The sequence below is a fragment of the Musa acuminata genome, chromosome BXJ1-10, assembly GCF_036884655.1.
Source record: "Musa acuminata AAA Group cultivar baxijiao chromosome BXJ1-10, Cavendish_Baxijiao_AAA, whole genome shotgun sequence".
Lineage (NCBI taxonomy): Eukaryota > Viridiplantae > Streptophyta > Magnoliopsida > Zingiberales > Musaceae > Musa > Musa acuminata.
The window spans coordinates 15,876,042-15,940,000 of NC_088336.1; the positions used below are offsets into that span (position 1 = coordinate 15,876,042).

The 63,959-nt window shown below is 38.9% G+C and overlaps 1 protein-coding gene across 4 annotated transcripts; it reads right to left on the minus strand.

Moving 5' to 3' along the window:
• Window positions 1–56,148: 56,148 nt before the first annotated feature.
• LOC103973640 (APETALA2-like protein 1) lies at window positions 56,149–60,143 on the minus strand. Of its 4 annotated transcripts, XM_009388269.3 has the most exons (9): window positions 58,968–60,140; window positions 58,861–58,886; window positions 58,731–58,761; window positions 58,549–58,636; window positions 58,321–58,466; window positions 58,026–58,070; window positions 57,803–57,906; window positions 57,561–57,674; window positions 56,149–56,598 (listed from the first exon to the last, which is right to left on the minus strand). In XM_009388269.3, the coding sequence occupies exons 1-9, from the start codon at window positions 59,537–59,539 to the stop codon at window positions 56,573–56,575; spliced, it is 1,152 nt and encodes a 383-aa protein (XP_009386544.1). In that variant the 5' UTR covers window positions 59,540–60,140; the 3' UTR covers window positions 56,149–56,572. The 4 variants fall into 4 exon arrangements, with proteins under 4 accessions (XP_009386544.1, XP_009386545.1, XP_018677068.1 ...); XM_009388270.3 differs by lacking the exon at window positions 57,561–57,674 and having other exon boundaries at window positions 58,968–60,143; XM_018821523.2 differs by lacking the exon at window positions 58,026–58,070 and having other exon boundaries at window positions 56,434–56,598; window positions 58,968–60,107.
• Between the last annotated feature and the right edge of the window lie 3,816 nt (window positions 60,144–63,959).

Here is a 63,959-nt window from a genome sequence, read left to right on the forward strand (position 1 = left end):
GGAACCACGATCATCATTGCAAAAGGGGCCGCCTCCTACTAATTGAACCTCTTGAAGATATGGAGGAGGAGGTCTAGGAGCATGAGGAAGAGGTCACGAATGAAGAACAGCAGTCGATCGATATTACGATGCATGCCCTTGCCGGCTACGCAAACCCGCAAACGATAAAAGTGGGAGGACTTCTGAAGCAACAACCTATCACCATTCTTATTGACATCGAGAGCACTAATAATTTTATGAATAACAAGGTTGCTATCTGAATAGCCTTACCTATCGAGAATTACAGCAGTTTTGACGTTAAGGTCACCGACGGATGAATTTTGAAGTGTGATCATAGGTGCCCGTGGGTGAAACTATTGCTGCAGGATCAAGAGATAATTGCATATTTCTTCCTCCTCCCTCTTGATGATTATGAGGTGTGCTTAGTATCGAATGGTTGATGATATTAGGTGATGTTTCCTGAAATTTTATGAAACTAATTATGAAATTTTACAATAAGGGGAAACAGGTGATACTACACAGGAAACGAGGGGGCGACGAAATAACGATTTGTTCACAACGAATGGATAAGGTTTTGCACTGAGCATGCAGCATCTTTTTAGTATAACTTGAGCAGCAAACTAAGGGAGAGCCAATAGAATTTGAAGATTCAAACCTACTTCCTTTGCTTGCTGAATTTTCAGATATATTTGACAAACCGCGTAACCTACCTCCTACCCATCAGCATAATCAATGTATACCAATTCTTACGGGCAAACCTCCAGTAAATACTCGGTCATATTAGTATCCACATCTTTGAAAGGATAAAATAGAAATGATTATAAAAGAGATGCTCAAAACATGAGTTATTAGGCCAAGTTGCAGCCCCTACTCTTCACCGATGCTCCTCGTACAAAAGAAGGATGGAACATAGCAAATGTTCATTGATTACCGAGCTCTAAACAGCATAATCGTTAAGGACAAATACCCTATTCCAGTAGTAGATGAATTGCTTGATGAATTAAAGGGAGCATAAGTCTTTGCAAAGCTAGACCTTCGATCCGATTATCATCAAATATGAGTGTGCGAAGAAGACATACCGAAAACCGCCTTTCGAATACACAATAGCCACTACGAATTTTTGGTATGCCCTTTGGTCTCACCAATGCTCCCTCCACCTTCCAAAGTCTTATGAATGATATTTTCTAAAATTATTTTCGTAGGTTTGTGTTGGTTTTCTTCGACGATATCCTTATTTACAGTCCTTCTCTTGAAAGTCATTTTCAACACTTATGACTTGTTTTGACGATTTTGTGAGAACATGTTCTTTTTGTCAAAAAATCGTAGTGCAGCTTTCTTCAATAGAAGGTAGAATATCTTGGGCGTATCATATCATAGAAAGGTGTGGCTGTGGACCCCTCTAAAAGTAAAGCAATGCAGAACTAGCCGATCCCGAGGAACATAAAATCGCTATGCAGCTTTCTCGGTTTAACAGGCTACTACCGTAAGTTCGTAAAAAACTATGGAAAGATCAGTGCACCCCTTACTTCCTTGCTGAAAAAAGATACTTTCCAATGGTCGGACAAAGCCACCACCGCCTTCGATGTACTTAAAGCCGTAATGATGACAATGCCCGTACTAGCGCTACCCGACTTCGCCAAGACTTTTGTTATTGAAGCCAATGCCTCCAGTCAGAATTGGTGTTGTACTAATGCAAGATGGCCGCCCCCTCACTTATACTAGTAAGATCATTAAAAAATTGGAGGAAGCACTAAGCTTCGTGGCTCATTACAGTTGGGACTCAAAAGAATTGCGCTATAAGGGACGCATTGTGCTTGTGCTAAATTCTACTTGCATAAAGACCATTCTTCAAGAGATGCATTCCACACCTATCGCTGGGCACTCCCGGTTCCTTAGAACCTATAAGAGAATTAAGTAAAATTTTTATTGGGTAAGGATGAAAAAAAATATTATTGCTAAATTTGTGGCACAATGTGATGTACGTCAATGACATAAAGGTGAGACAGTGGCAAACCCCAGAAAGCTGCAACCTCTACCCGTCCCAAACTTAATATGGATTGATATATCAATGGACTTCATCAAAGAGCTTCCCTCATCACAAGGAAAAAGTACAATTATTGTCGTGGTTGATCGTCTTACAAAGTATGCTCACTTATATGCTGTTCGTAATCCCTACACTACTTCTAGTATTACTCGAATCTTTATGGAGAATATTATAAAATTGCATGGAATGCTAAGATCTATTGTAAGTGATCGTGATAGCATTTTTACAACTAGATTTTGGATAGAGTTATTCTAGATGCAGGGCACTAAATTGAAAATGAGTACAGCATATCACCCACAAACCGACGACCAGACTAAAGTGGTGAACAGGTGCTTGGAGACATACCTCAGATACTTCACCAATGATCAGCCAAAAGAGTGGACAAAGTGGCTTCCCTAAGCTGAGTGGTGGTATAATACAACTTATTATTCATCCACAAAATATACTCCCTATAAGGCTATGTATTGCCGACCTCCCCTTGTGATCCTAAAATATGTGTTGGGCACCTCTAAAGTAGAACAAGTAGATAGGAAACTACAGGACAGAGACAAAATACTAAAGTTACTAAAAGATAATCTCACTACAGCCCAAGTAAGGATGAAACAACAATATGATCAACACAAAGGCGAAAGAGAATTTTTAGTAGGAGATTGGGTCTTCCTACGACTCCAGCCATACAAACAAATATCAATTCAGACTATAGCATCTATGAAGCTTTCACCTTGGTTCTATGGGCCCTACCAAATTTTGGAGCACATCAGAGCAGTAGCATACAGATTGGACTTACCCGCTAGCTCCCGAATCCATCCAATCTTCCATGTGTTGTGTTTAAAGCTCAAGCTGGGACAAAACAAGATAGCCCAAGGCCATCTACCAAATATGACTACGCAAGGAGAACTCCAAACCCAGCTGAGTGCCATTATTAAACGACAGATCATGACTCGACAACAACGACCTACTACTGAAGTGCTAATACAGTGGGCGAACCTACCAGCAGAAGATGCCACTTGGGAGAACTACGACGACTTGAAGATCAAATTCTCAGAATTCATGGATCGTCAACCTCGAGGACAAGGTTGATTTGAAGAAGGCGGGTCTGTTAGGACTATAGCTAGGAGAGTCCTTATTTAATTTTATTAAAAGGGACATTCATGTAAAACCTACCTAGCCGACCCCTATTAAAGAAGAGGCCGGCTAGGGTTAGGGTTAGTTGGGAGGTTGTTTCTTAGAGTAGGAGTCTTATTAGGAGTTGGTTAGAAATAGGAGTCTTGAGTAGGAGTCCTATTAGGAGTTGGAGTTTAGAAGCCCTATAAATAGTCATGCATTCATCCTCTTTGGACAAGCAATAGATGAATCTTTTTAGCAGCTTTTGAGCAGCAACTTGGAGGAAGGAACCCCTATAGAGTTCCAAGGAGGCCGATCCCCTAAAGAAATCAACCCTAAGCTTAGAATCTGCTAGGGTTCTAACACTCCCACTTGACCTAAAGCCAATCATCTACGTTTTTAATCTCCATCAGACCTCTGTGACGCTCAAATATAATATGAGTCAATGGCTTTGTTAATGGATCTGCAATATTATCTTCGGATGGAACTCTTTCCGCTGCTATACCTCCATGGGTTACAATCTTTCTTATCAGGTAGAACCTCCTCAGAACACTTCTAATGAGACATGGGTTCCTTTGCTGGAGGGATCACCCCATTATTATCGCAATATATGATTATCAATTTTGCGCTACTCAATATTGCTAGTCATAGGTGCCCTGCATGCCAATCACGTGAGTGATGGCACGTGTGACTTGACACATAGTCTTTTTGCTTTTTATTATATTTTGACATTTTATCACTTTATATTAATTATTATATATATACATATATATATATATATGTATATATATATATATGTATATATATATATATATATGTATATATATATATATATGTATATATATATATATGTATATATATATATATATGTATATATATATATATATGTATATATATATATATATGTATATATATATATATATGTATATATATATATATATATGTATATATATATATATATGTATACATATATATATATATATACATATATATATACATACATATATATATATATATACATATATATATACATACATATATATATATACATACATATATATATACATACATATATATATACATACATATATATATATATATATATATATATATATATATATATATATATATATATATATATATATATATATTGTGATGTCCTTGGATTTGTGCTATGGGAATCGGATCGTGATGAGATCACAATAATGAGATCGATTCACCTTTAAACACAAACCCTAAATAATTTCGGTCATAGGTTACTCGAGAAGGACATTGAGATAACCGGACAGACTGGTGTGTTGTATACTCTTCCATTTGATGGATGCAGCTGGTCTCATAGCTGCTCGTGTGGGGACACTAGGGATATAGTACAAGTACTCGTTGGAGAATGAGTTCACTGATTAATCCGCTTATGGAATATTGGATGGTTGATGATGTATTATTATCATACAGTAATTTTGTAGTCCCAATGGTGTAACTGGTCCTTAGACTTGATACACCAAAGATGTCCTGTATAAGTACTTCATTTTTTCATACTGGACTTATAGGTCTGGAGGTTCCAGATCTAGCACAACCGGTCATCGGGAGTGGTAGCCAATCTTATAGGGACAATTGAGTGTCGGTAGAGGATCATCCAATTTTGGTGTCATGAGAGGAATATCCCATGTGTTCTTACTCAAACAAATCCCTAGTCAGGGTCATTCGAATTGAGAGAGAAATAGCTCTCCGGGAGAATTCGATTAGAGCGAGACTCGAGTAGAAACCATATTGGTCTGACAGCACCATGTCCAGTATATGGTCTCTGAGATATTAGATAGATGAGGGACTATAGGTACACGGTAACTGAGGACAGACAAGTCTAATGGATTGGATTCCCCTATATCGTTTGGGGAATGTGGCGTAGTGGCCTAGTATGTCTGTAATCGATGAGTCGAGTGAATTATTATGGAGATAATAATTCACTAAGCTAAAAGGAGTTCTGATAGGTATAACTCACGGCCTGCTCGATTTTGGGCCTAGAAGGTCACACGCATATGGTAAGCATTACAATGAATCGAGGTTCGAATGTGAGATATTCATCGGAGCCCCTATCTTATTGGATATCCAATAAGCCCTTGAATTATTGGATCCTATGGATGAGATCCAATAAGAGCCAATGACAGATTATTGGATAGAGATCCACTAATTTAAGAGACTTGGGTAGTTGGATGGAGATCCAATATCCAATAGGATAGGATCGGGGGTTAAGTTGATAGGGGACATCTATAAATAGGAGGGAATCAATGGTTTATAGGTTAGAGCCTTTTTGGGTTGCCTCTCTTATTCTCTTCCCCTTCTCCTCCTTAGATAGCAGGCCTAGAGAATTGAAGAGCATCGTTGCAGCCCTACTATGTGGATCACCACTAGAGAGGAGGACGCTTAACCTCCTTCACCCTCTCCTAGAGATCTGCAGAGATTCAGGGACATATGATCTCCCTATGTAACACAATCTTTCATATACGCGGTTTTAAGTTTCATGAATTTTGCATACCAATTTTTGCACGATGATGAACATATCTTTGGGACATTGGGGATTTTATTTTTAATGTTCTTCCGCTATGCATGTGATGTCACCCCTCAGATTTCCCAACAGATATGACTCCTAGATCGGTGATGAACTTCTTCATCCAAACCTCCTCTTTTGCTTCTTTTGCCACAGTAATGTATTCCACCTCTGTGGTTGAGTCAACAGTAGTATCTTGCTTAGAACTCTTCTAATTCATTGCTGTCATATTCAGGATGAACATATACCCTGAATTCGACTTGCAATCATTGACATCGGACTGGAAACTTAAGTCTGTATAGCCTCAACCTGGAGGCTACCTCCTTCATATACTAGTAAAAGATCCTTAGTCCTTCTTAAGTACTTAAGGATACACTTTACTGCTTTCCAATGCTCTAAGCCTGGATCCACCTAATACCTGCTTGTGACACTCAGAGCATGTGATATATTATGCCTAGTACATAGCATAGCATACATGATAGACTCTATCGTAGAGGTATAGGGTATCCTGTCTATGTTTGCTCTTTCTTCAAGAGTTTTGGTAGACATACTCTGAGAAAGTGAAATTTCATGTCTCATCAGTATGAGACCTTTTTTGAAATTTTTCATACCAAACCTTTTAATAATGGTGTCTATATACCTAAACTGAGACAAGCCGAGTATCCTCTTGAATCTATCTCTATAGATCCGAATTCCCAAAATATAGGATGCTTCCTCTAAATCCTTCATGGAGAAGTATCTAGATAGCTAAGCCTTTACCGTTGAGAGTATTCCTATATCATTCTCAATGATTAGGATGTCATCCACATATAATATCAAGAATGTGATAGCACTCTCACTTACCTTCATGTACGCACAAGGCTTATCGTCATTTGTAACGAAGTCATAAAATCTGATTGTCTCATCAAATCTTATATTCCAACTTCGGGAAGTCTACTTTAGTCCATAAATGGACTTTAGCAATCTGCACACCTTATTTTGACTCTACTTGGATACGAACCCCTTAGGTTGTATCATATATACCTCCTCCTCGAGGTTGCCATTAAGGAACATGGTTTTTACGTCCATCTACCAGATCTCATAATCATAATGTGCTACAATAGCCAATAAAATTCTGATGGATTTCAGTATAGCTACAGGTGTGAAGATTTCGTCATAGTCAATACATTGTCTTTAACGATACCCCTTAGCCACTATCCTTGCCTTATAGGTCTCAACATTTTCATCTACTTCGATCTTCTTCTTGAAGATCTATTTGCAGCCGATGGGTATGATACCCTCAGGTGCATCAACAAGGTTCCAAACCTTGTTGGAGTACACGAATTTTATCTCAGAATTCATGGTTTCTTGTCACCTCCCGAATCTATGCTCATAATTGCTTCCTTATAGGTTTGAGGATTAGCATCCTGAGTATCCTCTCTATTGATATATCCTACATATTTCTCAGGAGGATATGACACTCTACCAAACCTGCGCAAAGTTGGAACTTGAGTGTCAGGTACCTGAACAGGCTCGGTCTCTGGAATGGTGCCTGAGCTAGGTTCTCTAACCTCACTCAATTCTATCATGCTCCCACTGTCTTTGTCAAAAATGTATTCCTTCTCAAGGAATGCTACTCTCTTGCCAACAAAGACCTTTTGGTCCTCGGGGTGATAGGAATAATACCCACAAGTTTCCTTGGGATATCCCACGAACTTGCACTATTTTATCCTAAATTCTAACTTATCGAGGTTGTCTTTTAACGTGGGTAGGGCAACCCCAAATCTTAACAACCTTAAGATCAAACTTCTTCTCTTTCCATATCTCATATGGTGTAGGCACTATTAATTTAGATGGAACTCTGTTCAGAAGGTAAGCTGTAGTCTCTAGGGCATATCCCCAAAATGAGATGGGTAGGTCAGCAAAACTCATCATAGACTGCATCATATCTAATAGTGTGTGATGCCTCCTTTCTGATACACCATTAAGTTATAGTATATAAGGAGGTGCCCATTTGGATAGAATCTCATGGTCCTCAAGGAATTGGGTAAACTCCATACTCAAGTATTTGCTTCTTCGTTCTAATCGAAGAGTCTTAATACTCTTTCTAGTTTGGTTCTCTACTCCATTCTTATATTCTGTGAATTTCTCAAAAGCTTCGGACTTGTACTTCATTAAGTACACATGTCCGTACCTAGATAAATCATTAGTGAAAGTAATGAAGCAGGAGTAACCACCTATGGCATGAGTTAACATAGGACCACATATATCGCTATGTATGAGTTCTAGTAACTCAGTGGCTCTCTCTCTCCAGTTCCACTAAATGGAGAGTTGGTTAGTTTTCCACGAAGGCAAGGCTCGCAAGTTGTATATGACTCAGAGCCAAATGGATCTAGGTATCTATCCTTTAGTGACTTTCGAATATTTTTTTCATGGATGTGACTTAGCCTACAATGCCACAAGTATGTATCGTTCACCTCATCTCGCTTCTTCTTAGGCATGCTTACATTCATGACATGTGGAGTAGTGTTTAGCATAAATAAACCATTATGCAATGTCTCTCTAGTAATGATCTTATCATCCTTAATAATCTAACAACTATTGTTCTCAAAAACTACTTTGTAACCATTCAATGTTAAACATAAAATTAAAATAACGTTTTTGATAATATAGGAAACAAAATAGAGCAAGAGTTCCACCAGGTAGATACAAAATGACCTCGCCGACAACAACAGTAGCAACTCTTGCTCTATTGCCTATCTGGAGGTTCATCTTGCCTCTCGCTAATCTTCTATACCCTGCTAGAATCTATAACAAATTGGAGATATGATAAGCACTACCGGTATCCAATACACGTGCATTATCATAAAAATCTAACAATTAGAGACTGATCATGAATGTACCTAAAGCTTCTCCAAGCTTTTGTTTCACCTTTTCTATAAGCTACTTCTTATAGTTCCTTTTCCAATGCTCGTTTTTGCCATAGTAGAAGCACTGACCTTTGTCCTTCGCTATGTTAATCTTGGCAACCTTTGTCTTACCCCGTTTGCCCTTGCCTTTGCTCTTGCCCTTCTTAAGGGACTTCCTAGCCTTCCTTTTCCTTTTGGTCTCACCAACATAGAGAACTAGTTTCTCTTTCTTGATGGTGCTCTCTGCCTCCCTCAACATATTGAGGATCTCAAGGAGAGTCACCTCAAGTTTGTTCATATTAAAATTCATAATGAACTAGAAAAAGGAATCCGGTAGGGACTAAAGTATAAGATCAATGCATAGGTTATCATCTAGGACTATTCATATACCTATGAGTTTCTCAATCTACTCTATCATTTTTAGGACATGGTTCTGAACCGATGCTCCCTCAATCATCATGGAATGGAAGATTCTCTTGGATATCTCATATCGTTAAGTTCTTCCCTACTCCTCAAATAATTTATGGAGATGCAAGAGTATGGATCTGGCATCCATTTTTTCATGTTGTCTTTTGAACTCAAGAGTCATAGAGGCCAACATGTAACACTGAGCGAGAGTGGAATCATCTATATACTTGTCATATTGGGTAAACTCTTATTGAGGGGCTTCTACCTCAGGCTCTGGTATAACCGTATACATGACATATGCGATTTTTTTTCTCTATAAGAACTATTCTCAGGTTACGGAGTCAATCCAAATAATTTGGACCAGTGAGGCAATTGGCATCAAATGTCACGTAAAGGGTCTGATGGCAACATGTTTCTGACAAATAGGAGATGTAGCATAAATAAATAACATATAAATTTTATAAAAAATAAATAATCAAGATATGGACTTCTATCTTGACGTGGTCCCACTATTTTTCTAGCGAGTCACGTAACACTCTCAGTACGTGAAATGAAAGTCTTTGGCAGACTGCTAGTGGGGATCGGGATCCAATCGACATCTTAGACAACCTCGAGGGATTCGGTCAATCACACTAAGCCTAAAAAGATAGGCAACTCTTACCAATCACAATACCTTATGATTCTCATCCTATTTAGCCTCATAACCATCATGGTTTCGAAGGACTCGACCAACCATGATGTCCAATTAAGTCATCACCATCATTATAAGATGAGTCTAATTGATGATATGCCCTCGAGGGACTTGACCAAGTATACCATATCCTCATATCACCAGTTATACCTCTATGTCGTAGGCAAGATAGCGAATCACGATATAGGTGAATCTCGAGGAACTCGACTAACTCACATTACGTCGGGAATCGGTTCTGACTTATAACGATGGAAGGCCACATAGGTCAATCTTATTACCTCACATTTACCAACTTAATATTATCATAGGAGGGGATTTAGATTTGGTCTCGTAATATGACGTGTCGCACACGTACATTTTAATATATATATTTATATCGCATGCAAATATATATACTTATATAGTAGGTGTATAGCAATCACATATACAAACACACCAGATGATCATGGACCATAATCTAATATAGTCAGGCCCGAGCCAGTGGGTCTGATCGCTTACATTAGGATCTATGTGTGCATTAGCGCATCTCCATACACGTAATCTAATATAGTCAGACCCGAGCCAATAGGTATGAATCAACCTCAAGGGTCCTATTGTCACCTCTAGGCTTCCACCGTGCCTCTCGTGTAATTACAATATAATTATAAGCATATAATCCCAATAATTAATGAAAAATAGAGGCTCGCAAGCCCTAATAATTAATAATCACATACACACATCACACGGTCCATGATCATCTTCCCACATCATACATCACATGTATGTACCATTATATAGGATTAGTAGATAAATAATAATAGTTAATTAAACATTTTTAATTAACTAATTTTTTTAAGCTAGGGACATGGAGAAATTTTTTTAATTCTGAGGGGAATTTTGATAATTTGGTAAAAAGGACAAAAATTAGAATTTCTTAAATTCTTAAGGGCAAAATTATCCTTTGCCCAAAAAACCCTTATTGCCCCTCTCTGTGCATGCAACGGCCATAAGGAGTTGCGGTTGTCACCTCCTTGTTGTTGATGCCAAGGTCAGCAGTCATAAACTTTGTGCCTACCACCACGTGGCAAGCGGTGACCTTTGTACCGCCTCATGCACGGGCGGTGACCACCTTGCGCAACCGCCTCACATGTAGGTGGTGGGCTTTGCGATGTCGCCTCACACGCGGGCGATGGCCACCTTATACGTGGGCGGCTACCGCCATATGTGTAAGGCAGCTAGCCCAAGGGCACTGTGCCCGTGGGCACCACCCTTGTGGGTTGGTCGGTCGCTAGTTGACGCTGCTGTTAGAACCCTAGCGGATTCTAAGCTTGGGGTTGACATCTTTAGGGGATTGGCCTTCTTGGAACTCTATAGGGGTTCATTCCTTTTAAGTTGTTGCTCAAATACTGCTAAAAAGATTTATCTGTTACTTGTCAAAAGAGGGTGAATACATGACTATTTATATGGCTTCTAAACCCTAACTCCTAATAGGACTCCTATCAAGACTCCTACTTCTAACCAACTCTTAATAAGACTCCTACTCTAAGAAGCAATCTCCCAACTAACCCTAACCCTAGCCGACCACTTCACCTCTTTAATAGAGGTCGGTTATGTAGGTTTTACATAATGTCCCTTTCAATAAAATTCAATTAGGACTCTCCTAGCTAGAGTCCTAATAGACCCGTCCTATTCAAATCAGCCTTGCCCACGAGGCTACCGATCCATGAATTCTGAGAATTTGATCTTCAAGTTGTCATAGCTCTCCCAAGTGGCATCTTCTGCTAGTAGGTTCGCCCACTATATTAGCACTTAGTGGGTCGTCGTCGTCCAATCATGATCCGTCGATCAATAATGGCACTCGATTGGGTCTGGAGTTCTCCTTAGGTAGTCATATTTGGTAGATGGCTTTAGGCTATCTCATTTTGTCCCAACTTGAGCTTTAAATATGACACATGGAAGACTGGATAGATTCGGGAGCTAGCGGGTAAGTCCAGTCTGCATGCTACCGCTCTGATGCGCTCCAAAATTTGGTAGGGTCCATAGTGCTAGTCATAGATGCCCAGTAAGCCAATCACGTGAGTGATGGCATATGTGACTTGATACAGAATCTTTTTGCTTATTATATTTTGGCATATATCACTTTATAACTATTGCATATATGCATATATATATATATATATATATATATATATATATATATATATATATATATATATATATATATATATATATATATATATATATATATATATATATATATATATATATATATATATATTGTGATGTCCTTGGATTTGTATAATGGGAATCGGATCGTGATGAGATCATGAAAATGAGATCGATTCACCTTTAAACACATATCCTAAATAATCCCGGTCATAGGTTACTCGAGAGGGACATTGTGATAACCGGACAGACTGGTGTGTTGTATACCCGTCCATATGATAGATGCAGTTGGTTTCATAGCTGCTCGTGTAGGGACACTAGGGATACAGCACAGGTGCTCATTGGAGAATGAGTTCACTGATTGATTCACTTACGGAATGCTGGATGGTTGATGATGCCTTATTGTCAAACAGTAATTCCGTAGTCCTAGTGGTATATCTAGTCCTTAGACTTGAGACACCAAGGATGTCCTGTATGAGTGCTCCACCCTTTGATACCAGACTTATAGGTTTGGCTGTCCCAGATCTAGTACAGTTGGTCATTGGGAGTGATAGTCGACCTTACGAGGGCTATTGAGTGTCGATAGAGGATCATCTACTCTTGGCGTCATGAGAGGAATATCCCATGTGTTCTTGCTCAGACAAATCCTTGGCCAGGGTCATTCGGGTTGAGAGAGAAAGAGTTCTCTGGGAGAATCCTATTAGAGCGAGACTCGAGTAGAAACCGTATGGGTCTGACAGCACCATGCTCAATATACGGTCTCTAGGATATTAGATGGATGAGGGACTATAGGTGCACGGTAACTAAGGACAGACAGGTTCAATGGATTGGATTCCCCTGTATCATCTGGGGACTACGGCGTAGTGGCCTAGTACATCCGTAGTCGATGAGTCAAGTAAATTATTACAAAGATAATAATTTACTGAGTTAGAAGGAGTTCTGACAAGTATGACTCACGGCCAGCTCGATATTGGGCCTAGAGGGTCACATACATATGGTAGGCATTGTGATAAGTAGAGGTTCGGATATGAGATATCCGATGTAGCCCTTGTCTTATTGGATATCCAATAAGCCCCTGAATGATTGGATCCCATGGACGAGATCCAATAAGAGCCCATGAGAGATTATTGGATAGAGATCCACTAATCTAAAAGGCTTGGGTTATTGGATGCAGATCCAATACCCACTAGGGGAGGATCCATTAGGGTTCACAGGGGACCTCTATAAATAGGAGGGATTCAGAGCCTCATAGGCTAGAGCCTTTACTTGCCTCTCCTATTCTCCTTCCCTTCTCCACCTCAGAGCAGGCCTAGAGTTTTGAGGAGCGTCGTTGCAGCCCTGCTGTGTGGATCACCACTAGAGAGGAGGACACTTGACCTCCTTCACCCTCTCCTAAGGATCTGCAAGGAAATAGGGATATATGATCTCCCTAGGTAACACAATCTATTCTATATATAGTTTTTCAGTTTCACGGATTTTGCGCACCAATCTTCGCACGACGACGAACATCTCTTTGGGAATCGGGGATTTTGTTTTCTTGTTCTTCCGCTGCGCATGTGATGTCACCCCCAAAGATTTTCCCAATACATAGAACCGAGGTGAAAGCTTCATAGATGCTTTGGTCTGGATTGATATTTGCTTGCAAGGCTAGAGCCGTAGGAAGACCCAATCTCCTCTTGAAAATTCTCTTTCGCCTTTGTGTTGATCATATTGTTGTTTCATCCTTGCTTGGGCTGTAGTGAGATTATCTTTTAGTAACTTCAGCATTTTGTCTCTGTCCTGTAGTTCCTTATCTACTTTTTCTACTTTAGAGGTGCCCAACATATTTTTTGGTATCACAAGGGGAGGTCGGCCATATATAGCCTCATAGGGAATACATTTTATGGATTAATGATAAGTTATATTATACCACCACTCGACCCAAGGAAGCCACTTTGTCCATGTTAGGATCAAGAGTCGGCACTAAGAGAGGGGGTGAATTAGTGTAGCAGTTAAATCACGTCAACTTTAAAAAAGGTTTCGTATGATAAAACCATTTACGTTGAAAACTGATTTCAGAAACTTAATTTGAAAGCGTACATAAACGTATTGAAGGCAGTAAGCTATTAAAGAGGTTTGCAGTATGTAAATTGTTGAATCTCGTATTTTGATGATGAAACTACTTGATATATGTTTATGATTTAATCTACGTTTTGAGTGACGCAGGATGCTTCGATCAGGATGAGACAATTAAAGCAAGAAAATCATGTTGTGGCGGAGGAACATGTCAAAAGATTGGACGTCGGGCCGGTGGATCGGTCGACGTATCGACAGAAGGCTTCGGGCCGTGGACTCGGGCATCGGGCCAAGAAGAGTGGGTATTGTGCCAAGGATATCGGAGTTGCGGAGTCAACTGGCCGATTGGGCAATAGGCTGCAGGAGAGGACGATGCGCCGAAGAATCGGACGAAGCGTCAAGGGACCAATGACATGCCGGACAACTTGGTTAATTGCTTAGGATTAATTGTCTCGATCGAAGTTTTGTTTTAAGTGTGCAGGAGTAACTACAATGAAAATAAGATATGCAGCAGGAGTTGCGCCGGAGTCAAGACAATGATCACGTTGGGAGTTCGAGAGTTCGACGGAAGTTCGGACAGTCGTCGGAGGTTCTGCGGGAACAAATCCGAGAAGTCCATGAGCTTGCCAAAGAAGCTCGTCGGAACTCGCCAAGTGAATCATCGCAAGTCCAGGAGTTTGCCGGAAGTCCGCAGGAGCATCACCGAGGGTTCATCGGATGATCGACAGAAGTTCGCCGGAAGCTCGCCGGAAGAAGCGAATGATGCACCGGAGCGAGTTGCAGTAAATGTCGTAGGGAATATCGTAGTTAGCACAATGATTAAGTTGGAAATGGGAGGTGATCCCATTAACTTAATCTTGGGGCAATTGGGCCCCTGAAAAACCCAAATTGGGCCGAATGGATCAACCCATTCGGACCTTGATTTCTGCCAGGCGGTTGAACCGCCCAAGGCAGGAGGTTGCACCACTTGGGCTTAGTCTCCGAGCAAGACTGGGAGGTGCAACTGCTCTAGCCAGGCGGTGGCACCGCCTGGGCTCAGTCTCCGAGCGAGACTAGGCGGTGCAACCTCCCCTAACATGAGGTGGCACCGCCTGGGCTCGGTCTCCGAGCACTGGCTGAGCGGTGCAACCGCCTCAGTCAGGAGGTTGCACCGCTTGAGCTCGGTCTTCGAGCTCTGGCAGGAGGTGCAACCGCCCCTGACAGGAGGTGGCACCACCCAGAGGCTCAGTCTTCGAGCTCTACCAGGCAGTGCAACCGCTCCAGTCATGAGGTGCAACCGTCTGATCCCGGAATTTCGGGAATTGACAGTTTTGAGCTTCAAATTTGAACTAGGTTGGGGCCTATAAATACCCCACCCATTTAGCACTGAAAGGGCAATGAACTAACACCGAAATCCTGATCTTATTCTGTGATTTTTAGAGCTCAAAATTGTTGTAAAGGCCAAAAGTTCTTCTCCCTCTTTCCTTCCAAGTTCTGAGCTGTAAAGAGAGGAGAGAAAATTCTATAAGGGTTGTCTCCTAAGCTCATCAAAAGGAGTGAAATTGTAAAAGGGTGGTTGGCCTTCGCCTATTGAAGGAAGGCCTCTAGTTGACGTCGGTGACCTCGTCGGTGGAGGAAGCCAAAAGTGGAGTAGGTCAAGATTGACCGAACCACTCTAAATCTCGGTTTGCATTTACTTTGAGCATATTATCTTTACTACGAACCTCCTCTAAAGCTTACTGCTTTCTGCACATATACGATCGGGTTTCAAGCTTTGCACTTTCTGAATCAGCATTTAGACGTAAACCTATTTTTTCGTACGAATATCATATTTCAGTTTGTGCCTACTATCGGATTTGAATCATAACTACAAACTGCATTTATATCTTTGTTGCATCTCACTTAAACAAAAGTTAAAGTGATTTACGAATCAGCTTTCTTACCGAAATCACTTTTAACGAACGAACGCAGTTTTTATCGTAGAAGGTTTTCCGCTGCACTAATTCACCCCCCCCCCCTCTTAGTGCTCTTGATCCTAACAATTGGTATCAGAGCGGGGTTAACTCTCAAACGGATTAAAACCCAAGAGAGATGGCATACGCCGGAAACCAAGAAGGCCATTCTATTACACGTCCACCCATGTTCAATGGGACGGACTACACTTATTGGAAAACTCGAATGAGAGTTTTCTTGATTTCTATGAATTTGGATTTATAGAATATCGTTGAAAACGGTTTTCAACTTCCCTCTAAACCGATGAACGAATGGTCGGATTTGGAGAAGAAGTATTTTTCTTTAAACGCAAAGGCTATGAATGCCTTATTTTGCGCTTTGGACAAAAATGAGTTCAATCGGATTTCTACGTGCGAAATGGCTTTTGACATTTGGCGAACACTTGAAATCATGCACGAGGGAACTAGTAGAGTCAAAGACTCGAAAGTTAACATTTTATTGCATGATTTTGAGCTTTTTCGAATACAACCAAGCGAGACTATAGGCGACATGTACACCCATTTCACGGATGTCGTCAATAGTTTAAGAGCTCTTGGAAAATGTTTTTCGGATTTTGAACTCGTAAACAAGATTTTGCGTTCTCTTTCTAAGAAGTGGGATTCAAAAGTAACTGCAATACAAGAAGCAAAAAACCTAAACAACTAACCACTTGAAGAACTAATTGGTTCATTGATGACATATGAAATGGTGCACAATGCACATGATGAACAAAATCACCTTCCAAAGAACAGGAAGGATTTGGAACTCCGGACAAATGAATACCACTTGAGCGATGACTCAAGTGATGAGGACAATGATGAACTTGAACTTCGAACACTAAATTTTAATAAGTTTATTAAATAAAAATCTAAAATAAATAATAAACTTGAACGAAGGAAGAGGCCAAAGAAGAAGAACACAAAATGGGATGAATCGAGCTCCTCCGAAGACAAGGAGAAAATCAAGAAAGGCGAGGTGGCAAACTACGCCTTAATCACTTTCAATGATGAAGTAATCGAAATCCCCCTAATTTATTTTGAAATTACTTGATGCTTTCATGATGTATTTTCTTTTTTAGTTTAGAATTAATTTTCTTAAAAATTACATGTTTTAAAAAAATTATGATCATGCTAAGTAATTTCGAAAATGATAAAATTACATATTTTATGATAAACAAATAAAATGGTCTTGATTGAAAATATGAAATCATGGTTAAGAAGAAATAATGTGTATTACGTTGATTTCCATTGTTATTACTCGATTTTGATTAAAAAAATCATGTTTGATTTGAAGAAATGCATAATGATATTTTGATTAACAATTTTATGCATGAGATTTTAAGCTATACATGATGATAAGCATGTGTTATTTTCATGAGTGTATTTGAAAAACTATGGCAAAAATGTGCTCGAATACATGAACTTGTTAAGATTATTTTTCGGACTTTCTTGATTCAATGTTCAAATCACTTAATTGCCATGATGATTTTACACTATTACATGCCTTAATAACATGTTGGAAATTATGTGTTGTGGATACAAAATTTTTATGATCATGAGCATGTTTTATCTTCTTGATTGAACTTGAAAATCTATAGTAAAATCTTGTCCAAATACATGAAAGTGTTAATTGTTGAATCTCGTATTTTGATGATGAAACTACTTGATATATGTTTATGATTTAATCTGTGTTTTGAAGTGACGCAGGGTGCTTCGATCAGGATGAGACAATTAAAGCAGGAACATCATGTTGTGCCGGAGGAACATATCAGAAGATTGGACGTCGGGCCGGTGGATCGGTCGACGTATCGACAGAAGGCTTCGGGCTGTGGACTCGGGCATCGGGCCAAGAAGAGAGGGTATTGTGCCAAGGATATCGGAGTTGCGGAGCCAACTGGCCGATTGGGCAATAGGCCGTAGGAAAGGACGATGCGTCGAAGAATCGGACGAAGCGTTGAGGGACCAATGACATGCCGGACAACTTGGTTAATTGCTTAGGATTAATTGTCTTGATCGAAGTTTTTGTTTTTGTGTGTGCAGGATTAACTACGATGAAAGTAAGACATGCAGCAGGAGTTGCGCCGGAGTCATGACAATGATCACGTTGGGAGTTCGAGAGCTCGACGGAAGTTCGGACAGTCGTCGGAGGTTCTGCGGGAACAAATCCGAGAAGTCCAGAAGCTTGCCAAAGGAGCTCGTCGGAACTTTCCAAGTGGATCGTCGCAGTCCAGGAGTTTGCCGGAAGTCCGTAGGAGCATCACCGAGGGTTCATCGGATGATCGACGGAAGTTCGTCGGAAACTCACCGGAAGAAGCGAGTGACGCATCGAAGCAAGCTACAGAATATGTCTTAGGAAATAATCGTAGTTAGCACTTTGATTAAGCTAGAAATAGGAAGTGATCCCATTAGCTTAATCCTGGGGCAATTGGGCCCCTGAAGAACTCAAATTGGGTCGAATGGTTCAACCCATTCGGACCCAGGTTGCTGTGGGAGGTGCAACCGCCCAGGCAGGGAGGTAGCACCGCCCAGGCTATGTCTCCCAGCGAGACTGGGTGGTGCAACCGCCCCAACCAAGAGATGCAACCGCCCAGGGCTCAGTCTCCGAGCGAGACTGGGCGGTGCAACCTCTCCAGTCAAGCGGTGCAACCGCTTGAGCTTGGTCTTCGAGCTCTGACAGAGAGGTGCAACCGCCCCTGACAGAGGTAGCACCGCCCAGAGGCTCAGTCTTCGAGCTCTGCCAGGTGGTGCAACCTCTCCAATCAGGAGGTGCAACCGCCTGATCCCGGAATTCCGGGATTTGATCGTTTTGAGCTCCAAATTTGAATTGGGTTGGGGCCTATAAATACCCCACCCATTCAGCACTGAAAAGAAACAGACCTACACCGAATTCTTGATCTTTTCTGTGATTCTAAGAGCTCAAATTTGTGTAAAGTCCAAAAGTTCTCCTCTTTCTGTTCTTCAAGTCTTGAGTTGTAAAGAGAGGAGAGAAAGGTTCTATAATGGTTGTCTCCTGAGCCCGTCAAAAAGAGTGAAACTGTAAAAGGGCAGTTGGCCTTCGCCTATTGAAGGAAGGCCTCTAGTTGACGTCGGTGACCTCGTCGGTGGAGGAAGCCAAAAGTGGAGTAGGTCAAGACTGACCGAACCACTCTAAATCTCTGGTTTGCTTTTATTTTGAGCACTTTATCATTACTGCAAACCTCCTACATAGCTACTGCTCTCTGCGCTTTTACGAATAAGTTTCTAAGTTCTGATCTTTCCGAATCTGCATTCAGATGTAAATCGGTGTTTTCGTACGATCTTTACATTGCAGTTTACATTTACGTTTTGATTCTATTTATAACTGCAAACTGTCTTCTGCGCTTTTACGAACGAGTTTCTTTGCAGTTTACGTTTACGTTTTGATTCCATTTATAACCGCAAACTGCGCTTAGACGCAATATGCGCCTAGACGCAAACTGTGCTTAGACGCAAACTGCGCTTAGACGCAATCTGAGCTTAGACGCAAACTGCGCTTAGATGCAAACTGTGCTTAGGCGCAATCTGCATTTAGACGCAAACTGCATTTAGACGCAAACTGCATTTAGACGCAAACTGCGTAAACTGCGCCTAGACGCAAACTATGTTTAGACGTAAACTGCACTTAATCATAAGTAATCTTAGAATCGGCTTTTGCATCAAAATAGTTTTTATCGAACGAACGCAGCTTTCGATTTTAATCGCTGAAAGATTTCCGCTGCACTAATTCATCCCCCCCTCTTAGTGCTCTCGATCCTAACATTAATTTCATTTTCAGATTCGCTTAACAATTGGTATCCTAACAATCGGATTTTCTCATACACTTATTATAAAATATTTTTCTGAAATGGATTTGATGAAATGATTCCTGCTTATAAATTCCATCTTGAAATATGGATGATAGTGTTTTTACTTGCAAAGATACATATCTTTATCCTAACAATACAATGAGATTTCTTATGCAAAAATAAAGTGCTTTTGTGATTCTTTGCTAAAGAAAATAATTATCATGATCTTGATAATTATAACATGAAGTTCTTTATAAATCAAGATCGTTCATTATGCTCCCTACATTTATCAAAAAAGAATTCTTCAAATGAAGTGTAACTTGTCTTTTGATTTCTTAGAATCCAATGAAGTGTCATATTGATATCTTGATACTTTGAATATTTTAAAATGTGATCTTGATAAGAATGTTTCAAGTTGCTCTTTATGCTATATCTTTTCAAATGAATCATGAGCCTTGATATCATATATTTCATAATATAGAAATAACAAGATTTCTTTGCCTTGTATGTCTTGTGTGATGATTGTACATCAATTTGCTTTATTATGAATTATATGAATCTTGATCGTGAACTTGTTAAAAAGAATTTTAATGAACCATGAATCATATCTTTGGTATTCACAAATTAATCCTAATAATTGATCCTCATTGATATCTTTCATTGATATGATAAATTATCATCTCATGATATATCGCATAATTATATCATGCTTTGCGATTGTATCATATGAGCTTTACTGAATTTTCACATTGATATTCTTCATGACATGATTTCTTTGCATTGTTGTCTTGTATGCTTCATGTGATAATATAAATACATGAAACACTTATGATATGATTTTCATGCAATTCCTTGTATTCATGAAATGTTTATCTCATCACCTAATAATTCTTCTTGATATTCCTTATGTGATGATAAGAATACATGAAATATTCATTAATTTGTTTTGATGTATACAAATAAGAAGTTTCAATCATGTATGGTAGGATGTAATTTGACAAATTTAGTACCATCATGTTGCAAAATAAATGATGATTAGGAATCATGCATTAATGATGATTGTATATTTTATGATTTGGCATGATACATGCAATGATGAAATATTCATGAATTTGAAATGATGCATGCAATACTTATGACAATGATGTACATGATATATTGCATATGATATGTATCATGAATGCTTTAAATGATGAATGTTTGGTATCATGATCAACATGTTGATAAATGCTTAAAAATTTTAATGTTTGAGTATCATGTATGATATACCCATTAATGATGATTGATTTATTTTTCGGTATTGTGCATGAAAAATAAGGTTTTTGAAATTGTGTATGTTTTAATTTAAATATATAATGATGCACAAATAAAATTGATACTTACCTTTGTCATAATCTGAAAATTAAAAAAAAAAAGGGGTCTTCCCTTCTTTTTGACAATGACAAAGGGGGAACAAGAATTTCTAGCATGGACATCATGAAAAGAGGCAAACTAGCTAGCTTACACAATTCAAGATGAAAGCAAAAATTACACTTGCCAAATTGTTTGCTTGCCTTATGTAAAACATTATCTCTTGCTAATTTGGCATTTTGCTGGCTTACACTTTGCAAAGAAAGCAAAAATAACACTTCTCAAAAGAGAATAAAGAGCTTGTTATCTTGAACATCACAAGCTTGCCAAACAAAAATTGCAAAAGTGATATCTTGCCTATCTCAAGAAGCAAAACTTGCAACTTGCACATTGCAATAGGAAGCAAGAATCATAAGCTTACACAAGAAAGCTATCTTGCATTTGCTTTCGAAATTTTTGTTAGCTTGTATGTAGTAAAACTTGCATATCGTAAAAATTGCTAGCTTGTAGTATAAAGAGAAGCAAATAATTGCTATCTCAAGAAAATTAAACATGCTAAACTTACACCTTGCAATGGAAGCAAACTTGCGAGCTCAAACATTGCAAAGGAAGCAAAAATTCGCTAACTTGCAACTTGCATATTTCAATAAGCAAAAGTTGCCTTCTTGAACATCTCTAAATTGCTAGCTTGCAAGTTCTAAAATGTTGTAACATTGCTAGCTTGCATGTTCTATAAGTGCTATCTTGTATGCTGTAAAACTTGCATATCTAAAACTTGATAGCTTGAATGTTCTAAGCATGATGTAACATTTGCTGAATTTTCTGGCTTCAAAACTGCATGATGATAAAACTTGATATTATGTTTTTCATGCAATGAGTTAAACTAATATTCCAAACACAAAAATAGTTGGACTTCTCCTTTTTATTGATGACAAAGGGGGAGAAGTATGATGTTATGCATAAGTTTATGCATAAGTTCATGATGACTTGTTGCAAGTATTCATGATGAATATTGCAATGACTTGAATTCAGTTTGAATTCAAGGTTCTATCAATATGGCATATTGATAGGAGGAGTTTGTTTAAACTCCGGGAGTTAAGTTTAACTCCGTCATCAAGTGGTTGTCATCATCAAAAAGGGGGAGATTGTTGAATCTCGTATTTTGATGATGAAATTACTTGATATATGTTTATGATTTAATCTGTGTTTTGAGTGACGCAGGATGCTTCGATCAGGATGAGACAATTAAAGCAAGAAAATCATGTTGTGCCGGAGGAACATGTCAGAAGATTGGACGTCGGGCCGGTGGATCGGTCAACGTATCGACAGAAGGCTTCGGGCCGTGGACTCGGGCATCGGGCCAAGAAGAGCCGGTATTATGCCAAGGATATCAGAGTTGCGGAGTCAACTGGCCAATTGGGCAATAGGCTGCAGGAGAGGACGATGCGTCGAAGAATCGGACGAAGCGTCGAGGGACCAATGACATGCCGGACAACTTGGTTAATTGCTGAGGATTAATTGTCTCGATCGAAATTTTGTTTTAAGTGTGCAGGAGTAACTACGATGAAAATAAGATATGCAATAGGAGTTGCGCCGGAGTCAAGACAATGATCATGTTGGGAGTTCGAGAGTTCGACGGAAGTTCGGACAGTCGTCGGAGGTTCTGCGGGAACAAATCCGATAAGTCCATGAGCTTGCCAAAGAAGCTCGTCGGAACTCGCCAAGTGGATCATCGCAAGTCCAGGAGTTTGCCGGAAGTCCGTAGGAGCATCACCGAGGGTTCATCGGATGATCAACGGAAGTTCGCTGGAAGCTCGCCGGAAGAAGCGATTGACGCACCAAAGCATGTTGCAGTAAATGTCTTAGGGAATATCGTAGTTAGCACAATAATTAAGTTGAAAATGGGAGGTGATCCCATTAAATTAATCTTGGGGCAATTGGGCCCCTGAAAAACCCAAATTGGGTCGAATGGATCAACCCATTCGGACCCTGATTTCTGCCAAGCGGTTGAACCGCCCAAGGCAGGAGGTTGCACCGCGTGGGCTCAGTCTCCGAGCGAGACTGGTTGGTGCAACCTCCCCTGACAGGAGGTGGCACTGCTTGGGCTCGGTCTCCGAGCACTGGCTGAGCGGTGCAACCGCCTCAGTCAGGAGGCTGCACCGCCTGAGCTCGGTCTTCGAGCTCTGGCAGGAGGTGCAACCACCCCTGACAGGAGGTGGCACCGCCCAGAGGCTCAATCTTCGAGCCATGCCAAGCGGTGCAATCGCTCCAGTCAGGAGGTGCAACCGCCTGATCCCGGAATTCCGGGAATTGACAGTTTTGAGCTCCAAATTTGAACTAGGTTAGGGCCTATAAATACCCCACCCATTCAGCACTGAAAGGGCAATGAACTAACACCGAAATCCTGATCTTGTTCTATGATTTTTAGAGCTCAAAATTGTTATAAAGGCCAAAAGTTCTTCTCCCTCTTTTCTTCCAAGTTCTGAGCTGTAAAGAGAGGAGAGAAAATTCTGTAAGGGTTGTCTCCTAAGCCCGTCAAAAGGAGTGAAATTGTAAAAGGGTGGTTGGCCGTCGCCTATTGAAGGAAGGCCTCTAGTTGACGTCGGTGACCTCGTCGGTGGAGGAAGCCAAAAGTGGAGTAGGTCAAGATTGACCGAACCACTCTAAATCTCGGTTTGCATTTACTTTGAGCATATTATCTTTACTGCAAACGTCCTCTAAAGCTTACTGCTTTCTGCGCACATACGATCGGGTTTCAAGCTTTGCACTTTCCGAATCAGCGTTTAGACGTAAATCTATTTTTTCGTACGAATATCATATTTCAGATTGCACCTACTATCGGATTTGAATCATAACTGCAAACTGCATTTATATCTTTGCTGCATCTCGCTTAAACAAAAGTTAAAGTGATTTACGAATCGGCTTTCTTACCGAAATCACTTTTAACGAACGAACACAGTTTTTATCGTAGAAGGTTTTCCGCTGCACTAATTCACCCCCCCCCCCCCTCTTAGTGCTCTTGATCCTAACATAAATAGCAAGAATAAAATGCAAACTAGAGAACACAACAGTTTTAGAGTGGTTCGGTCAACGTGACCTACATCCACTTTCGGCGAACTCCTCCAATGAGATCACCGACGTCCATTAGAGGCATTCCTTCAATAGGCGAAGGCTAATCACCTTATACATACCTCTTCTCCTTTTATCGGGTTTAGGAGACAACCTTTACAAGCACTCACTTACTCCTCTCTCAAACTAGTCTAACACTTAGAAGAGGGAGAGGAGATCACAAAAGATTTAAGCAGTGTTTCATTCTTTTTAAACTCTTTGTGCTTGTGTGTTTTAACAAGGGATGAGAGGGGTATTTATAGGCTTCTAGTTGATCCAACTTGGAGCCTAAAACTTTCAAATCTCGGGTTTCCGGGCACAGGCGGTACTACCACCTGCACTGGGTGGTACCACCGCCCAATGTCAATTGACACTAACACTGTACTAGGCAGTACCATCGCCTGGGGGCCAGTGTTGGGTGATACCACCGCCTGACATAGTCTCGAAGATTGTGCCATGACGGTGAGACTTCTTGGGGTACTGTTTGGGCCTCTTATTGGGCCCAACACAGTTCTTATATAGGCCTAGCTAGCCCCTAATTGGGTTGGCCCAAATCCAAGCCCAATTATGTGTTAACTAAGAAATCCTAAGACATTTGCTAAGCTAAACAAGTCCCTATGTCTATTCTTTCGGCGAGCTTCTAGCGATCTTCTAGTCAACTTCCGACGATCTCTCGGCAATGTTCCAGCGGACTCCCGGCAAGCTCTTGGACTTCATAATGATCTTCTTGGCGAGTTCTGATGAGCTTCTCTGGAAAGCTCTGAGACTTCTCGGCTGGTTCCACCAGAACTTCCAACGAACATCTGGACTTCCAACGAACTCTCGAACTCCCAACGTGATCTCGATCTTGACTCCGAGACTTCATTTTGCTTCATGTCTTGCTATCGTAGTTAATCCTGCACATGTAAAACATACTTCGATCTAGACAATTAATACTAAGCATTAATCAAGTTGTCCGGCATGTCATTGGTCCCTCGACGGTTCGTCCGATTCTTTGGCGCATCATCCTCTCTTGCAGCCTATTGCCCAATCAGCCAGTTGACTCCGTAACTCCGATATCCTTGGCGCAATATCCGCTCTTCTTGGCCCGATGACCGAATCCATGGCCCGAAGCCTTCTGTCGATACATCGACCGTTCCTCCGACTCAACTTCCAATCTTCTGACATATTTTCCCCCGACACAATATGTTTCTTCCTACTTTAATTGTCTCATCCTGATCGAAGCATCCTGCGTCACTCAAAACATAGATTAAAATATAAACACTTATCGATTGGTTTTATCATCAAAATCCGAGATTCAACAATCTCCCCTTTTTTATGGTGACAACCAATCGACGATAGAGTTAACGTTAACTCCTGGAGTTTAAACAAACTCCCCCTATCAATATGCCTTATTGATAGAAAATCTTGGATTCAAAAATCCAAACAATATATCATGATCAAATCATGCATATCATCAACATACTTCTCCCCCTTTGTCATCAACAAAAAGAAGTTCAGTTCTCATGTGTTTAGAGTTATAAATTCAAATCATTGCATGAAAAACATAATATCAAATTTTATCATCATGCAATTTGTAAGCTAGAAAATTTAGAAAGTGTTACAACATTTCTTAGAACATTCAAGCTATCAAGTTTTAGATATGCAAGTTTTATAATATACAAGCTAGCAAATTTAAAGATATGCAAGTTGGCATATTTGCTTTTCTTTGCGATGTGCAAGATAGCATATTTTTGCATCTTCTTGAGATTTCAAGCTAGCAATTTCTTCTCTTTCGAGAAGTGCGATTATTTTTGCTTCCTTTGCAAAAATGCAAGCTAACAAAATGTTACATCATTTTACAACATGGAAGCTAACACTTTGAGATGTTCAAGAAGCAAGTTCTTTCTTCTCTTTTGAGAAGTGCAATTTTTGCTTTCTTCTTGAATTGTGCGAGCTAGCATCTTTTATCTCCCATTTTGTCATTGTCAAAAAGAAGGGAAGAATACAATTTTGTATCTCTTTATCCCTTTACATTAATTTCTAAATCATAACAAAGGTAAGTATCAATCTTATTTGTGCATCATTATATTTTCAATTTAAAACATACATGATACTAAGACATTAAAAAATTTAATTATTTTAATAATAAATCAATCATCATACATGATACTCATAGACTAGTAAATTTTATATCATTTTAGAGCATCAAAACAATATAATGAGTATTTCATGTATAATTTTATTTCATCACATTTATCATTTAAAGCATTTATGATACACATCATATGCATCACATATATCATCACAATAAAAAGCACAAGTATTGCATGCATCATTCCAAATCATAAATGTTTCAAATCATGATGGTATTAATTTGTCAAATTGCCTCCTACCATGCATGATCATAACATTTCCCTCTTTTATCATTGTAAATAAGAAAGAATAAGGGAAGAATAAAATGGTATAAAATATTTCAATCATTTTAAGGCATACAAGCCATAAATATAAAGACATCATGTCATGAAAGATAAGACCTCTTGAATTACAAAAGACATGATTCATTTTATCAAATCTCTTCTTTTTATAAATAGCAAAAATTGTAGGTCTACAAGAAAGAGATTTTGATTAAAAAAAAATCTCAAGTAGTAAATCCAAGAAATCAAGATCAGATTTGAATACAGACTCATTCAAATTCAAATCGTCAAATCAAAATCATTTTCAAGAGATTCATAAAAGGATGATCAAATAGATTCATCAAAGTCAATAAGATAGAGAAAATGAATTTTCAAGAAAAATGCTTTTCTCTTTTTAGTTGTTTCAATTCATGTGATTAACTTCATTCAAGTATGCCCTTTTTTTTATGCCAAATAAAAACATGCATCAACATTTAGGATCGAAAAATAAATTTCATCATAAAAACCATTCATCTTGCTTATAACAAAAAAAGTCACTTTTATTACCATGAAAATCAATAATCCATAAATCTCAAGAATCATCATGCGTAATTTTAAAATTTATTAAGCATGATCATTATGCATCATTATATTATTTCATTAAACTTAAAGCATTTTCAATCAAGTTCATTGTAGTCATGCATTTTTCTTTTTAGGTGAATCTAACTTTTCCTGCTTAGTTTCCATATAAAAGCCATGCATCATTTTTAAAATCGGAAGGCAAGATGAAAATCACTAAGATATACATTATTACTTCTCAAGCACATACATAAAATTAATCATATTTGGTGTGCAAGCATTAGATTAATATTTTATTATATTTTCATTTAATTTTCATGATCATTTTCAAAAATTACTTAGAAAGATAAGCATGATTTTAATTTTTGCATTTACATTTTTAAACATGTAATTTTCAAGAAAAATTAATTCTAAACTAAATTAAAAAAAAATGTATCATGACAAGCATCATGTAATTTTGAAGTAAATTAATGGGGTTTCGATTACCTCATCGTCGAAAGTCGTTAAGGCATAGTTTGTCACCTCGCGTTTCTTGATTTTCTCCTCGTCATCGGAGGAGCACGATTCATCCCAATTTTTGTTCTTCTTCTTGCGTTCAAAGTAAGTAGTTGCATTCTTTTTGTTCTTTAATTTTTGTTTTATGAACTTTTTAAATTTCTTAGTGAGTTCAAGTTTACAATCACTTGAGCTTATGCTCGAGTGGTCTTTAAATATTCTAAGTTTGAAATCCTTCTTGTTCTTTGGAAGGTGGTTCTCGAGTTCTTCACGTGCATTGCATATCATTTCATAGGTCATCAAAGACCCTATTAGTTTCTTCGATCAAAAACGTATTTAAATTTTTTTATTCTTGAATAGCGATTACTTTTGAATCCCAAGTTTTAGAAAGTAAGCGCAAAATCTTGTTAATGAGTTCAAAATTCGTAAAGCTTTTACCAAGTGCTTTTAGACTATTGATGACATCCGTAAAACGGGTGTACATGTCTCCAATAGTCTCTCTTGGTTCTATATAAAACATCTCAAAATCATGTATCAAAAGGTTAATCTTAGAATCTTTAACTATATTCGTGCCTTCGTGTGTGATTTCGAGAATATGCCAAATATCGAAGGTCGTTTCGCACAAAGAAACTCGATTAAATTTATTTTTATCTAAGGCGCAAAATAGAGCATTCATCGCTTTAGCATTTAACGAAAACGTCTTCTTCTCCAAATCATTCCAATCTTTCATTAGAAGAGAAAACCTTTTCAAACCGGATTCGACAATGTTCCATAAGTTCAAATCCAAAGAAAGCAAGAAAACTCTCATTCGAGTTTTCCAATAAGTGTAGTCCATCCCATTGAAAAAGGAAGGACGAATGAGAAAGTGACCATCTTGAAAGCCAAAAAGAGCTATTTCTCTTAGGTGTTAAACCAACTGAGAAATCACAAGGCACTGATATGAATTGTTAGGATCAAGAGTCGACACTAAGGGTGTGAATTAGTGTAGCTGTGAAATCACGTCAACTTTAAAAAAGGTTTCGTATGATAAAACCGTTTACGTTGAAAACTGATTTCGAAAACTTAATTTGAAAGCGTACGTAAACGTATTGAAGGTAGTAAGCTATTAAAGAGGTTTGCAGTATGTAAATGGCAAGAATAAAATGCAAACCAGAGAACATAGTAGTTTTAGAGTGGTTCAGTCAACGTGACCTACATCCACTTTCGGCGAACTCCTCCGGCGAGATCACCGGCATCCACTAGAGGCCTTCCTTCAATAGGCGAAAGCCAATCACCTTATGCACCCCTCTTCTCCTTTTATCGGGTTTAGGATACTACCCTTACAAGCACTCACTTACTCCTCTCTCAAACTAGTCTAACACTTAGAAGAGGGAGAGGAGATCACACAAGATTTTAGCAGCATTTCTTTCTTTTGAAACTCTCTATGCTTATGTGTTTTAACCAGGGATAAGAGGGCTATTTATAGGCTTCAAGTTGATTAAAACTTGGAGCCTAAAACTTTTCCATCTCGGGTTCCTCGGGCACGGGCAGTACTACCGCTTGCGCTGGGCGATACCACCTCCCAATGTCAGTCGACACTAACACTGTCTTAGGTGGTACCACCACCCAGGTCTGGCGGTACCACCACCCAGGTCTGGCAGTACCACCACCTAGGGGGCCGTGCTGGGCGGTATCACCGCCCAGACTGGTAGTACCACCGCCTGACATAGTCTCGAAGATTGTGCCATGATGGTGAGACTTCTTGGGGCATTGTTTAAGCCTCTTATTAGGCCCAACACAATTCTTACATGGGCCTAGATAGCCCCTAATTGGGTTAACCCGAATCTAAGCCCAATTATGTGCTAACTACGAAATCCTAAGACATTTGCTAAGCTAAACAAGTCCCTATGTCTATTCTTCCGACGAGCTTCCGGCGATCTTCTGGTGAACTTCCAACAATTTCTCGGTAATGTTCTGGTGGACTCCTGGTAAGCTCCTGGACTTCACGATGATCTTCTTGGCGAGTTCCGATGAGTTTCTCTGGCAAGCTCCGAGACTTCTCGGCTGGTTCCGCTAGAACTTTCGACGAACGTCCGAACTTCCGACGAACTTTCGAACTCCCGACGTAATCTTGATCTTGACCCCGGGACTTCATTTTGCTTCATGCCTTGCTATCGTAGTTAATCCTACACATGTAAAACATACTTCGATCTAGACAATTAATACTAAGCATTAATCAAGTTGTCCGGCATGTCATTGGTCCCTCGACGCTTCGTCCGATTCTTTGGCACATCATCCTCTCTTGCAGCCTATTGCCCAATCGCCCAATTGACTCTGCAACTCCATTATCCTTGGCGCAATATCCGCTCTTCTTGGCCTGATGCCTGAATCCATGGCCCGAAGCCTTCTGTCGATACATCGACCATTCCTCCGGCTCGACGTCCAATCTTCTGACATGTTTTCCCCCGACACAACATGATTCTTCTTGCTTTAATTATCTCATCCTGATCGAAGCATCCTACGTCACTCGAAACGTAGATTAAAATATAAACACTTATCGATTGGTTTCATCATCAAAATCCAAGATTCAACAATCCACTCTTTTGGTTGGTCACTAGTGAAGCACTTGTTCACCACTTTAGTCTGGCTATCGATTTATGGGTGATATGCTGTACTCATTTTCAATTTAGTGCCTTGCATCTGGAATAACTATATCCAAAATTTATTTGTGAAGATCCTATCACGATCACTTACAATAGATCTCGGCATCCCATGTAATTTTACAATATTCTCTATAAAGATTCGGGCAATATTAGAAGCAATGGGGGATTACGAACAACGCAAAAGTGAGCATACTTTGTAAAGCGATCAACCACGATAAGAATTGTACATTTTCCTTGTGATGAGGGAAACCCTTCGATGAATTCCATTGATATATCAGTTTGTATTGAGTCCGGGATGGGTAGAGGTTGTAGCTTTCCAGGGCTTGCCACTGTCTCGCCTTTATGTCGTTGAAATACATCACATTGTGCTACAAATTTAGTAATAATATTTTTCATCCCTACCCAATACAAATTTTGCTTAATTCTCTTATAGGTTCTAAGGAACTTGAAGTGCCCGGTCGTAGGTGTGGAATGCATCTCTTTAAGGATGGTCTTTATACAAGTAGAATTTAGCACAGGCACAATGCGTCCCTTATAGCGTAATTCTTTTGAGTACCAACTATAATGAGCCACAGAGCTTGGTGCTTCCTCTAATTTTTTTATGATCTTACTAGTCTCCATATCTTCCTACCATTCTCTCTTAATATCCTCAAGGAAGTCGCTGGTCGGAAGTGAAACGGCCAAAAATTCAGCTTGCTCGAGTAGCCATGAAAGCGCATCTACAACAATATTCTCTTTACCCTTTTTGTAAGTTATTTCATAATCATATTTAAGAAGCTTTGTTACCTATTTTTGCTGCTTGGGGGAAGATATATTCTGCTCCAAGAAATATTTTAGGCTTTTATGGTTGGTCTTGATTTGAAAGCGTCGCGCGATCAAGTACGGTCTCTTACTAGTATAAGCAAGGGGGAGGCCATCTTGCATTAGTATAGTACCAATTCTGACTTCGGAGGTATCGGCTTCAATAACAAAAGTCTTACTGAAGTCTAGTAGCGCTAGTACGGGCATTGTCGTCATTGCGGCTTTAAGTTCGTCGAAGGCGGCGGTGGCTTTTCCGACCATTGGAAATCATCATTTTTCAGCAAGGAAGTAATAGGTGCACTGATCTTTTTATAGTTTTTCACGAACTTGCGATAGTAGCCTGTTAAACTGAGAAAGCCGCATAGCGATTTTATGTTCCTCGGGGTTGGCCAGTTCTGCATTGCTTCAATTTTGGAGGGGTCCACCGCCACACCTTCCTCTGATATGATATACCCAAGATATTTCATCTTCTGTTGAAGAAAGCTGTACTTTGATTTTTTGACAAAAAGAACATGTTCTCGCAAAATTGTCAAAACAAGTCATAAGTGCTGAAAATGACTTTTAAGAGAAGGGCTGTAAATAAGGATTTCATTGAAGAAAACTAGCACAAACTTACAAAGATAATTTCAGAAAATATCATTAATAAGGCTCTGAAAGGTGGAGGGAACATTGGTGAGATGAAAGGGCATTACCAAAAATTCATAGTGGTCGTTGTGTATTCCAAAGACAGTTTTCGATATGTCTTCTTCGCACACTCGTATTTGATGATACCCAGATCGAAGGTCCAGCTTTTGTGAAGACTCATACTCTCTTTAATTCATCAAGAAATTTATCTACTACTGGAATAGGGTATTTGTCCTTGATAGTTATGCCGTTGAGAGCTCGGTAATCAACGTATATTTGTCATGTTCCGTCCTTCTTTCGTACGAGGAGCACCGGTGAAGAGTAGGAGCTGCAACTTGGCTGAATAACTCTTGTTTCCAACATCTCTTTTATAGTCCTTTCTGTTTCATCCTTTTGGAGATGTGGATATTGATATGGCTGAGTATTTGCTGGAGGTTTGCCCAGAAGAATTGGTATACAATGATCATGCCGACGGGTAGGAGGTAGGTTGCGCGGTTCATCAAATATATCTGAAAATTCAGCAAGCAAAGGAAGTAGATTTGGCTCTTCAAATTCTATCAGCTCTCCCTTAGTTTGCTTCTTAAGTTATACCAAAAAGCTGCTGCATACTTTGTGCAAAACCTTCTCCATTCGTTGTGTGCAAATCATCGTTACTTCGCCCCCACGTTTCCCATGCAGTATCACCTGTTTCCCCTTACTGTAAAATTTCATAATTAGTTTCATAAAATTTCAGGAAATATCCCCTAATGTCATCATCCATTCAATGTCGAGCACGGCCTCATAATCATCAAGAGGGATGAGGAAGAAATCTGTAATTATCTCTTGATCTTGCAGCAACAGTTTCACCCGCAGGCACCTATGATCACACTTCAAAATTCATCTGTCGGTGACCTTAACCTCAAACCTACTACAATTCTCAATAGGTAAGGCCATCTGGACAGCAACCTTGCTGTTCATAAAATTATTAGTGCTCCTGGTGTCAATAAGAATGGTGATAGGTTGTTGCTTTAGAAGTCCTCCCACTTTCATCGTTTGTGGGTTCGCGTAACCAGCAAGGGCATGCATCGTAATATCGATCAGCTACTGTTCTTCATCCGTGACCTCTTCCCCATGCTCCTGGACCTCCTCCTTCATGTCTTCAAAAGGTTCAATCAGTAGGAGGCGGCCCCTTTTGCAGCGATGATTGTGGTTCCATGACTCGTCGCAATACCAACGAAGACCCTTTGCTGATTGGTCATGTAGTTCTTCTCTTGTCAATTTTTTTCGCAGTGAAGGATGGCCGGGAGCAGAAGGAGGTTTATATGTCACGGGCCTAGGGGAGGGTCTCATCCTCCAAGCATCTTGGTTGAGCCATTCTTTTTGTATTTGGGTGAAAGAAATCGCAACTGTCACAATACAGGGCTGTCGCGCCTTAACCTCCCCTTTTATCTCTAGCATGAGTCCTTCGATGAATGTTTCTAACAATTGACAGTCAATCCAATCATGAGCAGGTAGGATAGCTTCTAAAACTTGTTTTGATACTCTTGAATCATAGAGGTTTGTCGAATCTTTGCGAGTTGGCCATTGATATTTTCATACTCCGTAGGTCCGAAACGATTTAGCAGTGCATTCTTAAATTGATTCCATGTTAGAGCCCCATGATTGTATTCCAGCCAATTGTGCTATTGAATAACATCTATTTCAAGATGGATGATATCAATTTCCACCATAGCATCATTTGACGTTCGGTAGTAGCAAAAGTAACGTTCGACATGCAAAATATATCCTACCGGGTCTCCTTCCCATCACGGGAAGTCCACCCTCATGCATGGCTGAAGCATGTCCGAGGGCTATCCCTCCTTCTCTAGTGGCCTCTCTAAACTCTCTCCTTACTGAAATTTGGTTGAACTCGGCAGTTGTCCAATTCTAAATTCTGCAAACAAAGCGCGCAATTTGTCCTCCAAGCGCGATTCAAGCCGCGATTCAATCCGAGATTCTTATGCTTCAAATTTGGCATCAATTGGATCTTGAGAAGCCATAGCATATGCTTATAGATCAAAGATGTTCCTATCTTTTTTCTATTGATAAGTTAATGGCATGGGATAGTGGAAGGTTCGAAAAAATTGAGGATCACGGAAAGGTACTACAGCAAATTTTTATGTCTAAAGTGTAGCAGCTTGGACGTAAAAGGTCAGTAGTTTATATTAAGAATTTCTTAGTGAAACTAAAGAAAAATCTGCTATGCGGTTGGAATTCTGTAGTGCATCTAGCAGATTGGATGTAAAAGATTAGTAGTTTATATTGGGAATTTTTTGACGAAACTAAAGGGAAATCCACTGTTAGGAAGTGTCAAAGCTGTCATAAAAATTTTATAGAGATTTAGATAGAAAAAATATAGTAGCAAGATTAAATAAACTGTGCTATGCGATTGGAATTCTATAGTGCATCTTTCGTCATAGAGATAAAAACTTTATGACGAAAAGTTTGTGCAGCAATATAGGAACGATTTTTTTAGATTTTTGAATAAGGATAACTAAATTACAGCAGCAGTAAGATAGGAAACCAGAATCTATTGCAATTCACGGGGAGATCAAAGGATGATCTGCGATGGTGGAGATGATGGCGGAATTCGACGATGATCTTTTAAGCAATTATGGGAATTGCTTTGGGCGACTGTAGAGTGCTGATGGATAGCTAGATTTTTGAATAAGTATAACTAAATTGCAGCAGCAGTAAGGTAGGAAACCAGAACCTATTGCAATTCATGGGGAGATCAAAGGATGATCCGTAGTGGTGGAGATGATGGCAAAATTCGAAGACGATCTTTTAAGCAATTGTGAGAATTGCTTTGGACGGCTATGGAGGCCTGATGGATGGCTATATAAGGGTAGCGAGATGCCAAGAACGCCGCTTTCATACCAAGTGTTAGAACCCTAGTGGATTCTAAGCTTAGGTTTGATCTCTTTATAGGATCGACCTCCTTGGAACTCTATAAGGGTTCCTTCCTCCAAGTTGCTGCTCAAAGGCTGCTAAAAAGATTCATCTATTGCTTGTCAAAAGAGAATGAATACATGACTATTTATAGAGCTTCTAAACCCTAACTCCTAATAGGACTCCTACTCAAGACTCCTACTTCTAACTAACTCCTAATAAGACTCCTACTCTAAGAAGCAACCTCCCAACCAACTCTAACCCTAGCCGGCCTCTTCACCTCTTTAATAGGGGTCGGCTAAGTAGGTTTTACATAAATTCTCCTTTCAATAAAATTTAATTAGGACTCTCCTAGCTAGAGTCCTAACAGTTGCCTTGCCCACAGGCGACCTACCCGCAGGCTAGCTGTCATCAGCCAATGCCGCCTTGCCCCTAGGATGCCTGCCTATGGGCCCGCAGGTGCTACCTCAACCTATGTGCAGCCTGCACACATGCGGGCAGGCGCTGCCCCCACCGTAGGCAGCTTGCTCATGGACACCTTGCCCGCGGGTGCTGCCTCGATGGACAAGCGGCTCCTCCGCAACTTGCGAGTGCGCTACCTCGTTGGACAAGCGGCTCCCCGGTTGATCCACCAGGCAGCAGTAGTTGATGTCTTGGTTTCCTTCATTTACGTCAACAAATTTGACGTTGAAGGACTTCTCTAAAGATAACCAAATAAGGCATCTTTCGGATCAGAAAACTACGTCAAATACAACACGAACGCGTAAAATAATTCTACGCGATTAAACACAACACATGCAATTTATAAGACAATCATCCCACAACGAACTTGGCTCTGATACCACTGTTAGGAAATCTATTTGTCGGCATCTCATACATAACAAAAAACAAAAAATAAAATTAGATTTTCCAAAGTTAAGTACTAGGTCGTTGTGCAATGATTGGTGCGTGAGAAAATCACAAAACCAAAAAATTGCACGTATCGTGTTAGAACTGTTACCTGGGGAGATCGTATATCCCTGAAATTTCTAGATCTGATGGAATAGATGAAGAAGCACTTGCATACTCCTCTCTAGCGATGTTCCACACGCTGGACGTGGCGATGACGCTCCTTAGATCACTACGGGATCTCCCTCTCCATGCGTATCGCAAGGCTACTGGAGCCAAGGAGGAGGAGAGTAGGCTGAGGAGAATAGAAGGGGCAACCACCAATAGCTCTAGCCTATGAACCATGAAGTTCCTCATATTTATAGAGGTGCAAGCAACTTAACCCTTAATGGATCATATCCACATTGGATCTCTATCCAATTATCCAGTTGGATCTCTATCCAACTATCTAATTAGATCTCATCTATTTATCCAATTAGATCTTATCTACAAGATCCAAGGCTACGAGGATATCTCATACCCATACCTCTACTCATCGCAACATCCAACCATATGTGTGTGACCCTCTAGGCCCGATACCGAGTTGGCCGTGAGTCGATCCTATAGAACTCCTTCTGATATAGTGAATTATTATCTCCATAGTGATTCACTTAACTCATCGACTGTGGTCGTACTAGGCCACTTAGTTATAGTCTCCAAATAGTATAGGGGGATCTAATCCATCGGACCTATCTATCCACAATTACTATGTGTCTATAGTCTCTCATCCATCTAACATCCCAAAGACCATATATTGGGCATGGTAACATCAGGCCTATATGGAATCTTATCCAAGTCTCGCTTTAATCGGATTCTCCCGAAGAACTCATTCTCTCTCAATCTGAATGACCCTGACCAGGGATTTTTTCTAAGCGAGCATACAAAGGATATTTCTCTCATGATACCAAGAGTAGATGATCCTCTGTTGACACACAATTGTCTTCATAAGGTTGGCTACCATTCCCGAGAACTAGTTGTACTAGATTTAGAACTTTCAAACATGTAAGTCTGACGTCAAAGAATGGAGTACTCAAATAACGCATCTTTGGTGTCTCAAATCTAAGGACCAAATACACAATTGGGACTACAAAATCATTGTCGGACATCATGTATCATTAACCATCTAGCATTTCGTAAGTGGATCAATCAGTGAACTCATTCTCTAATGAGTACTTGCACTATACCTTTAGTATCCCCACACAAGCGACTATGAGACCAGCCGCTTCCATCATATTGACAAGTATACAATGCACCGGTCTATCCAGTTATCTCGATGTCCTTCTCGAGCAACTTAAGACCGGGATAATTTAGGATCTGTGTTTAAAGGTGAATCGGTCTCATTATTGTGATCTCATCACAATCTGATTCTCATTACATAGATCCAAGGATATCACAATATACATGTGGATAATATGTGATAAAATGCTAGTAATAATAAGCAAAGAGATTTTCGCAACGTGTCACAGATGTCATCACTCACATGACTAGCTTATAGGGCACATATAACTAATAGTAGGTTGCTTATATCCATTTATGGACTGAAGCAAGCTTCCCGAAGTTGGAACATAAGATTTTATGCGGCGATCAGATCTTATGACTTTGTGAAGAACGAAGATGAGTCTTGTGTGTATAGGAAGGTAAGTGGGAGCGCTATCACCTTCTTGGTATTATATGTGAATGACATCCTGATCATTAGGAATGATGTAGGAATGCTATCCATAGTAAAGCTTAGTTATCTAGACACTTCTCTATGAAGGACTTAGGGGGCATCATATATCTTGGAGATTCGGATCTATAGAGATAAATCCAAGAGGATGCTTGGCTTATCCCAATCCAGGTACATAGACACCATTGTCAAAAGGTTTGGCATGGAATATTGCTTTCTAGGAGTATGTCCCCAAAGACTCATGAAGAAAAGACGAACATAGATAGGATACCCTATGCCTCAGTGATAGGGTCTATCATGTATGTTATACTATGTACCATACTTAATATAGCACATGCTTTGAGTGTCACAAACAGGTATCAGACGGATCCAAGCTTGGAGCACTGAAAAGCAATAAAGTATAACTTTAGGTACTTGAGAAGATCTAAGGATCTTTTACTAGTATATGAAGGAAGTAGCCTTAGGGCTGAGGGCTACACGGACTCAAGCTTCCAATCTGATATCGATGATAGCAAGTCTAATTCAAGGTATGTGTTCATCCTGAATGGAGGAGCAGTATGCTGGAAGAGTTACAAGCAAGACACTATTGCTGACTCGAACATAGATGTGAAGTATATTATTGCGGTAGAGGCAACAAAGGAGGTAGTCTGGATGAATAAGTTCAATATAAATCTAGGTGTTATGCTAAGTAGCGAGGAGCTGATTCCCTTATATTACGATAATAATGGGCGATTGCTCAAACGAGGGAACCCAGGTTTCATCAGAAGTGTTCTAAGAAGGTTCCAACTCATTAGAGAAATCATGGCCCGAAGAGATGTAGTAGTGGAAAGAGTTCCATCCGAAGATAAAATCGTAGATCCATTGACAAAGTCATTGTCTTAAATTGTATTTGAGCATCCCAAAGGTCTGATGGGGATCAAACACGTAGGTGATTGGTTTTAGGCTAAGTGGGAGATTGCTAGTCATATATACCCTACAAGCCAGTGATGGCACGTGTGACTCGACATGCAGTCTTTTTGCTTATTATAATTATTTCATATTTTATCACTTTATCTTATGTGTTGCATATATTATGATGTTCATAAATCTGTGCAATGAGAATCATATCATGATGATATCACAATAATGAGATTGATTCACCTTTAAACACAGACCCTAAATAATCTCGATCATAGGTTACTCGAGAAGGACATCAAGATAACTGGACATACTGGTGTGTTGTATACCCCTCTATATGATGGAGGTAGCTGGTCTCATAACTGCTCATGTGGGGATACTAAGGATACAGTGCAGGTGCTCATTGGAGAATGAGTTCACTGATTGATTCACTCACGGAATGTTGGATGGTTGATGATACCTTACTATCAGATAATGATTCCGTAGTCCGAGTAGTATATATGGTCCTTAGACTTGAGACACCAAAGATGTCCTGTATGTGTACTCCACTCTTTGATACTAGACTTATAAGTTTGGAAGTTTCAGATATAGTACAGCTAGTTATTGAGAGTGGTAACCAACCTTATAATGGATATTGAGTGTCGATAGAGGATCGATCATCCACTCTCGGTATAATGAGAGGAATATTCTATGTGTTCTTGCTCAGACAAATCCTTAGCTAAGGTCATTCGGATTGAGAGAGAAAGAGTTCTCCGAGAGAATCCGATTAGAGCAAGACTCAAGGAGAAATTATATGGGTCTGACAACACCATGCTTGGTATGCGGTCTTTGGGTTATTAGATGGATGAGGGACTATAGGTACACGGTAACTAAGGATAGATAGGTCTAATGGATTGGATTCCCTTATATCGTCTAGAGACTGTGGTGTAATGGCCTAGTACGTCCGCAGTCGATAAATCAAGTGAATGATTATGGAGATAATAATTCATAGAGCCAAAAGGAGTTCTAATAGGTATGACTCACGACCAGCTCGATATTGGGCCTAGAGGGTTGTTGAATCTCAGATTTTGATGATAAAATCAATTGGTAAATTATTTGTTCAAATCTATATGTTGAGAAAAGTGTGTAGTATTAACTACGATACCGATTAAGGTATAAAGCAAAACTAAGTGTCGGAGTCAAGATCGAGATTTCGTTGGGAGTTCGAGAGTTCGTCAGAAATGCTAAGAAGCTCATCGGAACTCGCCAATAAGATCATCGTAAAGTCTAGGAGCTTGTCAGAAGTTCACTAGAAGATTGCCGAGAGATCGTCGGAAGTTCGTCGAAAGATCGCCGAAAGCTCGCCAGAAGAAACCTAGACTTACTATGCTTGTTTTGTTTAGTGTATGCCTTAAAAATCATAGTTAGCGCATAATTAGGGTTAGGTTTGGGAGGTAATCTCATTAACCCTATTAAAGGCCAATTGAACCTGTAATTGGACTAGTTTGGGCTAGATTCAAGGCTCAACCAAGTTGCTGGACCTTGTCTGGCAGTGGCACTGCCATACTAGGGTGGTGGAACCACCTAGGGAGCGATCTCCCAAGTGATCTATGTGGTGGTACCACCCAGACTAAGTGGTGTTACCACCCAGACTAAGCGATGGTACCACCAACAGTTATTACCGCCAAGCGATGGTACCGCTAGAGCTCAGTATCTGAGACTCTGTCATGTGGTGGTACCGCCAGTACCGCTAATACCACCTGGTGTTAGAGTGTTAGGCAGTGGTACTGCCCAGTATTGGCGGTGGTACTGCCAGTACCCAAGAAACCTGGGATGAGACACATTTTGGCTCTAATTTTGAAGTCATTGGGGTCTATGAATACTCCACCATTTTCTGCATGAAAGGATAACAAAGTGCAATCATAGTATGAAAAAATCTTTAATTATTGGGGTGTAAAAGTATTGTAAAACTGCAAAGAGTCCTCCTCTTCCCTCTCTTTAGCTTTGTAATCATCCAAGAAGAGATGTGAGGCTTGTAAGGGTTATCTCCTAAACCTGTGAAAAGGAGAAAGCATTGTAAAGAGGTGGTTGGTCTTCACCTATTGAAGGAAGACCATTAACGGACGTCGATGACCTCGACGGAGGAGGAATCGGAAGTGGATGTAGGTCATAACGACCGAATCACTATAAATTCCAGTGTGTTTTTTTCTTACTACTTATTTTCTTTATTTGTGCTGCATTCTATTTTACTTCATTACAAATTATCCAATCCCCTCTTCTCCACTCACTTATAAGTTTATTCAAGTCAAACATATTCTTAAAATAATTTTTCATAGAACTAAGTGTTTTATCATATGAAGTTTTTCGAAATCATTTAAATTGATCGTATTTATCCGCTGCACTAACAATTGGTATCATAGTTAATCCTAACTAATTGGTATCATAGTTATCCCCCCCGCCCCCCCTCCTCCTCTTAATTTCATTCTTAATCCTAACAATTGGTATCATAGTGAGGTCACTCTCATTTTGGTTTGAAACCCAAGAGATATAGCACTTATCGGCAACCAAGATGGTTACTCAATCACACGTCCACCCATGTGCAATGGGATGGATTACACCTATTGGAAAATTAAAATAAAGATTTTTTTAATTTCTATGGATTTTGAGTTATGGAACATTGTGAAAAATAGCTTTCAAAAGTCTTCTCTTCTAATGAACGATTGGAATGAGATAGAGAAGAAGACTTTCACTTTAAATGCCAAGGCTATGAATGCCTTGTTTTGTGCTTTAGATAAAAATGAGTTCAATCGAGTGTCTATTTGTGAAATGGCTTTTGATATTTGGCATACACTCGAAATCACTCATAAGGGCACTAGTAGAGTAAAAGAGTCCAAAATTATTTTTTTAGTTCATACTTATGAATTTTTTCTGATGAAATCAAATGAGACCATTGGAGACGCGTACACCCAATTTACGGATGTCGTCAATGGTCTAAAAGGACTTGGTAAATTTTTTTCTAATTTTGAACTTGTTAACAAAATATTAAGATCCCTCTCAAAGAGTTAGGATCCTAAAGTAACGATAATTCAAGAAGCCAAGGACTTCAACAATTTTCTGCTTGAAGAGCTTATTGGGTCTTTGATGACCTATGAAATGACTTACAATGCTCATGAAGAGCTTAAGAATAATCTTCCAAAGAACAGGAATGATATAGCACTAAGAACCTATGAAGATCACTTGAAAGGAAGTTCAAGTGATGAGGACTATGATGATGACTTGGGATTCTTGACAAAAAAGTTTAAAAAATTTATAAAAAGAAATGAATCTAAAAATGAAATTAAAAATAAAATTGAACCCAAGAAAGAATAAGTTATATGCTATAAATATAAAAAGCCATGACATTTCAAAAGTGAATGTCCTCAAATGAAGAAGAAACAACCAAAGAAGAAGAAGGCGCTCAAAGCAACGTGGGATAACTCGAGCGATTCCGAAGATGAAGAACAAAGCAACAAGAAAATCACCAACTATGCACTAATGGCTATCAAAGATAAGGTAAGTAGTTCATTAGATATAAATTTATCTTTCAATGAGCTTTTAAGTGCTTTTCATGATTTGTTCGATGCATGTAGAATAATGAGCAAAAGGTTTAATTGTTTAAAAAAGGAGTATGCTCTTTTAAATAATAAATTTAAAAAACTTAAGTATGATAATCCTTCATTGCCTCCATGCATTAAGTGTGAACACTTAGAGGTACTTGAAAAGGAAAACTTGCTACTCAAAGAAACTCTAGAAAATTTTAAGATTGGTAGCAAGTCCTTGAACATGATACTTGCCAATAAGAATCACGTTCATAGAAGATGCGAAATCGGATTTGTGAGTAGCTCTTACCAAAATCCAACCACCTTTGTTAAAGGCCCTACCTTACATATATCACCCCCCCCCCCCCCCCACCAAATATAACTTTTGTTGTAAACTCGAACATGTTACTTATAAATGTCCATTTAAGAGGTATAGTCCACATAAGTTAATTTGGGTCTCTAAAAGAATCTTAAATGACTTAATGCAAAATGATAAATTAGGTATGTCTATTTATGAGGAACCCAAGGTAAAATGGGTACCTAAAAGAAAACCTCCTTTCTTGTAGATGTGTCTACAATCACAAGCTAGGAGCAAGAATAATAGTTTGATGGTGGATGCTCAAGGCTTATGACTGGAAATCCAAAATATCTCATAAAGCTCTCTAGCCAAAATAATAAAAGAAAGATCATTAGAATTAGAACTATCAGTTATAAAATGATTTTAATTGAAGATGCTTTATATTCAATGAAGTCATGATTGATGATGATGCAATGATTATTTGAAACCTTTTGTTTACACAATTGATCTTGATGATCATTGTAAAATCTTGGTTTTGGTTTTAATCGATGATGTATATTTTTATTTGGTATAAAAGAAAAAGACGTGTTTGTATAAAATATATCACATAAATCGAAACTCATAAATATGGGACAATGCATTATTCTTGAAAATGTCTCTATCCTTCAAATCTTATCGAGTTTTCAATAAGAAATTGATAAATCTATTTATATCATTTAGAATCTCTTGAAAGTGATTTTGATGATTTGACAAATTGAATGAGTTGAAAATAATGACGAATGTTTTGAAAATAAATGTTTGTATCATACTTGATGGTTTTACATTTTAAAATTATGCATGATGAGTTGAAGTAATGATAGTTTAAAAAATATTTACTCAAATGCATGAATCGACAATCTTTTTGTCACATGAATCATGATTCCTTCACTTGATGACTCAATATTTCTTATGCATGAACCATGTTCTACTTTCTTCTTATTGTTTATTAAAGAGGAGATTTTTTTATGAATCATGATTTTTTGAATTATAACTTGATTTTTCTAATATATAAATCATGATCTTGACAATTTGAGATTTCTTATACATAAATCGAGATATTTTTTTCTCCTATGATTTTATTTTGCTTTTTATAAAAATAGGAGTTTTATCTACATCATGATCTTGATTCTTAGATAATAATAACTTGAGATTCTTATGAATCATGATTTTTTAATATGATTCTTTTTTCGCTATCCAAAAGAATCATAATTTGTCTCTTGATATTTACAACTTAAAATTTATTTTCATGAATTGTATATCTCATCACCAAGTTATTTTTTCTTGATATATTTTATGTGATGATTTGAAAAATGATGTAATGAGAAATGTTTTCCACTATTGTAACACCATCCCTTCTTTTTGACAATGACAAAAAGGGAGCAAAACTTACTAGCTTGCTCATCTCAAAAGAGAAGCAAGAAGTGCTAGCTTGCAAATCTCAAGAGAAGCAAAGTTTGCTAACTTACACATTTCAAGAAGATGAAAAAATATGTTATCTTGTACATCTCAAAAAAAAATTATAATAGTTGTACTTTTCTCCTTTTTGTTGATGACAAAAGGGGAGAAAGGTATGATGATGATTTGAATCATATATGATATAACGCACTTTGATTATATATGCAATACTTATTGAATCTTGTATTTTGATGATGAAACTACTTGATGTATGTTTATGATTTAATCTGCGTTTTGAGTGACGCAGGATGCTTCGATCAGGATGAGACAATTAAAGCAGGAAAATCATGTTGTACCGGAGGAACATGTCAGAAGATTGGACGTCGGGCCGGTGGATCGGTCGACGTATCGACAGAAGGCTTCGGGCCGTGGACTCGGGCATCGGGCTAACAAGAGCGGGTATTGTGCCAAGGATATTGGAGTTGCGGAGTCAATTGGCCGATTGGGCAATAGGCTGCAGGAGAGGACGATGCACCGAAGAATCGGACGAAGCATCGAGGGACCAATGACATGCCGGACAACTTGGTTAATTGCTTAGGATTAATTGTCTCAATCGAAGTTTTGTTTTAATTGTGCAGGATTAACTATGATGAAAGTAAGATATGCAGCAGGAGTTGCACCGGAATCAAGACAATGATCATGTTGGGAGTTCGAGAGTTCGATGAAAGTTCGAATAGTCGTCGGAGGTTCTGCGGGAACAAATCCGAGAAGTCCATGAGCTTGCCAAAGAAGCTCATCGGAACTCGCCAAGTGGATCGTCGCAAGTCCAGGAGTTTGCAGGAAGTCCGCAGGAGCATCACCGGGGGTTCATCGGATGATCGACGGAAGTTCGCCGGAAGCTCGTCGATTGACGCACCGAAGCAAGTTGCAGTAAATGTCTTAGGAAATATCGTAGTTAGCACAATGATTAAGTTGGAAATGGGAGGTGATCCCATTAACTTAATCTTGGGGCAATTGGGCCACTGAAAAACCCAAATTGGGCCGAATGGATCAACCCATTCGGACCCTGATTTCTGCCAGGCGGTTGAACCGCCCTAGCCAGGCGGTGGCACCGCCTGGGCTCAGTCTCCGAGCGAGACTGGGCGGTGCAACCACCCCTAACAGGAGGTGGCACCGCTTGGGCTCGGTCTCCGAGCTCTGGCTGAGCGGTGCAACCGCCTCAGTCAGGCGGTGGCACCGCCTGAGCTCAGTCTTCGAGCTCTGGCAGGAGGTGCAACCGCCCCTAACAGGAGGTGGCACCGCCCAGAGGCTCAGTCTTCGAACTCTGCCAGGCGGTGCAACCACTAGATCCCGGAATTTCGGGAATTGACAGTTTTGAGCTCCAAATTCAAACTGGGTTGGGGCCTATAAATACCCCACCCTTTCAGCACTGAAAGGGCACCTAGAAACCACCGAAATTCTGATTTTACTTTGTGATTTTTAGAGCTCAAAAGTGTTGTATGAGTTGAAAGTTCTTCTTCCTCTTTTCTTCCAAGTTCTAATCTGTTAAGAGAGGAAAGGAAATTCTATAAGGGTTGTCTCCTAAGCCCGTCAAAAGGAGTGAAACTGTAAAAGGGTGATTGGCCTTCGCCTATTGAAGGAAGGCCTCTAGTTGACGTCGGTGACCTCGTCGGTGGAGGAAGCCAAAAGTGGAGTAGGTCAAGATTGACCGAACCACGATAAATCTCGGTTTGTATTTACTTTGAGCATATTATCTTTACTGCAAACCTCCTCAAAAGCTTACTGCTTTCTGCGCATATACGATTGGGTTTCAAGCTTTGCACTTTCCAAATCGACGTTTAGACGTAAATCAGTTTTATCGTACGATCATCATATTTCAGTTTGCGCTTACGTTTTGATTTCTATCATAACTGCAAACTGCCTTTATATCCTTGCTTTATTTGCATCTCACTTAATCAAGTGATTTACGAATCAGCATTTAGACGTAAATCAGTTTTTTCGTACGAATATCATATTTCAATTTGCACCTACTATCTGATTTGAACCATAACTGCAAACTGCATTTATATCTTTGTTGCATCTCGCTTAATCAAAAGTTAAAGTGATTTACAAATCGGCTTTCTTACTGAAATCACTTTTATCGAACGAACGTTTTTTTTTTAATCGTAGAAGGTTTTCCGCTGCAATAATTCACCCCCCCCCCCCCCCCCCCCCCCTCTTAGTGCTCTTGATCCTAACAATTGGTATCAAAGCCCAGTATTTCTCATTTCGGATTTACACCCGAGAGAAATGGCTCTTCATGGCTTTCAAGAGGGCTTATCGGTTGTTCGTCCACCGTTGTTTAACGGATTGGATTACACTTATTGGAAAACTCGAATGAGAGTTTTCTTGATTTCTATGAATTTGGATTTATGGTATATCATTGAAAATGGTTTTCAACTTCCCTCTAAACCGATAAACGAATAGTCGGATTTGGAGAAGTATTTTTCTTTAAACGCAAAGGCTATGAATGCCTTATTTTGTGCTTTGGACAAAAATGAGTTCAATCGGATTTCTACGTGCGAAACGGCTTTTGACATTTGGCGAACACTTGAAATCACGCACGAGGGAACTAGTAGAGTCAAAGACTTGAAAGTTAACATTTTATTGCATGATTTTGAGCTTTTTCGAATGCAACCAAGCGAGACTATAGGCGACATGTACACCCGTTTCACGGATGTCGTCAATAGTTTAAGAGCTCTCGGAAAATGTTTTTCAGATTTTAAACTCGTAAACAAGATTTTGCGTTCTCTTTCTAAGAAGTGGGATTCAAAAGTAACTGCAATACAAGAAGCTAAAAACCTAAACAACTTACCACTTGAAGAACTAATTGGTTCGTTGATAATATATGAAATGGTGCACAATGCACATGATGAACATGATAAACAAAATCACCTTCCAAAGAACAGGAAGGATTTGGAACTCCGGACAAATGAATACCACTTGAGCGATGACTCAAGTGATGAGGACAATGATGAACTTGAACTTCGAACACTAAATCTTAATAAGTTTATTAAACAAAAATCTAAAATAAACAATAAACTTGAACGAAGGAAGAGGCCAAAGAAGAATAACACAAAGTGGGATGAATCGAGCGCCTCCGAAGACGGGGAGAAAATCAAGAAAGGCGAGGTGGCAAACTACACCTTAACCGCTTTCAATGATGAGGTAATCGAAATCCCCCTAATTTATTTTGAAATTACTTGATGCTCTCATGATGTATTTTCTTTTTTAGTTTAGAATTAATTTTCTTAAAAATTACATGTTTTAAAAAAAAAAATATATATATATATATATATATATGATCATGCTAAGTAATTTCGAAAATGATAATATTACATATTTTATGATAAACAAATAAAATGATTTTGATTGAAAATATGAAATCATGGTTAAGAAGTAATAATGTGTATTACGTTGATTTCCATTTTGATTAAAAAAAATCATGTTTGATTTGAAGAAATGCATAATGATGTAATATTAAGTATTTTGATTAACAATTTTATGCATGAGATTTTAAGCTATACATGATGATAAGCATGTATTATTTTCATGAGTGTATTTGAAAAACTATGGCAAAAATGTGCTCGAATGCATGAACTTGTTAAGATTATGTGTTTTGAATGCATGAACTTTTTCGGACTTTCTTAATTCAATGTTCAAACCACTTAATTGCCATGATGATTTTACACTATTGCATGCCTTAATAACATGTTGGAAATTATGTGTTTTGGATACAAAAATTTTTATGATCATGAGCATGTTTTATCTTCATGATTGAACTTGAAAATCTATAGCGAAACCCTGTCCGAATGCATGAAAGTGTTAAATTTCATTTTCAGATTTTCTTGATCATAATAGTTCATTTTTGAGAATCTATTAATCTTGATGGTTTTATGATGAAATTCATTTTTCGATCCTAAACGTTGATGCATGTTTAACATAAATGAAAAAGCATGCTAACATGAAATCAATCACTTAAAATGAAATACTAAAAAAAGAGAAATATATTATCAATGAAATCATGAATCTACTTATGTTACAAATTTTGTGAACCATAAAAATGATTTTTGGTGATTTGAATTTGAATGAGTTTTATCCAAAATCATGATCTTGGTTCCGTGATATTTACAAATTAAGATTTATTATGAATCAAGATTTTTTCATTAATCGTTCTCCTAAGATTTTCTTTTGATTAATTATGGAGTAGGTTTTTTAAAAAAGAAATCATGTCTTTTGGTATTCACATGTTCTAATCTTTCATGATATGATTTTTATGCAATTCCTTATATTCATGAAATGTTTATCTCATCACCTAATAATTCTTCTTGATATTCCTTATGTGATGATAAGAATACATGAAATATTCATTAATTTGTTTTGATGTATACAAATAAGAAGTTTCGATTATGTATGGTAGAATGTAATTTGACAAATTTGGTACCATCATGTTGCAAAATAAATGATGATTAGGAATCATGCATTAATGATGATTGTATATTTTATGATTTGACATGATGCATGCAATGATGAAATATTCATGAATTTGAAATGATGCATGCAATGCTTATGACAATGATGTACATAATGTATTACATATTATATGTATCATAAATGCTTTAAATGATGAATGTTTGGTATCATGATCAACATGTTGATAAATGCTTAAAAATTTTAATGTTTAAGTATCATGTATGATATACCCATTAATGATGATTGATTTATTTTTCGGTATCGTGCATGAAAAATAAGGTTTTTGAAATTATGTATGTTTTAATTTGAATATATAATGATGCACAAATAAAATTGATACTTACCTTTGTCATAATCTGATAATTAAAAAAATGGTCTTCCCTTCTTTTTGACAATGACAAAGGGGGAGCAAGAATTTCTAGCGTGGACATCATGAAAAGAGACAAACTAGCTAGCTTACACAATTCAAGATGAAAGCAAAAATTACACTCCTCTAAAGAGAAGATACAAATGTAACACTTGCCAAATTGTTTGCTTGCCTCATGTAAAACGTTATCTCTTGCTAGTTTGGCATTTTGCTAGCTTGCACTTTGCAAAGAAAGCAAAAATGACACTTCTCAAAAGAGAAGAAAGAGCTTGTTATCTTGAACATCACAAGCTTGCCAAACAAAAATTGCAAAAGTGCTATCTTGCCTATCTCAAGAAGCAAAACTTGCAACTTGCACATTGCAATAGGAAGCAAGAATCATAAGCTTACACAAGAAAGCTATCTTGCATTTGCTTTCGAAATTTTTGCTAGCTTGTATGTAGTAAAACTTGCATATCGTAAAAATTGCTAGCTTGTAGTATAAAGAGAAGCAAATAGTTGCTATCTCAAGAAAATTAAACATGCTAAACTTACACCTTGCAATGGAAGCAAAATTGCGAGCTCAAACATTGCAAAGGAAGCAAAAATTTGCTAGCTTGCAACTTGCATATTTCAAAAAGCAAGAGTTGTCTTCTTGAACATCTCTAAATTGCTAGCTTGCAAGTTCTAAAATGTTGTAACATTGCTAGCTTGCATGTTCTAAAAGTGCTATCTTGTATGCTGTAAAACTTGCATATCTAAAACTTGATAGCTTGAATGTTCTAAGCATGATGTAACATTTGCTAAATTTTCTGGTTTCAAAACTGCATGATGATAAAACTTGATATTATGTTTTTCATACAATAAGTTAAACTAATATTCCAAACACAAAAATAGTTGGACTTCTCCTTTTTGTTGATGACAAAAGGGGAGAAGTATGATGTTATGCATAAGTTTATGCATAAGTTCATGATGACGTGTTGCAAGTATTCATGATGAATATTGTAATGACTTGAATTCAGTTTGAATTCAAGATTCTATCAATATGGCATATTGATAGGGGGAGTTTGTTTAAACTCCGGGAGTTAAGTTTAACTTCGTCATCAAGTGGTTGTCATCATCAAAAAGGGGGAGATTATTGAATCTCGTATTTTGATGATGAAACTACTTGATATATGTTTATGATTTAATCTGCATTTTGAGTGACGCCGGATGCTTCGATCAGGATGAGATAATTAAAGCAGAAAAATCATGTTGTGCCGGAGGAACATGTCAGAAGATTGGACGTCGGGCCGGTGGATCGGTCGACGTATCGACAGAAGGCTTCAGGCCGTGGACTCGGGCATCGGGCCAAGAAGAGCGGGTATTGTGCCAAGGATATCGGAGTTGCGGAGTCAACTGGCCGATTGGGCAATAGGCTGCAAGAGAGGACGATGCGTCGAAGAATCGGACGAAGCGTCGAGGGACCAATGACATGCCGGACAACTTGGTTAATTGCTTAGGATTAATTGTCTCAATCGAAGTTTTATTTTAAGTGTGCAGGATTAACTATGATGAAAGTAAGATATGCAGTAGGAGTTACACCGGAATCAAGACAATGATCACGTTGGGAGTTCGAGAGTTCGACGGAAGTTCGGACAGTCGTCGGAGGTTCTGCGGGAACAAATCCGAGAAGTCCATGAGCTTGCTAAAGAAGCTCATCGAAACTCGTCAAGTGGATCATCGCAAGTCCAGGAGTTTGCCTGAAGTCCGTAGGAGCATCACCGAGGGTTCATTGGATGATCGATGGAAGTTCGCCGGAAGCTCGCCGGAAGAAGCGATTGACGCACCGGAGCAAGTTGTAGTAAATGTCTTAGGAAATATCGTAGTTAGCACAATGATTAAGTTGGAAATGGGAGGTGATCCCATTAACTTAATCTTGGGGCAATTGGGCCCCTGAAAAACCCAAATTGGGCCGAATGGATCAACTCATTCGGACCCTGATTTCTGCCAGGCGGTTGAACCGCCCTAGCCAGGCGGTGGCACCGCCTGGGCTCAGTCTCCGAGCGAGACTGGGCGGTGCAACCGCCCCTGATAGAAGGTGGCACCGCCTGGGCTCGGTCTCCGAGCTCTGGCTGAGCGGTGCAACCGCCTCAGTCAGGCGGTGGCACCGCCTGAGCTCAGTCTTCGAGCTCTGGCAGGAGGTGCAACCGCCCCTGACAGGAGGTGGCATCGCCCAGAGGCTCAGTCTTCGAGCTCTGCCAGGCGGTGCAACCGCCTCAATCAAGCGGTGCAACCGCCAGATCCCAGAATTCCGGGAATTGACAATTTTGAGCTCCAAATTCAAACTGGGTTGGGGCCTATAAATACCCCACCCTTTCAGCACTGAAAGGGCACCCAGAAACCACCGAAATTCTGATTTTACTTTGTGATTTTTAGAGCTCAAAAGTGTTGTATGAGTTGAAAGTTCTTCTTCCTCTTTTCTTCCAAGTTCTAATCTGTTAAGAGAGGAAAGGAAATTCTGTAAGGGTTGTCTCCTAAGCCCGTCAAAAGGAGTGAAACTGTAAAAGGGTGGTTGGCCTTTGCCTATTGAAGGAAGGCCTCTAGTTGACGTCGGTGACCTCGTCGGTGGAGGAAGCCAAAAGTGGAGTAGGTCAAGATTGACCGAACCACTCTAAATCTCGGTTTGCATTTACTTTGAGCATATTATCTTTACTGCAAACCTCCTCAAAAGCTTACTACTTTCTGGGCATATACGATTGGGTTTCAAGCTTTGCACTTTCCAAATCGGCGTTTAGACGTAAATCAGTTTTATCATACGATCATCATATTTTAGTTTGTGCTTACATTTTGATTTCTATCATAACTGCAAACTGCCTTTATATCCTTGCTTTAACTATATCTCACTTAATCAAGTGATTTACGAATCAGCATTTAGACGTAAATCAGTTTTTTCGTACGAATATCATATTTCAGTTTGCACTTACTATCTGATTTAAACCATAACTGCAAACTGCATTTATATCTTTGCTGCATCTCGCTTAATCAAAAGTTAAAGTGATTTACGAATCGGCTTTCTTACTGAAATCACTTTTATCGAATGAACGTTTTTTTTTTTAATCGTAGAAGGTTTTCCGCTGCACTAATTCACCCCCCCCCCCCTTAGTGCTCTTGATCCTAACAATACTCATAATAATGATGTACCTTTGGACGTAATGTGCTTTTCAATGATTCACTTCTTGATGATGGTATAATGCATGCAATACTCTAAGAATTAGGCATGATAAATCTTTTGAATGCATAAATTCCTTGATACATTTTTTGAACTTCTCAGTTTTTCATAACTTGAGTTTTCTTTTTAAATCAAGATCGCTTTTTCTTTCTCGTTATATTTACAAAAGAAAAGATTCCACTTTTGGTATTTACAACTTAATGTCTTATTTTCATGTGATGATCATGAGTCCTTCCTCCTTCTATTTGCAAAGGAAGAGTCATAATTCATGGATTTTTGGATTAATGACTTGATCTTTTATCAATTCCTATAAATCATTCTTCATTCTATTTACAAGAAAAGGCATTTGATTTATGAATTTTTATTTATGGACTTTTAGTATGTGATGATCATTCGCAAGAATAGGGACTTGATTTTTTTTTTTTGTATGGACATCTTGATCCTTTATGATGAATCCTCTCTCTTTACTATAGTAGAAGCTTGATTTAATGGAACTTAACTTTCATGAATTTGGTTCTTGATGGAGAATAAATTCCTCCCTTACTCTTCTTTCTCTTCTTCTTATTTTTATAACAAAGGAAGAAATAAACTTGCACATCTCAAGAAGAACCAAAAAGAGGCTTTTGCACATCTAAAGCAAAATGTTAGCTTGTCCATTTCAAAAACTAAAAGTAGTTATCATGCAAAGTTTTTGCTTAACTTCTCATTTTTTGCTATGAAACATCAATTAGCCGATATCTTTACAAAACCTTTAAATGAAGAATAATTTGATTTCAGTAGAAGAAAGTTAGGGATGTTAAACTATCCGAATGCATGAGTTTGTTATATATCTTTTCCAGACTTTCTCAATTTTTCGTAAATAAAGCTTTCACAAATAAAGCTTTAATGAAATCCGGAATTTCAATTTACTTGGTATCAAATTTACTTCATACCCTTGATTTTTGATACACTTAGTCCTTTCACTTATGGATTTCATTGACAAATACATCTCTCAGGGTTTTCACTCTTATAAATTTTTAATGAGAAACGGATTTTATTGATGGATATTCATAAACTATCAATATTTTGATTCTTCTTAATAAATGCACTATTCATGAACCTTTCCTTCTCGTTGCTTGAGACGATTGCCCATTTTCTTTTTGTTGATGACAAAGGGGGAGAAATGTGACAAATTGATGACAAATTGGCATTATAAATGTTTGAAATAATGTGTCAAATGTATTTTATCGTAAATTCTTAAATGTTTTACGATTACTTGAAATATGATTGGAATTATCAAATACATCGTAAATACTTAAAAAATATCAAAATGTATTGCATATGCATCATATGTATTGTAGATAATTGAAATGTATCATGAATGCTTGAAATGTATCGTAATATGGCATGAATACTTGAAAATATTTTATTCATACTTGATTTTGAATCAAAATGATAATTGTCTATCATTGAGATTATCACGCTTAATTTCATACTTACAATTGATATCATGCCTAGGATTGATGAATTATCATCTTTGAAATTTGAATCTTGCTAAATTTCATATTTAAAATTACCCCACCCTTGAAAATGATGATTGTCTATTATCATTCTATATTAGACTTAAAAATGGATGTCATGCCTTGACATCATTTGTATTGTGATAAATATGTGGTATAGTATTTTAAGATGGTAAATCATGATTGGTATCATGATGTGCATGTCGATAAGTTTAAATGCATATAACTTATCGGTTTGATGCTTAAATTAAAATGCCTTGAATTCAAGAGTGTCTTTTCTCAAGTATGGCATATAGATAGAAGGAGTTAAGATTAACCGTCATCAATTGATTGTCATCATAAAAAAGGGGGATATTGTTGAATCTCGAATTTTAATGATGAAATCAATTGGTAAATTATTTGATCAAATCTATATATTGAAAAGTGTGCATGATTAACTATGATAGTGATCAAGGCATAAAGCAAAACGAAGTGTCGGAGTTAAGATCGAGATTTCGTTAGGAGTTTGAGAGTTCGTCGAAAGTCTAGAGGTTCGTCGGAAATGCTGCTGGAATTGACCGAGAAGAAGCTCGTTGGAACATGCCAAGAAGATCGTCATGAAGTTCATGAGCTTGCTGGAAGTTTACTGGAAGATTGCCGAGAGATCATCGGAAGTCCGTCGGAAGCTCGCCGGAAGAAACCTAGACTTACCGGGCTTATTTTATTTAGTGTATGCCTTAAAAATTATAGTTAGTAAATAATTAGGATTAGGTTTAGGAGGTAATCTCATTAACCTTGTTAAGGGCCAATTAAGCCTGTAATTGGACTGGTATGGGCCAGATTCAAGGCCCCACCAGGTTGTTGGACCTTCTCTGGCTATGAACCGCCTAGGGAGCAGTCTCCCATGTGGACTAAGCAGTGGTACCGCCCAGACTAAGCGATGGTACCGTTGGTAGAGCTCAGTATCTGAGCAATGGTACCGCCCAGTGTTAGAGTGTCAAGCGGTGATATCGCTAGTACCTTGGAAACCTGGGATGAGATACTTTTTTGCTCCAATTTTGAAGTCATTGGAACCTATAAATACCCCACCCTTTTCTGTATGAAAGGGTAACAAAGTGTAATCATAGTGTGAAAAAATCTTTAAGTGTTGGGATGTAAAAGTTTTATAAAAGTACAAAGAGTCCTCCTCCTCCATCTCTTTAGCTTTATAATCATCCAAGAAGGCGTGTGAGGCTTGTAAGGGTTATCTCCTAAACCCGTGAAAGGAAAAAGCATTATAAAGAGGTGATTGGTCTTCACCTATTAAAGAAAGACCATTAGTGGATGTTGGTGACCTCAACGGAGGAGGAATCAGAAGTGGATATAGGCCACAACGATCGAACCACTATAAATTCTGATGTGTACTTTCCTTACTGCTTATTTTCTTTACTTGCATTGCATTATATTTTATTTCATTATAAATTGTCCAATCCCCTCTTCTCTACTCACTTACAAGTTTATTCGAGTCAAACATATTCTTAAAACGATTTTTCATAAAACCAAGAGTTTCATCGTACCAAGTTTTTCGAAATCATTTAAATTGATCATTTTTATCTATTGCACTAATTCACACAAACCCCCCCCCCCCCCCCCCTCTTAGTATCATTCTTGATCCTAACAAGGGTCACACACATATGGTAGACGTTGCGACGAGTAGAGGTTCAGATATGAGATATCCGCCAGAGCCCCTATCTTATTGGATATTCAATAAGCCCCTGAATTACTAGATCCTATGGATGAGATCCAATAAGAGCTAATAAGAGATTATCGGGTAGAGACCCACTAGTCTAAGAGGTTTGGGTAATTGGATGGAAATCCAATACCCAATAGGGTAGGATCTAATAGGGTTAAGTTAATTGGGAGCCTCTATAAATAGGAGGGAACTAAAAGCTCATAGGCTAGGGCTTCTTGGTTGTCACATTCTATTCTCCTCTCCCCTTCTCCTCCTCAAATAGCAAGCGTGGAGATTTGAGAAGCGTCGTCACCGCTAAAGAGGATAATGCCGCCACTAAAGAGGATAATGCTTGACCTCCTTCATCCTCTGTAGGATTTCAGGGATATACGATCTCCTTAGGTAAAACACTATCTCACATGTGGATTTGAGTTTTGTGGGTTTTTATGCATCAATCTTCACACGATGACAAACATATTAATTTGGAGTTTTATTTTTATGTTTTTTCGTTACGTATGTGATATCGCCCTCAGATTTTCCTACGATTGCCTATACGAAGATCAAGATCGAAAGAGGTTTCTCGATCCGATCATTCCAACACCTAAGTTAGCACATTTATCGGTTATTATTAGCACACCAGCAATTTTCTACCATGTGGCTGTCATAGCACACAGTAAATAGATCCCATCATGCTTCGAGGATATCATGATTTCTCTTACAAGGGGTGTTGGGAATCAGATATGGAGTTCTCGCATCTTATTGACAGTTTTATAATAGAAAATAGTAGATGGGTCACCGGCTATTTAATCATGTAGTAATTGCCTTGTTTAATTTCATGTGCGGTATCAAAGACTTTATTATGTTGCGTCACGACTTAGGAATCGGATCAGGGGGCAAGCCGCAGGCAGAAGAAGCATATTCTGTGTGGAGACGGTCTCCGATTTCGAAGACGTCAATATTAGTGGCTGATTTCAACACACGGATCGAGAAATACTGTATAGGCAATCACCAGCAAGCGTGCGTAAGCAGTGACGCATTTCTTCACATTTAATATAAAAGAAGATAATTGGCACCACAATACTAAAAGGAAAGAGTTGACTTGTTTGAAAAAGCTCTTTATTTTTAATCCAAAAACTTGGTTCATCCTACGCCGTTAATCCCATCATTTTGAGCTTTTGTGATTGTAAGATATTTAAAGATTTAATTAGATACAAATGATTATACGTAGATGGTATTACAATCCCATTTAATAACATTATCATATTCTTAATCACAGATAAATAAATAACATGTGATTCATGTATCATTGTTCCTACCAGGGTTTCACAACTTCAGCTGGAACGGCACGTCTCTAAGGACTCGTTCCCTATGCCCTAGTGGCGATCACATGGAAGCGAATGAGGTTAAGGTACAAATCGGAGACCCTACTCTATATCCAAAGGCTACATCCATAGTGCTCCCTGAGTAACTTAATGTCCATCTACTGGGTCACTTGTACTGACTGTTGTACCTACGCGATCATAAACAGAGAATTGTTGACCAAAATTGCTCAGCTATGATTTCTTTTACGGCTCCGATTAAGATAAGTTAGGGCCCAAATATCTTGGATAGCTTGAATGCAAAAGAGTTGTCAAATCACACTCAAATCTGCTCCTCCGGTTTCTCAGATCAAACGCAATGTACGGTAAATGACAAACAAACAACTAAGGTTCACACAAAGAAGTGAAAGGGGAAGAAGCGCCAGAGTTTCCAGCACATTTGTTGGTGCATCTGCTTCGAGCTTCCAAGATTCAGATCCTGAAAGAGTGATCCGGTGTAGCTTGTGGGAAGAAATGGAGATGGTGGGTTGCTGAAGTTGGTGGTCGTAGTGGAGGAAGTGCAGCCATCACATTGGTAGTTGGGAATCCTGATGATGCTGCAGTAGAGAACAGTGGCAAAGGAGATGACCCATTTGTCGGCCAACTCCAGATTGGGTGAGCTTGGGAAGTACCCGAAGCACCATCAGAGTTCCTCTCTCTCACCTTGCCCTGCATTTGTTGGTAGAAGCTATTAGACCAACTAACAATGTCATCAAACGCAACAAAAATCCAAGACTGCCAAGTAGCAATCAGATTCAACACATCCATGGACTGTAGTTCCTACAACTTGTTGTAGTGAATGCTTTATGTGATATCTAACACTGAACAGCTAGCCAAATCCACCATGTCAGATTGCACCAAGTTACGAGTACATGATGATTTTATTTTTTTATTTTTCAATTTTTTGTTGATTTTATGGCAACAATGATTCATGCAAGTTATTTGAGATTGAAAGCATTTTCTGAGGCTTAAAAGCCGAAATAGGCACTAAGCTTGAGAGGGTACCTTACTGTCAAACTCCACATCAAATAATGGAAACAGATTAAAGCAGCTAGACTTGCACAGCTAAGCCATTTTATTACATGCACATTGAGAGAAAGGCTTTCAACCAATGATATACATACAGCATTAAATCAGATGTTGAATGATTCATGAAAGACCACAATTAAAATGTTGCTTTCAGGACAACCACGTTAGTGCAAAAGTACAATGCACTAAATTAAGAAATCATGACATAAGCTATAAAAAGAATCCAATTTAAGCACCCCACAAAAGAAACCTGAAAAAGACTCCATAGTCCAAACAAGATTTGGCAATAATCATCGATGGATGGATGCAGGGTACCATTCACAGTTGGCTAAGGACATTGATGGGGCTGATGGTAAGGATCAACGGGGTTTCTCTACTGTGGTCCCCTTGTTGATGTAAAAGGTATTTGTTATATAAATCATAAGTTATCACGCCAATGGTATTGCAGGAAAAAAAATAAAACGGGAAAACAAAATCATAATACCTCCGAAAAACACAAGGTCTGTATGTAAATTATGCAGGAAAGAGGAGATGGATTTATAAGAAGTCACTAGTTGTGAAAAGGGTTAGCAAAAGTTATGGCTATGGTAAACTGATTATACTTGCTGTGTCAGCATCAGAAGCTTTGAACTGAGAAGAACCCAATGGATTTTGATCGCCGTTTGGACTGTTGACACTTGGTTGGGAAATACTCAAGTTCAGATCCAGATCATGGCCTGCGGCCAAAACAGAATATTTGATCTCCAATAAGTGGATACACTTGTATTGAGAGAAAATGCACTCTATTCACAGAATCACATCTCCTAAAAGAGCTTAGAAAAACAATGCAATATGTCAATTATACCTTCAGAGTTGCCCTCAGAAAGTTGTTCTCCTTCGTAAGCACTTGGCTCAAAATTGGTAACAGCCTCTTTTCCATTATACCTTATAGCTGCTTTGTCATAAGCCCTATTGTAGATAAACAAGGCGAAACAAAAAATTTGGTCTCAGAACATAAGTGAGATGAAGTCAAAATTAATAATCTGAGATTCATCATCAATAATGAGACGATCAATGCTTAAGAGAACCTTGCAGCTTCTATTTCGCTGTCGAATAGCCCAAGATAAATGTACCTGCACATCCATTAATATTCTCATTGGTAAAAATTGGGTTTTTCTGCAACCTTTATTTGCCAAAGGACCGAACTCTAACATCTCAAATATTTCCCAATTTATCTACACATATCAGCTGTAGTAGTTTGTGCAGGGGATAGAACTATTGCATCAAGAACCAAAACAACATGCAAAGATAAAGAACTCATCCAGATCTGAAATAAAAGGACTGCAGCAAACTTATTCATGGACTTCAGGATAAATTTCTTACTTCTTGCCAAGGAACTGCCCCATGCGGGCTTCCCAGCGACCACACTTGTGAAGGGTCACTCCTCTATATTTTGAACTACCCCTCGAGAATCCAGTGCTTTGGCGACGAAGTATATGTACAAATTCTTCCTTTGATAGATTTTTCATCTAAAAAGTTTAAACAAAACATTAAAAAAAATCCAAAAAATATAATGAAGCAAATCGATCCTTTTTTATGGCATTGAGTTACCTGTATCAGGTCTTCTTCATAGTCGCAGAGATTGAAGTTGATATCAGCATCAACTCCCCGAAATTTGATTGCTGCTCGATCATAGGCCCTGAAGATAAAATTTTGCTACCCATATATTCTTCCCCAAATAGGAAGATACAACAGAAAAAAGACCAAGTACTAGATAAGAAAATGATTCTCACCTTGCAGCAGCATGAGCAGTGTCAAAACCTCCTATCAATATCCAACCGATCAAATTCAAGACTAGTTACAAACAAAAATGTTTTTTCCTATGCATAAGTATCAATAATGAGAAGAAATTGAATTGCTCACCAAGATACACTTGTTTGCCGCAGTCCCTGCACACGTGAAGCAAACTCATGTCAATGTACCCAAATTTAGGGGAGATGAATTAAGATTCAAAAGACCAATTTGCTAACCAGATGTGAGACTCCCATCTCCCTGTCCTGCGGTAGAACGTGACACCCCGGTACTGCGAGCTCCTAGACCGTGGCCCCCTGCGACTCTTCTTTGCCTGCTGTTGCTGTTGTTGTTGCTGCAGCTGCTGTTGCTGTTGCTGTTGATGGAGAACTCTCAATTCTATTGGTCCGTCCACTTGAGAAAAAGTAAGATCCATCCAATGTGCCCTACACGAAGACGAGGAAGAATCCACCAAGGGCAGCTGGGGAACATGCGGAACCACCGGCGCTGGTGGAAAGAGCTCCCTGGTGAGTAATCCAGGCCGTCGCTGATCCTCCTCAAACATCTCCTCTTCGACTTCGTTCTCGCGTTCGACCGACGCAGAGTTCTTCAAGATACTGAACTCGAAAGCCGCGGCAGGCTGGGCCGAGCAAGAATCCTCATCGGCCACATCGACCGAGGCTTCTGCATTTAGGACAGACGAATTGGAAGTTCCAGAATCATCCATCTGGCCAGCGCCGGAACCCTCCTCGACAGGCTTACCCTCAAAAGCCGTCAACTCGCCAGACCACGGCAAGTTGAGGTTCAACATCACCCCTCTCGGGATCAAAGGAGTTCGATCTGGTTCGACCTCTACCTGATCTCAAACCACTATTCCGAGCCTAAGGTTCTTAGGGTTCGTCGACGCTATTTTAGGAAGAAGAACCAGAGAAGGAAGAGATAGAAGCAGGATAAGGCCGAGTCGTTCTTACGGAACATCTGCCTTCAGTCTTCGACGATCAAATTACTTCGTTCTCGCACGCATCTAACGCCAGCGCTCCAGCCTCTCTCTCTCTCTCTCTCTCTCTCTCTCTCTCTCTCTCTTTCTCTTTACTTCGTTCGTATAGCCCTCCTGTCCCACACCGTTGTCCCACAAAAACCAAGAACTACGAGACCGGAGACGAAACACTTGACACCGGATCCGATCGGGAGCTCAGCAACACGGCGGGGAAGAAGAACAAATGGAAACCAATATCAAAGAGATCGAACGAGCAGAACCAAAGGACAATAAAGATCGAAGAGCGAAAACCTTGGAGGAAGTGACGGACTCTAATGGAGGGTAGAGCGACGGCCCACCGGAGAAGGCGGCGGGGGTCGGCGGCAGCCGGAAAGAAGGGAAGCCAGGGTAGCTCGGAGGCTTCTCTGGTGCTGCTGCGACAAATATAGGGAGTTAGTTGAAAGACGAGATCGGGTGACCGGGAGAAGCCGGTTGTCGTCTGCGTGAAGCTTGATGATAAAGATCTTGACTCGCTTTAGGGAGGATTCGTCGTGGCCGTCCGATCGAATCAGATGGACGGGCATGGCGTCCCGTGATTCGCGAGATGCTTTATATTAATAATAGAGAACAGTATATACCTCGTGGCCATGACGTGTGTAGGGACACGATAAAGAGGTAGAGGATTAGTTTAAGGAATAATATTGTTTCTTAGCAACGTCACCGTTTAAGAGCAGACCGAGCCGCAAGAACTCTCTACGTGGAGAAGCGTGCACGAGCGTGATGAACGGTTCGATTGACGCATTACGAGGAACGGGTGAAATGATCGGTACGGATGGCGTATGGGCTCTCATGGTTCATAATTGGAAATATGCCGAGACCACCGATGTGTTATTTCCATGCCACGACACCTTCCTCCAACACAAATATCACGGTGTACAAATGTGGTAAAAAAACCTACATCGAATTTTTCTGAATATAAATCGGTCCTGAGATAGAAATAAAGATATCACCAACGGAATGACTGAGATGAGATGACAGGGAAGAAGGCATGATTGACTTCGAATTAGTATCGAGCTAGAAAAATAAAGAACTGACTCAACATATACGGAAATAAATTATATTTGTATAATAAATTATAATTTGTGGCGATAAAAGGAAAAGAAAACTTTAGTTCTCGTGTCATATATTTGTTTCCATGATCAGCAGTGATGGAGGATTGGCTTGGAGCATCGACAACAGTGCTAACCATTGATAGTCGATCAATGGTTATTGGACGCAGGACTCCGCATGTACTAAGGGGCGTCCAACCCACCAATTTAAACGCCGTGGAATAGCTGTGACCGACGAGGTCTATTAAGTCGCGGAACAGATGGAAGCAACTTTGCCACTACACACCTCGGTCCATTTGCGCTATCAATATCAAACAGCTGTGACGCCCATCCCTCCCTCGTTGTACTTTTTGCCTTAAGAGATCGAGTGTTAATGGGAATTGGATGGGAAGTACATCGTCCAATACAACGACAGAAGTCATGTGAATCTTATGGCTCATGTGACTCATGTAGACTAAGAAGACTCATCGCCCAAACACTTGTATATTTTTGCATATATAATAATAAATATTATGATCTAGTCTGGTGTTAACTTTGCAACAACTTGCTATTTTTGTGATCTCGATCCGACTCTAGTGGGGTTTTTTTCTTCTTCGAGTGTTCTTTCATAAGAAGCGTAATAAATCTATTTGAAAGTAAATTAGGGGTCCAGTTTAACTTTATGGATTTATGATATGATAGAAGCTGACTTACGGAAGATATTTTGGTTGCTTTAATTGCATACATATTTTGTCTAACATGGAAGGTAGAACACACCCCTCTTAATTGGTATAAGTTGAATTTGGATGGAGTCTGCCCCTTTGTGGACTATTCTTAATCTCGTGGGAGATATATTTTTTATGATGAATTTATTTTTTAATATAATAATCTCTTATGTCTATAAAGAGATTAGTTAAAGTATTAATTGACTTGCAAATCATGCGAGGGCTAAGTGGGTATCTTTTTATTTGGAGAGGAAAGTGACCATTGGCTTGTGACCATTGGCTTTCTCTTTTTTTTTTTTTTACATGCTAATCTCCATGGCACATAGTATACTTGTTATCTTATCTAATATAGTCTCTTTTGAGATAAAACAATAGTCGTGTGAAATAATTGACCAATTATTTTTTTTTAAACTTGAGTTATTCGTTTGAAATATTTATATCTAGATTAATAATAGTATGCTCCTCAAGCTCTCATAAATCAGTTCAAATCTTAGTCTAATTTTCATATAAAATTAAGTTAGGATATTATATTATATTATATTAAAAAAGATATGACAATGATTTTTTTTTTTAAATTAAGAGTTTTGTAAATAGTTTTTAAGTATATCATCTATTAATTTCGAAAGTCAAAAGGCGATCCAAAGATTATAATCCTCCGTTGAGAAAGTTAATTATTTTCATGATAGATGAAATATTAGTACCATAATAATGTAACTAAGTTTACTATAATTTACTCTTGATTTAAATTTAAATTATATAATTTTATACTTAAAAATATTAGTTCAGTTATAATTTATTTATTTATTTATGTTAAATTGAGGATTCAAAAATATATATCTATATATCAAGGATCTATTTCTTAATTAATATCCATTAAAAACTTATATATTAGAAACTTTCAACTGCAATTATTATTAATTAGTTTTATTTTAAAATTAGGTACAAAATATAAACTAAAGTACTTTTAATACTCTAAATAATAAATTAAAAGGATGAATTCTTGAAAAAACTCATCAACTTTGAAAATTTCATAGGGTTCCAACTTTGATAATTTTTTTATAAAATATTTTTTAAAACTAATTATCATACTCCTATCTGTCATTGTCTCATCGTTTATCTCTCTGGTCATATTTTTTTCTATGTGCGAGTTAACGAGGGTGACGAGAACCTAAGAGTAATGACAAAGATAATAACGATGATAAATTCAATAAAAAAAGATAAAATAATATTTTTATATGATTAAAAATGCTCCATGAAATTATTTTAAAATTGGAACGTTCTAGAAAAATAAAAGAAAGGAAAGCTCGAGGGCTTTCTTCGTCCGCGGAAGTCGCCCTGAATTAAAACGAGGGGGTGGGGATGGGTTTGGGAAGAGATGCATCCCGGAGCAGATGAATCTGGGCCCGTTCCTTTAAGCGTCGTGGGGGGATGATGACACGTGAAACGCATGATAGAGACAGAGAGAGCACGAGAGGGAAAGAACCAAAAGCAAGACGCCCCCACTCGCGCACCCACCACGGGTCCCACCCCCGCCCATCCCTCTCTCATCGGACCTTTTCCCATTACAGTAATCTTCTCCACAACCTTAAAACCGAAAGGCCTCCTCGTATCCCCCTACCCGACCTTTTGCTTTCCGGTTGCGGGCGTTTCCCCGGGCCGCAACCTGCTGCAGCCGGTCGTTCCACCCGATGGTGGTCGCCTTCCGTCGACGCAGATTCGTCCCTCGGGGCCCACCGTCCCTTGGAACCCTCCTCCAAAGTAGTGGATATGGCGTCTCCTCTCCTCCCTCCACAAGCGCAGTCAGTCAAACACGATGGAAAATAATATTAAAAGGGAAAATAATAATAAGATATTTCTTTTGAATTATTCGCTCGAATAAAATATGATAAGGCGTCCCCACATCCGCACCTGCATCAGTAGCCCGTCCCCAATCTTAAAGCATCTTGTGATGCTTTCTTTATCTTTTACTCCTCCCAAAGTTGTGGATACGGGCTTGTCCTTTTTTCCCCCCACCGTAAGAATATTGTCGACAAATGCCAAATGGCAGATGGAATTCGCCATCGGTCCCCATCTCGCTCTGCCCTCGAATTATTGATTGCAACGTACATTTCAAGGTTTCAATGAAACGTTGCCCCATCAATTTGGATCGCGAACAAATCAAATTATCTTCTTGAAGTATAAATTTAGGGTTATTGGGCTTAAATCATTACATCGGACCTATATAATTATTTTATGGTAAAATTGTGTGTATTAATATCCTTTCAAAACTAGTGATTTTGTGTATTTATTTTTTTAAGTTTAATTCTAGTATATTTATATTAATGTCAAATTTGACCGTGGAGCCAATACTTTTCCACATTTCTTAATTCAATAGCACTCGAAACAAATTATAATTTAATTTTATGACAAAATTAGACGCATATATATCCCTTCAAAATAAGT

Coding starts and splice junctions, on each gene's coding strand:
- LOC103973640 (XM_009388269.3), bottom strand. CDS start 59,539: ATGTTGAACCTCAACTTGCCGTGGTCTGGCGAGTTGACGGCTTTTGAG. Junction 58,637..58,730: donor ACTGCTCATGCTGCTGCAAG/GTGAGAATCATT, acceptor TTTTATCTTCAG/GGCCTATGATCGAGCAGCAA. Junction 58,467..58,548: donor ATGAAGAAGACCTGATACAG/GTAACTCAATGC, acceptor TAAACTTTTTAG/ATGAAAAATCTATCAAAGGA.